The following is a 69,516-nucleotide window of genomic DNA, read 5'->3' as shown; positions in this document are numbered from 1 at the left end:
ACGAGTTGATTTCTTTTTTTTCGAACCATGCCTGAGAATTGCATGTATTATATTAAGAAGGGAGAAAAATGCCCAAAAAGGCAAAGAGTACGAAACAGAATATAGTCTTGTGAAACTCGACCTGACCAAAAAAGGAAAAGGGAAAACACACACAGCAGCCCTAGCGGCGTCACACCTACAGAATGAAACGACCTTTACTTGCTATCGACCACATCCTTGCTTCTAATTGTATCTGATCAATGAGTTGCGGAATTGGTTGTAAGCATTTTCTGTTCCTTTCCCTACATATCGACCAAGAGACAAGCATGATGATAGAATTCAGTTTCTTCTTGTCTGCATTCTGCATATTTTTCAACGCTTGTTTCCGCCAAGTTCTGAGGTTTTAACTTGATATTTGAACCATTTGATCAAAACCAGCCCATTTCAACAGAGTTCCAAATTATGTTTACTACTGCGTAGCCAATGAATAAATGTTGAGTATGTTCCTCCGTTAAATTGCAGAAAACACATTTTCATTATGGGGAAGTCCTCTTTTTGCTAGCCGGTTTGCCGTCCATACCCTTTCACGTATGATCAGCCAAACCGCGATTTTGCATCGCAAAGGCGACCATGACCTTCAGATTTCGTTTGCGATATCACACTGAGTTGCAGTCTTATAATGAGCCATGTATACTGATTTCGATGTGAATATTCCTTTGGCGTCCCAAGTCCATGTCCACAGATCCTCTGCATTTTGGCTTAAATGTATGCCATTGAGTTCTTCCCATATGGCAACGACCTGAAGAAAACCTTGAATGTTAATTTGTTTCTTGATATCATCTATCCAAGCTCCATTAACGACTGCTTCAGCCACAATTCTTCTTGCCTTCTTGCCTTCGTTAGAGGCTTAATTGCATGATATATGTCCGTGGTAATGTCTTCTATTGATCTCCCGTTTAACCATATATCGATCCAGATGTAGCACATTTGGCCGTTACCCACGACCACACTTGTCGCCGCATTGAAAATGTGCATGTCTTGTTCTTCTATGGGACTGGCTAGCGAGCACCATGACTTCTGGTCGCCAACTCTTAGATGCCATGCCCATCGAATGCGCATGGCCGTGTTCATGAACTCTAGGTTTAAGATCCCTAACCCGCCGTTAGGTTTGGGATGACAAATTGTTTTCCAATTGACCAGACAATGTTCACCATTAACAGTATCAGTTCCCTTCCAAAGGAACGCTCTGCGTACCTTATCAATTGTTTTCAGGACCCATGGAGGCGGATCAAGGGTCATCAAGTGGAAAATCTCCATAGCGCTTAGCACGGATTGCACTAAGATTAATCTTCCACTTTGAGTGAGCATGTGGGTTTTCCACATGGCTAGTCTATTTCTGTTCTTTTCTATTAAAACTTGGAAGTCTTCTTTTCGTGCTTTTCTGAAATGGAGAGGAAGTCCGAGATATGTTATGGGCATGTTGGCGAACTTGCAATTTAGCATCTCGCTGATTTCCTTGATCTCTTCCTCGTCACAGTATATCGGAGAGACAGAAGTTTTCTCTAGGTTGCACTTCAGACCTGACACATCGCCGAAGATGTTAAGGAGGGACTTTATTGCGACCACATCCTCAACTGATGCCCGAAGAAACAAGATTACATCATCAGCGTACACTGAAAGCCTTTGGGGAACCTCGCTGCCCCTTGGGAAGGGCTTGATCACTCTATTTTCCGCCTTTTTTAAACATGAGAGTGAGATCCTCTATTACGAGAATGAACAACATGGGGGATAAGGCGTCGCCCTGCCTTAAACCTCTTGCGTGCCATATCTTCAGACCTGGGATTCCATTAAGCAAGATGCTTGTGGATGTCGTAGATAGCAGCATGATGATCCAGGTTTGCCATCGACGACCAAATCCTTTTGGTTGCAGAACCTCTAGAAGAAACTGCCACGCGACCGTGTCGAAAGCCTTTGCTATATCAAGTTTTAGAAGTAGGCTGTCTTCTTTTTTCCTCCTTAAAAATTTGATTGATTCCTTAACTAACTTAAAGTTATCATGAATGGATCTTCCTTTCATGAAGGCTCCTTGGTTTTTTCCGACAATGTCGGGCAGAACCCTGCTCAAGCGGTTTGCTAGAACCTTGAAGAGAATTTTAGCAAGGCTATGAATAAGACATATCGGTCTGAAATCACCGGGCTCTTTGGCGCCTTGTTTTTTGGGGAGGAGGACTGTGTATGCGCCATTTATCTTATCCAAAGCTCGCAAATCTGCGGCATGGAAACAGTTGAACACCTCCAACAGATCCTTTTTGATGATGTTCCAACTCTTTTGGTAGAAGTCGACGATAAAACCATCGGGTCCTGGTGCCTTCTCCTTGGGCATTTCTTTTATGGCCTTGAGGATTTCTTCTTCTGTAAACTGTGTCTCTAATTCTTGCAAATCCATACTGTGCATGCCAAGAAAGTCCAGGTTGAGACTAGAGCTTCTAGTAACTGGCACCCCAAATCTATTCTTGTAATGTTCAAAGAGAATGTTCGCAATGTCCTTATCATTGGTAGCTACTTTCTGGTCGTATTGTAAACTTCCTATGAAATTTTTCCTTCGTCTATGGTTGGCTTGAATGTGGAAATAACTTGTGTTGGCGTCTCCTGAACTGAGCCAAGATATTCTTGACCTTTGCAGAGCCATGATTTTTTCGGTTGTATACAAACCAAGCAACCGTATTATCGGTGAACAAAAAATGATGCACATGTTATTGATTTGTGATAGCAAGTAGCGCACCGCCTCACCTTTATCGATCTACCCGGTCGTCCCGGCGCACGCTGCGTAGCATTTCATGTCGGCTCACCCCTTCCACACCTTCTCCATGCCACTGCCACCATGTCGCCCTGGTGCAAAAAACATGAGGGATGGCTTGGGTCATGGAAGAGGAGGCGGCTGCAACAACCTTACCCTCAAGTAGGAGCACGCTTGCCGACCTCGGGATCCTTGCACCGCCCTACTAGGGGTTGTCGAGCGGCTTGGTGCGGAGTCTACACGCACAAAATCACGTGGTGAGATGACATGTTTGTCAAGGAGCACGCCACCCCCCTGTAATGGATTCAGCTTGAGTGACTTTGCCAGCCCACAAAGTCACTGACTTTGAGTCACTTACAAGTAGGGCCAGGTGGGACCCACATAATGAAGGGTTCCACCTGACCCCACTTGTAAGTGACACAAAGTCAGTGACTTTGTGGGCTGGCAAAGTCACTGAAGCTCAATCCCCCTGTAACTGCTTCAGTGCCTAATGTTATGTCTACAATGTCACTAAACAATAACACTGGGTTTAGGAAATCTCTAATTGGTAACATAGAAGAAAGATGGCTCCACTTAAGTAGTTGATTGATGGATATACAGTTGTCCATGCAATTGGATGCTTTTGTTTGGAAGCTAACACCATCAGGTTCTTTCGTGGTTAAATAATACTATCTACATTGCACGAATGATTATACAAATTCTTTCGCAATGAAAATAAAAGTACCACTCAAGATAAGAATTTTTATGTGGTTCTTACATCGCAAGGTATTGCTCACAAAAAATAATTTAGCTAAAAGAAATTGGCAATGCAATATCAAATATTGTTTTTATGATCAAGATGAACAAATACAATATTTATTTATATCATGTCACTTAGCAAAAATAGTGTGACGCGTTGTTCATATGATATTTAATATTATCGCTCCCGTTGATATCACGAATTTGTTTGGAAACTAGTTACGGGGGCTGCGAAAAAAGATAAAATGGAAATTCAAGTTGGAGTGTGCCTTACTGTAAGGGTATATTGCCCCTACGTGTGGTTTTGGTAATCAATGACAACCCCTATGGACTAATGTTTTCATTGAGTTTATATGAAGGAATATTCCATAGGTACTACTTGCTCTCCATGTGTTGGATTCAAGTATGGATGCCATGAAGATAAAGATATACCTTGTGTATTGGCATCAAGATCATCGGTATGAAGATATATATGTGATATGATCAAGAAGAAGAAACGAAGATGGAGTTCTTATGTGGAACTCAATATTAGCCATGCTCTATCTTATGTGAGTATGAGAAGATACAAGGGTGAGTTTGGGCAAGTTCAAGATGAGCATCTTGAGTGGATCACATGCTTGAAGCTTTCCGTCCATTTGGTGATAGTGGACATGTGAAGATGTGCATCAATGAAGCTTTCCCATCATTGTGTATGGGGGAGCATTTGTGAGTATACACGAAGCGACAATGATCAAGTGATGGGATGCGCAAGGCAAAGGTATAACCTTGATAGGTTTTCCTTTTACCGGTCTCAAGGTGGATGTTGGGAGACCGGATTATAGGATAGATAGCCGCACTATCAAGAGGGGCTTTCGGTTGGGTAACTTGATCACATCGTCTTAGGGAGCTCAATCCATGCATGCGTTGCATATTCTTATTGCTTCTTGGTATTTCTCGGTGTGAGGTTCTTGAGCTTGTTGCTAGCTTTACAACAAGCCCAAGTTCATCGAAAACGGAGTTCACATGCATCTTCTATTGCGTTTTCGATGTTGGGTGATTTTACCGGTTATTCATGATATAAGGTTCTACCTTTTATATTCATGATAAAATCCCCTCCTATAGATTCTTGGGTTTTCACTTTCTATTAGATAGCATTTGTTGTTATCTTCCAAGCAAAATTGGTTTCATGCGATTCGGAGTTCGGGAGCAATTGTTATTAAGAAAAGGAAAAAGAAAAACATTAAATGAAAAAAAAAGGGAATGGACCGGCCGACCGACCGGCCTTCCGGCCGCGGTCCAGGGGGCTTTCGGCCCGTAACCGGCCTCGGGCCCGGTCCGTGACCGGGCCTGCCTGGCGCAGCCCCTGGTCCGGCCGGATCCCTTGCTGGGCCGCCTCCACCCCACTCGGCCCACACGGCCACCTCCGCCCCGCGCGGCCCAGACGGCCGGCGCAGCCCGCGCGCCCCCCCGCTATCTGCCGCCCTGCAGCTCGCCCCGCCTGGGCTGCTTTGCTCCGCGCGGCCCAGTTGTCCCGCCCGGCTGGCAGGCCGGCCTGGCCGGACAGCCAACCGGCCTCCTCAGCCTAGGATCCGGTCAGCCGGCTGGGCCGCCGGCCTGGGGTGTTTTTCAGCCTGATTTCCTTTGCTTTTTTCCTGTCTTTTTCCCCCAACGGTTTTATTTGCTCCCTAGCTATAAATACCCCTTCTTCCACCTTGAGCAAGTTAGTTCTTCTCTTTCTCTCACCTCCATTGTTGCATTTGAAGAAGTTGCTCTCTCCCTTGATTCCTCCAACCTTTCTTGCTCATATTTGAGGATTTGAGAGAGGAGATCTAGATCTACACTTCCACCAAACCGTTTCTTCTCTAAGTGAGGGAATCTCTTGGGATCTAGATCTTGGAGTCTTTGGTTGACTTTCCCCCTTGTTCTTCCTCTCCAATCTCATCCTAGCATTCGTTGCTTTGGTGGGATTTGAGTGTGAAGGACTTGAACACCTCCGGTGTTCTTGCTTTGCATCATTGCATAGTATTGAGCTCTCCACCACGATTTGTTCGAGTGAGAGACCGTGAGCTTGTTACTCTTGGAGGGTGACCTCCTAGTTGGCTTGGTGATTGGTGCTCCGGTGATCTCTTCAAGAAGATTGTGAAGAGGCCCGGGCTTCTCCTTCGTGGAGCTTGTGAAGTGGTTGTGGAGCTTGCCATCTCCGGAACGGAGGAAAAGCTAACCATAAGGAAAGGGCCATTATCCTTCGTGGGTGTGGTTCGAAGAATAGGGTGAGCCTTCGTGGCGCGGGGAATCCTTCGTGGGACCTCCACTCCTCCAAACGTGACGTACCTTGTTGCAAAGCAAGGGAACACGGGAATACATCCTCGTCTCCGCGTGCCTTGGTTATTTCTATACCCGAGCTCTCTTTCCTTGTGATAGCCATCGTGCTTGAAGTACATATATCTTGCTATCACTTGTGCTACATATATCTTGTGCCTATCTTGCTTAGCTCTAGTTGCTATTGTTACACTTAGTTGAGCTTAGCATATTTAGGGTTTGTGCTTGTAAACTAAACGATAGTTTAATTCCGCATTCATACAAGACAAATCCGCAAGAGTTTGTAATTGCCTATTCACCCCCCCCCCTCTAGGCGACATCTCGATCTTTCAATTGGTATCAGAGCAAGGTCTCTCCTTGTTTTAGGCTTCACCGCCTTGAGAGTAAAGATGTCGGCTAGTAATTTAGTGCAAAAATAAAAAAATATCTTTGTTTGCACAAATTATCATTTGTGGCGAAATTGCTTGCTTTGTAAACTTTGACCTTGTGTCCAAACATTGAGCAATTTCTAGATGTAGGTTTTTCTCCTCCGATGGATCCTCAAAATCTATCTTTAGAGGATGAGAAAAACTTACATCTTGAAGCTCAAGTATCTAATGAGCTTTTATTCTCCTTGAGACCCGATTTTCGTAGGTTCTTGATATATATAAAGCGAAAGTCGTCTCATGAGATGTGGATCAAGCTTAAGGAAATGTTTGGTGGATCCACTTCTCATTTGGTCGGTGGTGACTCCGAGGAGCTCTTTTCTTCTTCACATCATGAAGAGCTCCAAGTTGCTTCCACCTCCGGCCGTGATGAGTCATCATCTTCTTCCACTTCACCAATGTGTTGCAAGACACAAGGTAATGATATGGTGAGTGGTGAGGGAAATTGCAATGTTGATATTGTGCTCAATAGTGATGACTCTTCATCTCTATCTCATTGCAATGTTTCCTCTTTGGACTTAAACACATCTTGCATTGAAAATAATCTACATGCTTGTGTTGATAGTCCTTGCATATCATGTGTAAATTGCTTACATAGATCTCATGAGGATATGCTTGCCTTGTCTTGCTCCCATAATCAAAATGTTTCTATTTCCTCTAGTTGCTTGTTGACTAACATTGTAGAGGAAACCGAACACTCTATGGATCAAGACATGATTTCAAATGAGGATTCAAGAATATCTTCATCTTCATCCTCCGGTATGCACATGTGCCTTATGGCAAATGGACCAAAGGTATCTCCTACTTTGACTCCTAACACATCCTCTAATGATGAGAGTGATGATGATGATAATGATGAAGAACATAATATCTTGGTGCATGATATGGCAATGGTATATGCTTCTCTTCATGGTAATAAAGAAGCTCGTGCTTATCTCGAACACTCTATGGATACCTTGAATAAATATAGGGAAACCATAGTGGAGTTGGAGTCCCATGTTGAAAATGGGGAAATGAGATTCACTCTCCTCAAGCATGAGCTAAAAGATGAGAAGCATGCTAATTTCATGCTTACACAAAAAATTGAATCCTATATGCATGAAAATGAGAAAACTATTGTTGATGCTTGTGCTACTAACTCTAATTCTTGTGAAGCATCGACCTTAAAGGAGAATGTTGAGCTAAGGGCTCAACTTGAGTTGCTAACTAGCAATTATAGGGAATTGGAAGAAAGTCATAAAAAACTCTCAAGCTCTCATGATGATCTTCTGATTTCCTATGATGGGCTAAAGTTAGCTCATGAGGCAAGTATCACTAAGGTAACATCTTGTGAGCCTCATATGGATGTTAGCACAATCTCTACTACAAATGTTATATTGCCATGTGCTAGTCCTTGTAATCCATCTAGTCAAACTAGTGATACACCTTGTGTTGGATTACTCACTTTGCCTTATTGCTCTAACAATGAAGCTTCTACTTCCTCTAGTACTTGTATTTCTACTAACCCTGTAGAGGAAATAAAAGAGCTCGAGGCTCAAGTCCTTTCTTTGAAGAAAGACTTGGAAAAGCGTCATGAGGGGAAATCCGCACTTGACAAGATGCTAAGTGTGCAACAATCCCCCAATGACAAAAGTGGACTTGGATTCAACTCCAATAACAAGAACAAGTCCACGAGCAAGAGCAACAAGAAGAAGGGCCAAGACAAAGTCAAGGATCCGGCCAAGTTGGTTTGCTTCAAGTGCAAGGTTGAAGGGCATCATGTTAGATCATGCCCATTGAAGAAGAAGAAGCACTTGAGTGAGAAACAACAAGGGAAACGGCCACAAGGTCAAGGTCAAGCTCATGCTCGACCTCAAGTTGAAGATAGGGCACTTCCCAAGAAGAATCAAGATATTGTTCCCCAAGAGAAGAAATCAATAAAGAAGAGAAAGGGGAACACTTGCTACTTATGTCGTGAGAAGGGGCACTTTGCTTCTTCTTGCTTAGGTGGTACCTTATCTAACCCTATAATTGTTGATAATGATTATTCTCTAGGGAAGGATAAGGATGGCAATGTGTTTGCCAAGTTTGTTGGAACTCAAAGTGGTTTCAAGAAAAGAACCATTTGGGTTGCCAAGCCTATTGTGACTAATCTCTTAGGACCCAACTTGGTTGGGGACCAACAATCTTAAACTTGATCAATAGGTGCATTTGGAGGGCATTGGAGATTTGGCTACTTCATGAAGAATTAAGGGATCTTCATATATTGTATTTTTACCAAGCCAAGTCGTATGGATTATCATCTATATCTTATATCCAATGTTCCTCTTTGCGGTAACTTATACTTCAACTCTTCATGTTTATTGTAAGTTACTTGCCCCTTTGCATGTTTGGTTTTGTACCAAATATGTGTATGTATGTGTTGTGTCTTACTTGCTTATCTTGTGTATTCAAGTATGTTTGTTTGACTCATCATATACTTATGTATTGTTTTGAGCCTAATGCATCTTGATGATATCTTATTTGGCTCTCTTTAAGTGATTAATGGAGCATCCCATTTTGGGGGAGTGATATGCTTTGTGCATCTCTCTTTCTATAAAATGTGTGTATATGGGTAGCACCACTTAGTATTGATATTGCAAGATTATCTAGTCACTATGTGGTGTGTCATACTCATGAGAAATTCAAATTCTAAATGTCCATTAATCATCTCTAATCGATTTTTAGTTGCCTCGTGTTTAGAAGAAATGTTTTATCACATTATGGGGGAGTAATATGTTTTGTACATATCACAAGCCTAGAAAATGTGAACATATGAGGTTTTGCCACTTAGAGTTGATGCTCTTAATTATCTTGCTTCTAGGTGGCATGTTTGCTCAAACAAGCTCCAATTGTAGTAAAAAGCTTTTATTGCTCATCTTTTGGTTCTTGTTTGAGTAAGAGATTCTTGGTACGGTTTTCCTCAAATACATATCTCTATATCTTATTTGGGACACCATTTGCTTCAAGTTATTCTAATCATTGCCGTGCGTGATTGTTTGACTAATTGAAGCTATCAAGAATCTTCATCCATGCATAGTGCTTAATTCTATATACTTATCCTATGCCTTTTATTGTGAAGTTGATCCTTACTATCCTTGTTATATACCACCAGAAGTTAATTCCAATATTCTCATTGTCTTTGACAATTGATAATCTTGTATGTGGTTGAATTTATGGATCATCTTCATCTTGGATTGCTTCCTATTAACTTACTTTATTTCCAAGAAATTTTTGTTGCTCCCATGTGTCTTCCTTGTCCCTTTGAAAAACCTTTTGATAAATTCTCTTGATTCATATCAAGTGTTTGTTTTGGAAGACAAACCTTTTCCTTACGGTACATTGTGCCATTGTGAAAAGTGTAGAGGGTTTGGTTTATGTGTTTGAACCTTGCTCTTTTTGGGAGTTTGCTATCTCATTCCCTCTTACATATTTTATTTGCTTGAATGAGATAAATCTTTGAGCATGTTTGCTTTATTTCATCCTTTATGCTCGATGGTTTCTTCTTAGTTCATTTGTTGAACTTTGTTGAACAAATCTTTTGTGATTTGCGTCTTTGATATAATTTGGACAACAAATTTGTTTGGTGACACCTTGATGCCTTATCTAATTCTTTTGGTGTTTTGTCCAAAGTATATCTTTCTTGGATCTTTAAAGGTTTTGGTGCATGCTTATATGTAATTTGTTTATACTTGTAGCATGCTTGCTTTCTTTTGATCCATTATGTAGGATATACTCCATCAAATCCTAAATGGCTAAGATGTGCATGAAATTCAAACTTCATCTAAATATGCACATGTTTATATGGAGTGTGTCCTATATATTGTGGTTAGTCTAACCATGTTGGACCCAATAAGTTTGGGGACCAAGATGTACTTGAATAATGTTTTAGGTACATTGGAGATGCAATGGAGGCTTGTCTCATCTATAAGGAAGGTGTTGTCACCATATGAGAATTGGAGTCAAGCTAGGATGATCGATGAACTCTTATCTACTACATCAAGCCATTGCTATCTCGGTAATAAGTATCTTATTCATGCATTCTCATATAGCATCCAACCTCTTGTAGGTTGTATCTTGGCATGAAATTATTTATTTCAAAAATATTGCGGTTCTTGAAAACTCATTTTTAAAGTAAAACTTTTTATTGTACATTTGAGTAATTTGAGAAGATGCATATGTTGGGAATATATATACATCATGTTTATGATTCACCTACCCAAATATGCCCTCTAGCAATTTATTGCATACCAATTCCTCAAAGAGCTCTTATGTGCAATATTGATGAAATTGCGAAATAAATCCATATTTATGATACTTGTTGCCTTTCTCAAAATACTCCAACTAGCTCTATTTCCCTTATTGTTAGTTGTGATGTTTTTGAGGTTTAACTTGGTTGAAGTTCATTCATATACCATAAGTGAAAATTGGAGCCATAGGCTATATATGCTTCTTAAGCAAACATCCTTTGGTATATTTTATGACTTCATCTTGGATATCTTGTCTTATCTATTTTGTTAACCTCTTGTGTGTGCATGTTTCTTTATGGATCACTTTGTCCACTTTAGAAACTCATATACATAAGAGCGTTAATCCATCATCTTGATATCCTTGTTCTTTGCCGACCATCTTTTACCCCTTTTGTTTTTAGTGGGTTGGTAAAGAAAATTTATGAGTGCTTGGTTTATTTATTTTCTTCATGCACTCATATCTCGTAATTGTTGGACTAAAGTTGTTCTTGATAAGCATACTCTCTTTATCTTAGTTGTGTTCTAAATGATATATAGGGAGTGAGGATTCCATGTTTGTGCATATTGTATTCAAATGCAAACATTATAAATTGTGCACGAACCTTGGGGAGCTTTCTTATTTTTAGAAGCACTATATCTCTCTTATCATGATATCTTTGTTTGTCCAATTGGATCTTTGATTGCTTGCTTTATTTGTTGAAGCTCACTTCACCATGTTATCTTTATGCAATCTTTGATCCTCAATATAGTTTGACTTCCTCCAAGTATTCATCATTGGATATGTGCACTTGATTCCACTCAAATTATGAGAAGTGCACACTTTGGGGAGGAACTCACATTATATTGGCCTTCTAAATTTTTCACCCATTTTGACAATCGATGCCAATGGGGGAGAAGTTTAGAGGGTTTAAGGGAATGGTTTTATACTTAAGTTTGGTTTGTGCTTAAGTGTTTTGCCTCTCATGCATTCCATATCTATATGTCTTGCATGGTTGTATATATATAGTGGAAACTATCCCAAAGGTTAATCTTGACAATATATGCAATGAATTCATGATTCATCACACGTGCATACATTGTGGGGGAGTTTTCTCTATATATATTGGTTCTACTCACATCCATTGCATTTGTTGTAGTTGTGTGAGTAGAGCCGGTTTTGATATGGGCTAGTAGCTTTGTGTTACTTGACCATATCAAATACAACCTCTTGTATACAACTTATTCTCGGATAAATTGCGTACTTGTCACTAATATTCATTATATAAACCCTCTTATTGTGGTTGTCATCAATTACCAAAATGGAGGAGATTGTAAGGGTATATTGCCCCTAAGTGTGGTTTTGGTAATCAATGACAACCCCTATGGACTAATGTTTTCATTGAGTTTATATGAAGGAATATTCCATAGGTACTACTTGCTCTCCATGTGTTGGATTCAAGTATGGATGCCATGAAGATAAAGATATACCTTGTGTATTGGCATCAAGATCATCGGTATGAAGATATATATGTGATATGATCAAGAAGAAGAAACGAAGATGGAGTTCTTATGTGGAACTCAATATTAGCCATGCTCTATCTTATGTGAGTATGAGAAGATACAAGGGTGAGTTTGGGCAAGTTCAAGATGAGCATCTTGAGTGGATCACATGCTTGAAGCTTGCCGTCCATTTGGTGATAGTGGACATGTGAAGATGTGCATCAATGAAGCTTTCCCATCATTGTGTATGGGGGAGCATTTGTGAGTATACACGAAGCGACAATGATCAAGTGATGGGATGCGCAAGGCAAAGGTATAACCTTGATAGGTTTTCCTTTTACCGGTCTCAAGGTGGATGTTGGGAGACCGGATTATAGGATAGATAGCCGCACTATCAAGAGGGGCTTTCGGTTGGGTAACTTGATCACATCGTCTTAGGGAGCTCAATCCTTGCATGCGTTGCATATTCTTATTGCTTCTTGGTATTTCTCGGTGTGAGGTTCTTGAGCTTGTTGCTAGTTTTACAACAAGCCCAAGTTCATCGAAAACGGAGTTCACATGCATCTTCTATTGCGTTTTCGATGTTGGGTGATTTTACCGGTTATTCATGATATAAGGTTCTACCTTTTATATTCATGATAAAATCCCCTCCTACAGATTCTTGGGTTTTCACTTTCTATTAGATAGCATTTGTTGTTATCTTCCAAGCAAAATTGGTTTCATGCGATTCTGAGTTCGGGAGCAATTGTTATTAAGAAAAGGAAAAAGAAAAACATTAAATGAAAAAAAAAGGGGAATGGACCAGCCGACCGACCGGCCTGACCGGCCCGGCCGCCGGCCTGCCCGGTCCGCGCTGCAGGGCTGATGCCTTCCGGCCGCGGTCCAGGGGGCTTTCGGCCCGTGCAGACCGGCCTCGGGCCCGGTCCGTGACCGGCCTGCCTGGCGCAGCCCCGGTCCGGCCGGATCCCTTGGCTGGGCCGCCTCCGTCCCACTCGGCCCACACGGCCACCTCCGCCCGCGCGGCCTGCACGGCCGGCGCAGCCCGCGTGCCCCCGCTATCTGCCGCCCTGCAGCTCGCCCCGCCTGGGCTGCTTTGCTCCGCGCGGCCCAGTTGTCCCGCCCGGCTGGCAGGCCGGCCTGGCCAGACAGCCAACCGGCCTCCTCAGCCCAGGATCCGGTCAGCCGGCTGGGCCGCCGGCCTGGGGTGTTTTTCAGCCCGATTTCCTTTGCTTTTTTCCTATCTTTTTCCCCCAACGGTTTTATTTGCTCCCTAGCTATAAATACCCCTTCTTCCACCTTGAGCAAGTTAGTTCTTCTCTTTCTCTCACCTCCATTGTTGCATTTGAAGAAGTTGCTCTCTCCCTTGATTCCTCCAACCTTTCTTGCTCATATTTGAGGATTTGAGAGAGGAGATCTAGATCTACACTTCCACCAAACCGTTTCTTCTCTAAGTGAGGGAATCTCTTGGGATCTAGATCTTGGAGTCTTTGGTTGACTTTCCCCCTTGTTCTTCCTCTCCAATCTCATCCTAGCATTCGTTGCTTTGGTGGGATTTGAGTGTGAAGGACTTGAACACCTCCGGTGTTCTTGCTTTGCATCATTGCATAGTATTGAGCTCTCCACCACGATTTGTTCGAGTGAGAGACCGTGAGCTTGTTACTCTTGGAGGGTGACCTCCTAGTTGGCTTGGTGATTGGTGCTTCGGTGATCTCTTCAAGAAGATTGTGAAGAGGCCCGGGCTTCTCCTTCGTGGAGCTTGTGAAGTGGTTGTGGAGCTTGCCATCTCCGGAGCGGAGGAAAAGCTAACCATAAGGAAAGGGCCATTATCCTTCGTGGGTGTGGTTCGGAGAATAGGGTGAGCCTTCATGGCGCGGGGAATCCTTCGTGGGACCTCCACTCCTCCAAACGTGACGTACCTTGTTGCAAAGCAAGGGAACACGGGAATACATCCTCGTCTCCGCGTGCCTCGGTTATTTCTATACCCGAGCTCTCTTTCCTTGTGATAGCCATCGTGCTTGAAGTACATATATCTTGCGCCTATCTTGCTTAGCTCTAGTTGCTATTGTTATACTTAGTTGAGCTTAGCATATTTAGGGTTTGTGCTTGTAAACTAAACGATAGTTTAATTCCGCATTCATACAAGACAAATCCGCAAGAGTTTGTAATTGCCTATTCACCCCCCCCCCCCCCCCCCTCTAGGCGACATCTCGATCTTTCAGTTACTTTGGGTCATATGGAACATTGAGAATAATTATATGTAAAATCAACTTTTTGTGTAGGTAATTCCGTTGTCGTGAGGATTTAGCTAATAGCTTCAATTGGCGTTTTGATCATGGGTTAACATGTTATTAGTGTAGAGCCACTTCATGTTTTTTTATAGATGTCTGATTCTTGTATCAACCATATATGATCCATGATGTAATTTTTTGTAAGAATTAATTAATTTTTTAATAGAAGAACAAAAGGAGTCGCATGCATCCATCAGTGCAAATGTTGGGGCACTGCCTTCTTTTTTTAAAAAAAAAACTTCACTGTTTCAGGCCATGCGGCATCGTGAGCCTCTTCAACCTCTACAAACTGGTACGAGTGAGCCACTTCAAGCTCTACAGACTGGTACGAGTGAGCCTCTTCAAGCTCTACGGACTGGTACGAGTACGAGATGTCCTGAGATTTGCCAATGGACTCTGGATGCATGGTTACAGCGTTGTCTTATTCAAGGACCGTGGGATTTTAATGGCTTCTTCTAGCATGGTGGCTCAATGGCTATGACTCAGGGTTATCCCTATGTGTAGCCCGGAGCATTGCTTTTATGCGTCCGGCTGAGAGGAAAACATCACCGTTTAGCGAAATCGTACCATGGAACATTTACTCTATATGAACATCATAAGTAGACTTCACTACATGGATTGCGTCGGCCCTATTTCCAGTTCCAGATCCTACGATTACATTGATCAGATTCAGTTGGTGCATATGAGTGCCATTTCATCAAATCTTTTATCCCTCAATGATCAATAAGAGCACATTTCCAACATTTATTTCATTGATAAATTGGGACCCTAGTAGTCGAGCTATGCCTTTGTAAGAGGTGTCAGGCTGTGTATATATACGCGCTCACCCGATGCATCCAGTGCTTGCTTGGTGAGATGTAAATGAGCTATTAACAAGTAGAGTACCTTGGCTAGCACCATGAATCACTTGCAGCGGTCATTGACCAGGTAGACATGTATTGGGCATGGGTGGCATCAGGAACACAACTTTCTCAAGTCGCCGTACTGACGTCGCTGCCCCGACGCCGTTGAACACCGCGAGCATCAGCTCCCCCACTTTTCTACAACACATGCTGTTTAGAGATGTGGCAGGATTCAGACGCCAACCTCGAGCTTCGATGGCATCAAACTATTATTCGCGTTTGTCAAAGCAACCTTGTTACAAAGTTCAGACCTTCAGATATAGCGCCAGCATATTCAGTTAGGGAAGGTAGAAGCAAGCAGCAACACTGCAACAGCAGTCCTCAGTCCTCCTCTTTCATGCACAGTCCAGTTCATTCATTTTACAGGGGATCTGTCTACACGATGAGCTCGGTCCTGGAGACAAGGATCCCGTCGGCGTCGGCGTAGATCCACTCGCCGTCGCAGACCCTGGTCCCAGCTATGGCCACCGGCACGTGCTTCTCGCCCATCCCCTTCTTGTTGGACTTCATCGGGTGCGAGCCCAGAGCACGCACGCCGATGTCGCAGCCGTCGATCTCGTCCACGTCCCGGATGCACGCGTTCACCACGATGCCCGCCCACCCGTTGTTCTGCGCCAGCTGCGCGAGGTTCCCGCCCAGGATGGCGCAGCGCAGGCTGCCGCCGCCGTCCACCACCAGCACCCGGTCCTGCCCCTTCTCCTCCAGGAACTCGCGCACCAGCACGTTGTCCTCGAACACCTTGAGCGTCACGACGGGGCCTGCGAAGACCTTCCGCCGGCCGTACATCCGGAAGATGGGCTGCAGGCGCGGAGCTCCCCGCTGGTGATCAGGTGCGTGTTCGCGTCGCAGACCTCCGCCGTGGCAAGTGGCAAGCCCGCCATCTTCTTAGATTCCGGCCTGCATTATGCCATTAAAAGAAGGGGAAATCTGTAGTAGAGCAGGTGCGCTTTTGCGCACCTTTCCACTTTTTGATTTTCTCTTTTTTATATCTCGTGAATTATTAAATATTCTGATTTGATTTTTCTGCAAGTCACTCAAAAATAACTAATAGAATAGGGGGAAAATAGTTTGAATTTTTTTGCAATTGAAAATTTAAAATTATTTTAAAATTCAAAATAAATTCTTGAAATATATATATATGTAATGACATAAAAAATTCAAAATATTTTTCCCAAATTCTAGTTGTTATTTTTATGTGATCTGCAAAATTTTAAGTTCAAAGATTGTTTGGTGTGAGAGATACAAAAATAAGAAGTTGTTTAAGAGGGAGAAAATAAAAGGTAGCACGAATCTTGATGCAATATAGATGGTATGGATACGGGTGCGCGCTGAGCACCTGCTCCAAAAGTCCACTCTCAGAAAAGAAGATAAACCATTACTCGATCAAGAACTAGTCCTTTTTTTCTTCCTCCCGCGTTGCTCCCGTGGGCGACGGGGAGGAACCCTAGCTCCTTCGCCCCAGAGCCCCCTCCCACCCTCCCTCCCCTCCTCGCCGTCGTCAGACGGCGCGCCGGGCAAAGCCCGGGCGCTGGCGGCGGCGGGGCCCCCTTTCCCCCACGCGTGGAGGCGATGGCGCGGGCCGTGGCGGCCATGGTGGGCGGCGTGCTCGGCGAGGGGCGCGTCGGCGCGGTCTTCGGCGGTGTGGCGGCCTTGCACGGCAGTACCAGCGCGTCGGGATGGCGGTTGCGTCTGCCCTCGCGGCAGCGTGGCGACTTCCGGCGGCGCGGCGACCTCAGCCCTTGGTCCGTCGACGGCAGGACATGGCAGCGGCGATGGAGCTGGTAAGGGGCGGCGCGGGGCAGCAGGTGGCTGGCGACGGCAGCCATGGCGCTGCAGCGCGGCGGCGGGGCAACTCGGGCCTGATCTGGGCCTAGATCTGGGCTAGCTTGGGCCTGATCTGGGCCTGATCTGGGCATGACGAGCCCTGCCTGCTGCGTCCTGTCGGCGACCGCCTCGGCGGTGGAGGGCGGCTGATCCCCTCTGGTTGGCTGCTGTGCTGCCCAACTGCGACCTTGCAGTTCTTCCTCTTCCGATTCATCCATCTTGCAATGGACTATCGGTCGCGCCACGGGCTCGAGTTCGAGGATGCCGGAGCGGCGGCTCTGGATGGCGGGCTACACGATCTGGCTCTCCGGCGGGCAGCGTGGTAGCGGGTGTTGACCGCATACTTCGGCCATGTGGATGGCGAGGTGTGCGGTGGCAGTTGGTCCTGGCTTTGTCGCTGCTGGCGGTCAAGCCCTGATCTAGACCTGGAGTTCTCGGTCCGCTATGGTGGGTCCCCGTCGGGACGCTTGTGCCTTAGACGTGGTGGGTGGGGGAGGTCGAGCGAAAGCTCTGTGCCTTGGCACCGGCGGTGGTGTCACCTGTGGGTGTCACAATCCTCTTGGGGCGCCGCTTTGACCTTTCCCCTTCCTTCCGACACTCAAGGTGAAAACCTACGTCTGCCTCGGGTAGGCGCGGAGACGGCGGCGCTTGGCGTCGTGACCCTCTTGAGGGCGTTGCTGTTGAGTGAGGGTGTTTCCCTGGCACGCCGGTGTCTCCTGAGCTTCTTCTCGGCAATTCTGTGGAGGTTTTTAGCGAGTCTTGTCGTGTATCTTTGTATGTTCAGCATGTGAGGGCCTTCTCAACACCTTGTATCGTTCGGCCGTGTGGCTTTATTAATATAAAGCGGGGCAAAAGCCTATTTCGAGGAGTGCTGAGCGAGGAAAACCATTGTCAACAGGAGTAAGCAAGGCTGGTCAGTCAATCACCAATTCAGCATACCCATATAAGCGAACTATATGCACTTAAGTTCTTAGCACTGCCGTAAGGAAGACATCTTCAGTTATACAGCTTAACAGCTATACAGATCTCAAACAGGGATGGTGCTGAATTTCCATTTAACAAGCATCAGAAAATTCTTCCTTCTTTGGGACTGCATATTAAACAAAAAATGAAGCTGATGACATCACTCCTAACATCACTGGGGTTTGTTTCACAAAATATTCGTATTCCAGTTGTATTTCAGATTTGTTCCATAATTTTGTGTAAGGATTGGTGCGTGGCTAATGTCACTCCTCTAGGTGTAGTTGTCTTTAGAAAGAGTTTTTCGGGGAGAAACCATCCTTCAACGATAGGTCAATGGCTGGTATGTTTCCTCTAATGCCCATTATGACAACATATCATTGGTAGTTGCTCTGGGGAGTGCCCTGGGGGGAGGGGGATTGGTGACAGTGGTCCATTTCCGGCCTTCACGGGTCTAAAGCATAACAACAACTGGCAATTATAAATGTGTTTAAATAATTTTGTTCCTAAAACCAATGACATACTTATTTTGCAGGTCGTCACAGCTTGCTGGAATAACATTGGGGAGCTCCTAGTGTCATACGAGTTGATTTCTTTTTTTTCGAACCATGCATGAGAATTGCATGTATTATATTAAGAAGGGAGAAAAATGCCCAAAAAAGGCAAAGAGTACAAAACAGAATATAGTCTTGTGAAACTCGACCTGACCAAAAAAGGAAAAGGGAAAACACACACAGCAGCCCTAGCGGCGTGACACCTACAGAATGAAACGACCTTTACTTGCTATCGACCACATCCTTGCTTCTGATTGTATCTGATCAATGAGTTGCGGAATTGGTTTGTAAGCATTTTATGTTCCTTTGCCTCCATATCGACCAAGAGACAAGCATGTTGATATAATTCAGTTTCTTCTTGCCTGCGTTCTGCATATTTTTCAACGCTTGTTTCCACCAAGTTCTGAGGTTTTAGCTTGATATTTGAACCACTTGATCAAAACCAGCCCATTTCAACAGAGAGTTCCAAATTATGTTTACTAGTGCGCAACCAATGAATAAATGTTGAGTATCTTCCTCCGTTAAATTACAGAAAACACATTTTTCATTATGGGGAAGTCCTCTTTTGCTAGCCGGTTTTCCGTCCATACCCTTTCACGTATGATCAGCCAAACCACGATTTTGCATCGCAAAGGCGACCATGACCTCCAGATTTCGTTTGCGATATCACACTGAGTTGAGTTGCAGTCTTATAATGAGCCATGTATACTGATTTTGATGTAAATATTCCTTTGGCGTCCCAAGTCCATGTCCACACATCCTCTGCATTTTGGCTTAAATGTATGCCATTGAGTTCTTCCCATATGGCAACGACCTGAAGAAAACCTTGAATGTTAATTTGTTTCTTGATATCATCTCCAAGCTCCATTAACGATCCCGCAGTTCTTCTTGCCTTCTTGCCTTCGTTAGAGGATTAATAGCATGATATATGTCCGGGGCAATGTCTTCTATTGATCTCCCGTTGAACCATATATCGGTCCAGAAGTAGCACCTTTGGCCGTTACCCACGATCACACTTGTCGCCGCATTGAAAATGTGCCTGTCTTGTTCTTCTATGGGACTGGCTAGCGAGCACCATGACTTCTGGTCACCAACTCTTAGATGCCATGCCCATCGAACGCGCATGGCCGTGTTCATGAATTCTAGGTTTAAGATCCCTAACCCGCCGTTAGGTTTGGGATGATAAATTGTTTTCCAATTGACCAGACAATGTCCACCATTAACAGTATCAGTTCCCTTCCAAAGGAACACTCTGCGTATCTTATCAATTGTTTTCAGGACCCATGGAGGCGGATCAAGGAACATCAAGTGGAAAATCGCCATAGCGCTTAGCACGGATTGCACTAAGATTAATCTTCCACTTTGAGTGAGCATGTGGGTTTTCCACATGGCTAGTCTATTTCTGTTCTTTCCTATTAACACTTGGAAGTCTTCTTTTCGTGCTTTTCTGAAATGGAGAGGAAGTCCGAGATATGTTATGGGCATGTTGGCGAACTTGCAATTCAGCATCTCGCTGATTTCCTTGATCTCTTCCTCGTCACAGTATATCAGAGAGACAGAAGTTTTCTCTAGGTTGCACTTCAGACCTGACACATCGCCGAAGATGTCAAGGTGGGACTTTATTGCGACTGCATCCTCAACTGATGCCCGAAGAAATAAGATTACATCATCAGCGTACACTGAAAGCCTTTGGGGAACCTCGCTGCCCCTTCGGAAGGGCTTGATCATGTTGACGTGTACAAGTAGATGCCTAGCCCTTTCCATTAGTTCAGACTTTTGGTTCAAGTGGCTAGTGCATGAAGCTTAACATGGTATCAGAGCCCAGGTCTTGAGTTCAAATCCTGGCTTTCTCAATTTATTCTAAAAATTATCTCCCCCTTCTCGCAGTCTACTGCCGTGTGGTCCTGGCATTCCGCTGCCTCTTTGCCTCTCTAGACGGGGTGTTGACGTGTACAGGTAGATTGCCTAGCCCTTTCTATCAGTTCGGACTTTTGGTTCAGGTGGCTAGTGCATGAAGCTTAACAGATCACTCTATTTTCCTCTGCTTTTTTAAACATGAGAGTGAGAGCCTCCATTACGAGAATGAACAACATGGGGGATAAGGGGTCGCCCTGCCTTAAACCTCTTGCGTGCCATATCTTCAGACCTGGGATTCCATTAAGCAAGATGCTTGTGGATGCCGTAGATAGCAGCATGATGATCCAGGTTTGCCATCGACTACCAAATCCTTTTTGTTGCAGAACATCTAGAAGAAACTGCCACGCGACCGTGTCGAAAGCCTTTGCTATATCAAGTTTTAGAAGTAGGCTGTCTTCTTTTTTCCTCCTTAAATATTTGATTGATTCCTTAACTAACTTAAAGTTATCATGAATGGATCTTCCTTTCATGAAGGATCCTTGGTTTTTTTCGACAAGGTCGAGCAGAACCCTGCTCAAGCGGTTTGCTAGAACCTTGGAGAGAATTTTATCAAGGCTATGAATAAGACATATCGGTCTGAAATCACCGGGCTCTTTGGCGCCTTGTTTTTTGGGGAGGAGGACTGTGTATGCGCCATTTATCTTATCCAAAGCTCGCAAATCTGCGGCATGGAAACAGTTGAACACCTCCAACAGATCCTTTTTGATGATGTTCCAACTCTTTTGGTAGAAGTCGACGACAAAACCACCGGGTCCTGGTGCCTTCTCCTTGGGCATTTCTTTTATGGCCTTGAGGGTTTCTTCTTCTGTAAACAGTGTCTCTAATTCTTGCAAATCCATACTGTGCATGCCAAGAAAGTCCAGGTTGAGACTAGAGCTTCTAGTAACTGGCACCCCAAATCTATTCTTGTAATGTTCAAAGACAATGTTCGCAATGTCCTTATGATTGGTAGCTACTTTCTGATCGTATTGTAAACTTCCTATGAAATTTTTCCTTCATCTATGGTTGGCTTGATTGTGGAAATAACTTGTGTTGGCGTCTCCTGAACCGAGCCAAGATATTCTTGACCTTTGCCGAGCCATGATTTTTTCGGTTGTACACAAACCAAGCAACCATATTATCCGTGAACGAAAAATGACGCACATGTTACTGATTTGTGTTAGCAAGTAGCGCACCGCCTCACCTTTATCGATCTACCCGGTCGTCCTGACGCACGCTGCGTAGCACTTCATGTCGGCTCACCCCTTCCACACCTTCTCCATGCCACTGCCACCATGTCGCCCTGGAGCAAAAAACATGAGGATGGCTTGGGTCATGGAAGAGGAGGCGGCTGCAACAAACTTACCCTCAAGTAGGAGCGCGCTTGCCGACCTCGGGATCGTTGCACCGCCCTACTAGGGGTTGTCGAGCGGCTTGGTGTGGAGTCTCGGTACACGCACAAAATCCCGTGGTGAGATGACATGTTTGTCAAGGAGCATGCCACCCCCGCGTAACTGCTTCCGTGCCTAATGTTATGTCTCCAATGTCACTAAACAATAACACTGGGCTTAGGAAAGCTCTAATTGGTAACATAGAAAAAAGATGGCTCCACTTAAGTAGTTGATTGATGGATATACAGTTGTCCATGCAATTGGATGCTTTTGTTTGGAAGCTAACACCATCAGGTTCTTTCGCGGTTAAATAATACTATCTACGTTGCACGAATGATTATACAAATTCTTTCGCAAGGAAAATAAAAGTACCACTCAAGATAAGAATCTTTATGTGGTTCTTACATCGCACGGTATTGCTCACAAAAAATAATTTAGCTAAAAGAAATTGGCAATGCAGTATCAAATATTGTTTTTATGATCAAGATGAACAAATACAATATTTATTCACATCATGTCGCTTAGCAAAAATTGTGTGACGCGTTGTTCATATGATATTTAATATTATCGCTCCCATTGATATCACGAATTTGTTTGGAAACTAGTTACGGGGGTTGCGAAAAAAGATAAAATGGAAATTCAAGTTGGAGTGTGCCTTACTTTGGGTCATATGAAACATTCAGAATAATTATATGTAAAATCAACTTTTTGTGTAGGTAATTCCGTTGTCGTGAGGATTTAGCTACTAGCTTCAATTGGCGTTTTGATCATGGGTTAACATGTTATTAGTGTAGAGCCACTTCATGTTTTTTTTATAGATGTCTGATTCTTGTATCAACCATATATGATCCATGATGTAATTTTTTGTAAGAATTAATTGATTTTTTAATAGAAGAACAAAAAGAGTCGCATGCATCCATCAGTGCAAATGTTGGGGCACTGCCTTCTTAAAAAAAAACTTCATTGCTTCAAGCCATGCGGCATGTACGAGTGAGCCTTATTCAAGGACCGTGAGATTTCAATGGATTCTTCTAGCATGGTGGCTCAATGACTGTGACTCAGGGTTATCCCTATGTGTAGCCCGGAGCATTGCTTTTATGCGTCCGGCTGAGAGGAAAACATCACCGTTCAGCGAAATCGTACCATGGAACATTTACTCTATATGAACATCATAAGTAGACTTCACTACATGGATTGCGTCGGCCCTATTTCCAGTTCTAGATCCTACGATTACATTGATCAGATTCAGTTGGTGCATATGAGTGCCATTTCATCAAATCTTTTATCCCTCAATGATCAATAAGAGCACATTTCCAACATTTATATCATTGATAAATTGGGACCCTAGTAGTCGAGCTATGCCTTTGTAAGAGGTGTCAGGCTGTGTATATATACGCGCTCACCCGATGCATCCAGTGCTTGCTTGGTGAGATGTAAATGAGCTATTAACAAGTAGAGTACCTTGGCTAGCACCATGAATCACTTGCAGCGGTCATTGACCAGGTAGACATGTATTGGGCATGGGTGGCATCAGGAACACAACTTTCTCAAGTCGCCGTACTGACGTCGCTGCCCCGACGCCGTTGAACACCGCGAGCATCAGCTCCCCCACTTTTCTACAACACATGCTGTTTAGAGATGCGGCAGGATTCAGACGCCAACCTCGAGCTTCAATGGCATCAAACTATTATTCGCGTTTGTCAAAGCAACCTTGTTACAAAGTTCAGACCTTCAGATATAGCGCCAGCATATTCAGTTAGGGAAGGTAGAAGCAAGCAGCAACACTGCAACAGCAGTCCTCAGTCCTCCTCTTTCATGCACAGTCCAGTTCATTCATTTTACAGGGGATCTGTCTACACGATGAGCTCGGTCCTGGAGACAAGGATCCCGTCGGCGTCGGCGTAGATCCACTCGCCGTCGCAGACCCTGGTCCCAGCTATGGCCACCGGCACGTGCTTCTCGCCCATCCCCTTCTTGTTGGACTTCATCGGGTGCGAGCCCAGAGCGCGCACGCCGATGTCGCAGCCGTCGATCTCGTCCACGTCCCGGATGCACGCGTTCACCACGATGCCCGCCCACCCGTTGTTCTGCGCCAGCTGCGCGAGATTCCCGCCCAGGATGGCGCAGCGCAGGCTGCCGCCGCCGTCCACCACGAGCACCCGGCCCTGCCCCTTCTCCTCCAGGAACTCGCGCACCAGGACGTTGTCCTCGAACACCTTGAGCGTCACGACGGGGCCTGCGAAGACCTGCCGCCGGCCGTACATCCGGAAGATGGGCTGCAGGGCGCGGAGCTGCCCGCTGGTGATCAGGTGCGAGTTCGCGTCGCAGACCTCAGCCGTGGCCAGTGGCAACCCCGCCATCTTCTTAGGTTCAGGTGAATCAGGTCTGCACTATGCCATTAGAAGAAAAAAATCATTAGTACTGAGCAAAATAACCGTTGTTAACAGGAGGAGTAAGCAAGGTTGGTCAATCAATATCCAATTCTGCATAACAATATAAGCAAATTATGCAACTTTAGGTCATAAACACTGCCCCAAGGAAGATAGCTTCAGTTATACAGATCTCAAACAGGGATAATGTTGAAATTCCATTTACCAAGCATTAGGAAATGCTATCCAAAAGATTAAATGGTATTTTAAAATGGGGACTAGGCATCTCAAACAGGGAGTATTTCTGGTTGGACTGGTGGACGGGCGCGGCCACACTACGTGAGAGGTTCCCAAGACTTTTCAAATGCTGCGACACCCCCTTCATCATGGTTCACAGGGCACGGGTTGTTGGTGACACCCAAGGAGGCTGGCGCATTCGTTTTCGGAGACGGTTGAATGGGATAATCTTTGCTGGGAGATCCAAGCACTTCCCCTTGCTGAGGACGACGACAAGGTGTCATGGTCCTTAGAGAAATTTGGGGAGTTCTCCGCTAAATCGGTATACCTTAACCTAACTCGAGGTGCGGTGGTCACACACTTGAGGTGTGGCGCACTAGGGCACTACCCAAGATTAAGATCTTCCTTTGGCAACTCATTCGAGGGAAGCTGCCCTTGTGCGCCCAGATCGTGAAGCGTCGAGGGCCGTCCAATGGCCCATGTTGCCTTTGCAGGGAGATTGAGGGCCTCTTTGTTTGGGCTTTTAGATGCTTTCCACTGAAAAAAGCTAGACAAATGAAACAAACAGTCCGGCTGTGCGGTAGGCTTCGGCCGAAGCAGGTGCTGCTCCCGTATAGAGGAAAAAGCACCTCCGGAGGGTGCTTCCCGGGCTTTTGTTCCTTTGCACCGAATCGTTGTAAGGCATTGCCCCAGCTGTTTCACTTATTTACAAGAAATCTGCCACCGCAGCTCCAATCCAGCAGTTTGTACGTGACCAGTAGAGATTGGACCAGTCCGTTCGTACGTGATTGGACCCAGATTTCATTCTTTATCGTTTCTGCCTGAATGTACGTACTGTTTCAAATTAGCAAAAGAAGATTGCACATGCACCTTGTCTCGTCCAATAAACTTCTATTTGAGGCTGGTAAAAAGAGATGGCATATGCACCATTCATTCATTGTTAATTCACAACGATGATTGGCTTGGTTCGATATGTCTTGGGCATTAGTCACTGACTACATTATTTGTAGTTGTACCAAAAAATTCCGATTGTTATATTTTTTCGGTCCATATCTACTACGAGTCGATCTCAGCTTCATTGAGCCAAAAGCTCGCCCTGACGTCCAGTCTTAGGGCATCTCCAATGGGTCGACGCATTTCGGACATCCAAAATGTTCAATTGTGTCCGTTTGTGTCGGCCCACGGACGCTATGCGACCTAGGACGACCGTTTGCATCTGGTGTATCTCCAGCGGTGCGGACGTTTTTTTTAGCGAAGACAACGTCAAGGTCACTAATGGCGGTTAAAGTCCCGCCGTGGCTATATATTGTGGACACCGGCGGGGGTGACGGGCACACCTCAAGCTAAACCCTAGCGTCCATCCATGGCCCATCACAACCTTAGCTGGGATCAGGGCGTGAGCGCCTCGCCGCGGCCAGGACGGAAATCGCCGATGCTAGGGCCGAGCTCGCTGAGGCTAGGGCGACGCTCGTGGAGGCACGGGCGGCGATGGCGGCCCCACCTGCAGACGCCATCATCCACGACATCGCCGATGACGACGATGTCGTACCCACCCGCTTCGACTGCGGTGGCGACTAGATTGTTTATATGTTATTTATTCAACGTAATCGACAAACTAACTTTGAGGCTATTCTAGACAATTCACCAGTTCACAGCCAAACAGCCAGCCAAATAGCCAAAGAGTAAAACATAAAACAGTAGCTTTTCCTGCGCAGTAGCTTTCTCTGCGCAGCTGCACAGCCAGCCACAGCTAGCCACAGCCAGCCCAAACAAAGAGGCCCTGAGGATTGCAACCATAATTTCTCTGAGTGCATCATGACTAGATTTATGTGGACGGGAGTTACGAAACTCCTGTGTTGCGACTGGCGAGGGAAGCTGCCCTTGTGCGCCCAGATCGTGAAGCGTCGAGGGCCGTCCAATGGCCCATGTTGCCTTTGCAGGGAGATTGAGGATTGCAACCATAATTTCTCTGAGTGCATGCCCATGGTCTGTCAGGTCCTCGACTTTTGTGGTTCCATCAATGAAGATGGACCTGGGCAGAGCCCCTGTTGATCTAACATATGAAAAGGAGTACAGTACCTACTACCTAGTACTTTGGCTTTGATTACTCAAGCAGTCAAGCTTCATCTAAGAAGTAAAGTAGGAGGACTTTATAATCGAACCCTACAGGGATGAGTTGCAACGGATCAGGGGTGAAGAAAAAGATGTGCAATGGATGATGCCGCTTCTGACTGTCTTATCCATCCCCAAATCGTCTCTTACTTAACCAGCGGTTTTGCGCACGCGCGCCCCTTATCTGGCCGGCTGGCTTGGGCACAAACAGTACAATTCAATAGAGCAACAGCGATCACAATCATAATCCAAATTTCCGAATAGAAGAGCTTGCGCCAAATCACACAATTGTTTCAGTTGCTTGTGGCGACCCATGGAAGGTGTGGTCGACCAAGAACTGAACCCATGGGATTACCGCCACATATTATACTACCTCCCAATCCCAAACTAATAGAAATCCCCAAGCCTTAATGGATTTCAGTGTTAATAAGGGACACGGAGGGGGCGATTGGTTTACCTGGCCGCGCGCCGCCGGCGGGTCTCAACGTCTGTCCGTCCGTCGTCGGGAGTGAGAGGGCGACGGTGTGGTGGCGGGGAGGCCGCAGCCCTATGTGTTACAAACCCACTTCACCGTACCAGATTACAGGAATTTTCTGTATAGCTAATTTGAGGATCCAAGTAGCAGTATGGAGCTGGAATCAGAGAGAAAGAGCCAGAGGTAGAAGAAAAGAAGAACACAGGGGAGGGGACCAAGATGATGATGATGGGCCCCCCAAGATGATAGCCGCCGTCTCTGTTCGTCATCCTTTTCTTTGGATAGTCTCTCTCCGTTACCTCACGATGCCTATCTGGTAGGAGAGTTTCACGGGCAAAAGTAAATCGGAGAGTGATATACACCTTGGTACCACAATTGCACTGCACCACAACTTGCAAAATAACCATCGTAGGTATTAGAGCATGTCCAGAAGTGTCCCCCTCAAATCGTCCCCCAAACGGTGATCCACCTCAAATCGTCCCCCAAACGGCGCTGGATCGAGTGTTTGGCTGACGCGTTTTCTTCGTGCCGTGTTTGGAGACACCGCTTCCTAGCCGCGCCCCGAAACACGCCCCTAACTAATAAAAGTGCGTGAAACTAAAAATTTTCATTCAAATTTGATTATATTTTATAAGTTTGAATGAAAATGGCTAGATTATGGCCTACTGGCTACCCGGCGGTGCGTTCGATGGCCCCGCCTCGTCTTCGCATCCATCCGCCGCAGCTCCGGCCGCCTCTCCCTACGGAGCGTGACGAGAAGATGCCGGTGCTCGTTCAGCGCGTCGTCGCCTGCCCTCCCCTCCTGCCCCGCCTGGAGGGAGAGTTCGACGGCACGGCGAATCTGCTTCTCTTTGCGGGCACGGACGTCGTCCTGCAGCTTCTTCTGCGACTCGAACGACTCAACGAGCGCTAGTTGTTGCGCCGCCGCCTCCTCCGGTTCCGGCCCGTTATTGGATCAGTCGAAGTCGTCATTGTCCTCTTCCTCCTCCTCCGCCTCCGCCTCGTCCTCCTCCTCCATTTGCGTCGCCGCTGCTGCCACCAACGCATCCGCCTCCGCCGCTCAAGCCGCCGCCTCCTCCCGCAGCTGCTGCTCCAACGCCTCCTGCCGCATTACGGTGATGGAGCTCCCGCTCCATGCGCAGGCGCTCCCACTCTGCACACCACCGCTCGCCCATCCCCTCTGCCTGGCGGCGCCGGGCCTCTTCCGTTGTGGCAGCGTCGAACACCGCTATGATGTCCGCCAGCGCCATCTCCTCCTACGCTTCATTCTTCGTAGCTTCCGGGTCGACGTTGAACTCCTGCAGAGGCGGAGGAGGAAATTGGACATGTGGCGTTGTAATTTTTCAAAAAAAAAAAATCCTGCAATATTTTCCTTTAGGACATGTTATACTTGGCTGCTGCCTTATATGCGGATCCCACCTGTCAGTAGCTTAAAAAATAATTAAAGCTAAAAAATTATATGGCAGGATTCAAACTAACGATCAAGCTTACTTACCTATACTACTTGGTAGCCACTGCAGTCCAGGTTACTTTTTGATTTTATTTAAGACGCTACTCGAGCTGTAAGTAGCCACGCTGATCGTATGAGCCCATATTATGTGTTATACACACGACGTCCACTATGAGTTTTTTCAGGTTAAACGGCGTCCGCCAACCCCAAATCCTGTTATTTCTGTGTGTTGCAGTGAGGTAAAAAATCGTCTGAAGCGATCGATCTTTCCGTGTGTTGCATGCGCAAAGCTAGCAGCAGGGATCCATTCACCTGTGTGCTTGTTTGCACAGTAGCTTCTATACGTGTGTGTGTTTTGTTATAATCGAGATGCACAATAAACGAAGAACGAAAAGTAAAAACTATTGCAGGGGACACAGGATTTTAACGTGGAAAACCCTTGCAACACACAAGGGAAAAACCACAGGCGTCAGCCAACAAAACTTCACTATTTTGGTGGTGTTTACAAACGCCATGGGTGTACAATGATGCGACCAAACCCTAGCGGCGGCCCAAACCTACCGGCAACGGGCCTCGCTCCGCTCGTCAGGCCTCTTCTTGGAATTTGGATCACAATATAACATGTTTTGGGTTTCTTGGCTAGTGGCGTGTCTCACTCGAGTTGCATTACAGGAATGAATCAAGGTGTCGACGGCTAAATCCTAGCTCATACCCCAGTGGACGATTACGTCAAACTTGAAGCCGGAAAGGTCGATAGCGATAGGGTTGGGCGACGATGGTGGCGATGGTGACGTGGACGCTGGTGGCTGACTCTAGCCTCTCTCACTACTCCTACCTCGTCGGCCTCGGCCACACCCATGGCCACGGCTCGGAGGCCGTCCTAGGTGTCCTCCCCTCGAGTCCATGCCGCCAACCATTTCTGCGGAGATGGTTGTGGCAGTGGTGGTAGTGGGAAATGGAAGAAGTGAAGTTGTGGAAGAAAATGGCGTCACTGCTTAAAAATGGAGTATTGGATGCCGCCGCGTTGAACGAAACACCAGTATCGACCTAGCTAGAATAAAAACGCTAGTCAGATAGCCAGAAGAAGAAAGCTGTTGGATCGCTTCCATGCGGGCTATAGATCCACTTGGGCGGATACGGGAGGACACGCACCAACGCATTGATTTTCTAAATTTGATGCGATCGAGCGGACGTGTCGGTCTGTTTAGAGCAAGTACAATAAGTTCTAGTTCAGCTGGCTATAAGGATTAAAATAATATATTGTTGCTTAGTTGGAGGAGAGAGGAGAGGAGAGAGAAGAGGAGTGGGCTCTTATGCAAGAGCTACTTCAAAGACGCGCTTCCTGAGACTATGTGAGAGTGAATGGTGGGTCATACACTAATAAAGCAGTATAATTTTATAGCTCACTATTATACATGTTGGCTCTAAGATGACTATAGATGATATGACAATTGGCAACAATTGGTTTACTATTGAACTTGCTCTTATGTTGCTCCAGTGCGCGGCCGGTCCGTGGCGACGTGGAGCAGAGTTCAAGGCTTCAAGCGCGGCCGCGGCAGGCCGGCAGTGGCCAGTGGGAGTGTGGGAAGGTTAAAACCGCACCCCTCGAGCGTTCGCGCAGCAGGCAGCGAGCGCCATGCTGCCGCCGTCGGCGCCGGTCCGGCGCCTGTCCACCGCCGCGCCGCTGTCCGACCTCACGGACGCGCTCCTCGCAACCCGCCTCGCCAACCACCTGCTCACCACGCCGCACATCCCGCCCGCGCTCCTCCCCGCCGCGCCGCTGCCGCTCCCCGTCCGCCTCCACATCCTCCGCCACCCCTCCCTCCCGCCCACCTCCAAGCTCTCCTTCTTCCTCGCCGCCACGCCGCCAGCACCATCCCCGCTCCTCGCCGCCACCTTCCCCATCCTGCTCCGCGCGCTCGCCACGCACTCCCCGCCGCTCCTCGACGCGCTCCTCCCCTTCGCGCTCTCCTCCCCGTCCCCCTCCCTCCTCCCGGGCCTGCTCTCCGCGCTCCTCTCCGCCTCCCGCCTCGACGCCGCGCTCACACTCCTCCAAGACGCGCCTCCCGACCTCCTGCCCCGCCTCGCCGCCGCCGCCATCCCTTCCCTCATCGCGTCCCCCGACCCCATCTCCGCCGTCCCCGCCATCCGCAGGCTGCTCCCCATCGCCTCCCACCCGCCGCACGTCCGAGCCACCAACCGCCTCCTCCTCGCCCTGTCCAAGTCTCACCTCTACGACGACTTCAACCATGTGTTCGACGAAATGTCACGCAGGGGCCTCCCTTCCAACCTAAGGTTCTACAACATCTGCATCCACGCCTTCGGCAAGTGGAAGCGCCTGGACAAGTCGCTCAAGCTCTTCGCGGCGATGAAAGCCGCCTCTCCTCCTCTCGTCCCCGACATATGCACCTACAATTCCGTCATACGGGTCCTCGTGATTGGCGGGAGGGTGGCCGACGCTCTGGTGGTCTTCGACGAAATGAAGCTGGCCGGGATTCGCCCGGACGTGTTCACCTACCGCGCGATCGTCGATGGGTGCTGCAAGAGCTTCAGGATGGATGATGCGTTGCGTATGTTTCAGGAGATGCGGGGGAGCACCGGGGTGAAGGGGGATGTCGTGGTGTACAATTCGCTTCTGGATGGGCTCTTCAAGGCGAAGAAGCTTGACGAGGCATGCGGTTTTTTCGAGACGATGGTGGCGGATGGGATCCAGTGCTCCGCGAGCACACACAACACCGTCATCGATGGGCTGTTCAAGAACGGGAGGGCGGAAGCAGCATGCCGACTCTTCTATGAGCTAAGGAAGAAAGGTCAGCTGCTGGATGGGATTGCATACAGCATTATGGTAAGAGAGTTCTGCAAGGAGGGGACCGGGGACCAAGTTGCGGAGGCGGTCGGTTTGGTGAAGGAGATGGAGGAGCGGGGCTTTGCTATTGATTTGGTCACCATAACATCGTTACTTATAGGTTTCAACAAGAGTAGACGCTGGGATCTGGAAGAGCAGATAGTGAAGATGATTAGAGATAGCTCTGTGTTGCCAGATGCCATTCGATGGAAGTCCAACATGATGGATGCCTTGAGAGGACCACAGGATAGGGGGAAAGATGGAACATCAGTCTTTTCCTTTGATGGTAATATGAACGATGTGATGAGTTTGCTCAAACCTGCAGTATGCCCTGATACAAATGAAGAAACAGCACGTAATGAACCCAAGGATGATTGGTCTCTATCCCCACACTTGGATCATCTTGCTAAACATGCCGACAAAGTGAATAATTCTGCTATATTTACAACACACAGAGGACAGAGGGTGCAAGGTATGGGGGATAAAACTTTCGATGCTGACATGGTTAATACATATATGTCAATCTTCTTGGCCAAAGGAAAAATGAGTGTAGCTTGCAAGTTATTTGAGATCTTCACAAATCTAGGAAGGAGAGGGACAAGTTATACATACAATTCCTTGATGACCTCATTTGTCAAGAAGGGCTATTTGAAACAGGTGTGGTCAGTTCTGCATGAGAGGGGCGGACAACTCTGCCCAAATGATATAGCGACATACAACCTGATAATTCAAGGTCTTGGCCAGATGGGGAAAACGGAGGTTGCTAGCTCAATCATGGATCAATTGTCAAAGAAAGGTGTTTACATGGATATTGTCATGTATAACACTTTGATCAATCAGTTGGGAAAGGCTGGAAAGGTTGAAGAAGCAAACTGTTTGCTTGACCAAATTATCACCAGGGGAATGAAACCAGATATTATCACTTTTAATACATTGATTGATATTAATGCAAAAGCTGGTAGGTTGAAGGAAGCTGACAAGTATTTGAGAAGGATGATTGCAGATGGCATTGCTCCGAACCACGTGACGGAAACAATAATGATCTTCCTTGATAAGGAGATTGAAAAAAAAAGACAGCAAGCTAAATGAACTACCAGCCAATACAGTGAAGTTGTTTTCAAGGCACCATATTGGCCAAAGGAAACATTTTTTTGTGACAGACTGTACTGAGAGGGAGCTCCATTGTGATAAAATGCCATGAGGTAAATGCTGTATTTCATCGAAATTTCAGAATAGTTCACTGCCATATTTTTATTTACTACCTTTAGATAGCCTATCATGACAATATCAGATGAATAAAATGTAGTGATGCATAAGTCTAATTATAGTTACTTGATTTGATTGTGATTATCTATTTGTAAATTCATTGAAGAATGCCTTAGAGTGTTGAATGATGGGAGTATGTCCATCAGTTCAGACTTTTGGTTGTACTAGTAGGAGCCTGAAACTTAATATGGTATCAGAGAAGAGATCTTGGGTTCAAGTCTTGGCTTTCGCAACTAGTAGAGCCAAAAGTCCAAGCTGATGGACAGAAGGTGGTCAATTAACATATATTTCAACACCCCCTCTCACGTGTGACTCGATAAGCCTAAACATGATAGAAAGAGGGTAAGCAGTTTTTTTTCTAAGTAAATTGCTAAAGCCGAGACTTGAATCAAAGATCTCTTGTGCTGATACCATATTAATTTTCTAATGCACCAACCAGTAGAACCAAAAGTACGAACTACAAGTACAACTGCACACATGCATGCTAATTTGATTATAGAAGTGATATTCTAGGAAACATCTGAATACCGTTTGAATATTGCAGACATCAATTTGATTGCTTCATTATGTTAATATACGAAGATTCCTTCTAGATCATTGTTCTCGTTAATTGCTTGAACTGGTTTACTTCCATGTTACGACGCTTATGCTCATGGCTTATTTTATTGAATTCCAGCAAAAGAAGATTTTCGAGATTACAAGACACGAATGAAGCATGCATCTTCCAGACTTTTGAGCAACGGAAACTGAAAAGAAGATACTGTATCTTCTTATGCATGAGAGATGGAAAATGGGGGAAACTGTTGTCCGCATGGTTTATTAAAGAACAGAGATCACTTGATTGATTTACGTGGCCTTAGAATACTTGAGCAGCTTCTCCTTATGATGCAAAGAGGTGAATGGAAAATAACTTCAGCTAGTTTTGAATTCTCATTGTTAAATGTCAAACTTTTTCTTGAGTCGAAGAAACTGCATGTAATCTAAAGTCTAAGCACGTAGATTGCCGTACTTTTTCAGATTCCCTGTATACCAGTTTGCCATAAAGTTTCCAGTTGAAATAGCAGATATGTCCAGCTCTAGTGCATTTCTGATTACACCCCATAGGTGCCTCTTGTTTTTTTGAGAAAATGCAAAAAGCCTTTGGGCTTCGTTTCATTGAAAAGAGAGAGAGAGAGAGATTGGTGTTACACGCCCCTGAAGAGGTAAAAGAGAAAATAAAAAAATTACAGTTTAGTGAACATCCCAAGTCTTTGGCAGGATCAAGGGGAGGCCTGGCGCTCCGGTACGTACTGTGCAAACCTTGCAGTTTATGATTCCCGGCCTTTCTTTTTATAAAATTTCAGCGCAATGGGAAATGAGATTCTGGGTTTGATTACTGGTACAAACAAGTTCAAAGCTAGCGAGAGCATAAAGAACGGTAGATTCCATTCAACTGGTAGGTCAAGCCCTTACCCATAACACTTATTCCAAAAGGGCTATCCGAAAGAGGAGATTGAGGTAAAAGAATTCATCTAGGGAAGTATACAGACTATTTCGTGGTTACTTTTGCCTCCATTGGCATTTCATTCTCCTGTTGGTTGCCCCACTGAACTTAATGTAATTTCGATCTATACTTACTTAGTTACTACGGGATCCCACTGAACTTAACATCGGCCCTTTTCTACAGCTGGATTGCATTGATCATCTTTCTAGTGTATGTCACACCACCAATTCTTAATCTTTAAGGGTGGTTCGATATTCAGTATGGAGCTCGCGGTCCTACCAATATTTTCCTTCCCATAACATTAAGAATTCGTACATTTTTCTAAAGTACCTATCAATCCAAACAATAAGGTCCATACGTGAACTACTTAAACACTCTAATATTAGGTAGACCCCAGTCCTGCTAATGTCACTCCTGGAGTGTACTTGTGCATTCTCTGAAGTAGCGATCAATCCAAGCAATAAGGTCCATACTGAAACTAATTGTGGATTCTGTATCTAGTTTCAGTTCCCTGTAGTTTTATCAGTATTCTGGCTTGTATTCTTATTATTTTGCTGGTTTTTTAATATGCATTGATGCTCTTCAACAGGAATTTTTGCAGTCAGCTGGCGGAAGGATTACACTTGAAGTCATTAATGAATCCTGTTCTGCACTCAGAATTTTTTCTTTAGTGGTTCATCACCCAGTATATTCTCTGAACCCTGTAAGGCTATAATACCAAAAGAGTAATTTAGGACAGGGGTTCATGTCTCGATCCCTTCAGCAGTGGGTTGCACTAAGGTAGTAAGGTCTACTTGTTTTCAGCTCAGCTTGTTCATCTAGGTTAAATATCTTCCTCTTCTTTTTTGCTAACAAAACTGCTATTCAGTCCTCCAATTGTAACTAGGGGTTATGCTTTGTGAAAGGGTTCGAGAGTAACATGGTGTTACATATGCAATTAGTGTCATCCACTAACCAGACAATACAGAACTTGTGAAAAAAAGGTGCATCCTTCTAGACATTATTGTTCTAGTTAGTGGAAATATAAAAGGGCTACAATAACAACAGGAGTATTTATATTTTGCCTTGTCAGCATGAGTTAACTTATTACATGTTAGAGCTTTCATGCTTGATTGATAAATACAAGCACGACACTTTTGCATACTTTATGCATATGGCGATGACGCATTTGGAAGCTATTTGTAATCTGATACGTGAAATAGTAATTTGATTGGCGCATCTGGAAGAGTAAAGCTTGTCATCATCTGGTGTTCACTATTTGTTTTCCCGTTGGATATTTTCTTTGCCGGATGTTTTTCATCTCAATTGATGTTGCTGTCAGGCATAAAACCATGATAGTGAATTGCATCTCTGTTTCCTGTATGGAATAAATAGTACCCTAGTTTACCGTTTTCCTAGTCATTGCTAATGTGTAAAACATGCTACTGTGATATACTTGTACCTCCTTTCAGCATGAGCTTTCCTAACAGTTGGAAACTATCCTGTCACACTGAAAACACAGATCGCGCCATCATCAAAACCTTGAACAGCTTGGCTGCTGCTGTGCGGATCCAAGGTTGGTTGCAATGTACTAGCTAAGCACTTCTCTGGGAAGCCGAACTGAGTGACTGCTAGCATCATACATAGTACATGCTGAACACAATATGAATGGAACAAATATTTTGCTCGAAATCTGGGTCTATACAGTATACAAACCTGGCATGTGACTTTTAAATTAGGGAGTTGTTCTGTAGTGGCCATTGTATAATCCAAATCTAGTGGTGATGCCTGCCCGGTGTGCAGATTAATCCCCGTAACTTGAATGGATGTTTCGCAACTCAAATGGATCTCAGGACGTTGCGCAACCAAGCACGTATGACGACGCACTGCCCTGGAAATTTAACATCCTGGCATCGGAGGAGTCCTCCCTCGTTGCCCCGTATCCTGGGAGCTGTGGCGTGGGCGCGACAGACGGGTTTTCAACTTTTCATCGATGGAGCAGCGAGTTGGGTGCTTGCCGGTGAGCGGCACCTTGCTTTGCGAGGCTAGGCTTGGGTCCGGCGGCGATATGTGTCCCTCTGTTTCCTCTTTCTAGCCCCGGCTAGCTTTTGTAACTAAATACAGTACTTTAGTCCTATCAATGAACTATAAAAATATAAAAATATATACTTGTACCGATCCTTTCAGCATTCGGTTTTATTATATGGAGCGTGTGAGGTGTTCAGCTGTTACAAATAATGGTATTCCGGCTACATTAGCCGGAAGATACGGTGAACGGCGACTAGGAGTCTAGCCGGCATGTTGAGTTTGTTCTGGCTAGGATACAGCTTCCGGTGTAATAAATTTGGTGGGTATGCTCTAAGAGTATGAAGATGAACTATCAAATAAGAGCATCTTGCTCAGATACTGTTATATATATATATACCACTTGTCAGCCAAAGAAAACAACTAGATCAGATAGTTTAAGTGTCCTATAAGTGGTGCAAAAACCCAGCCAACCAAAGATTCCTCCAACCGGTTGAGAGCACTCTACAATACAGGCATATTGCACGTGTTGCTACATGTAAGGTTTGCCTTTACGAGGATATGATGTATGCATTACTCAAATGCAATCATGCTAAAAACTTCTGGAACGAGGCTAGAACCTGGCTTGATGTCAAATTACCGGAGCTTCACCCAAATACATGGTCTTGAGATATCCTGTGTGATCCCATGTTCTCTAACCCAGAGCGAGCTAAGATTATCACAGTGATGTGGGCGATTTGGACGTCTCGGAATAATGTGGTTCATGAGAAAAGAAATATGGATCCGATCCAATCTATGAAGATGATAAGGGATGCTTTAGCCCTCCTTGAAATTCTAGGACATCATGCTTCTATTCTACCTGGGCACGGCTGGTGGTTAAAATTAACACTGATGCATGCATCGCTATTGATGCGCTGATGGGAGGAGCGGGGGGAATTGCAAGAAATTCAGCCGGCTTCATCGGAGCATGGAGTAAACCATGCCCAGGTGCCACTGATCCTTTGATCGCAGAAGCTTTAGAGCTAAGGGATGGGGTCATTTTCGCTCAACTCCGAGGTTTTTCGCGAGTGGTTTTGGAAGTGGACTGTTTGGAGATTGTGAATCTTTGGGACTCGCGCGTTAGTTCTCGCTTAGTGTCTGTTTTATTAGAAGTCGAAAGGCTAGCTTCATCGTTTAGTAGTTTTATTATTCAGCATGTTAAAAGTGTTGACGTGTATAAAGTAGATTGTCTAGCCCTTTCCATCAGTTCAGACTTTTGGTTTAAGTGGTTAGTGCATGAAGCTTAACGTGTTATCAGAGCTCCAGGTCTTGAGTTCAAATCCTGGCTTTCACAATTTATTCTAAAAAGTTCGGACTTTTGGTTCAACTGCCAATGTGCCGGCTCACTTGTGTGCAAAGCTTGCTTGCACCCAGGAGGAGACCAGTTGTTGGATGAACATTGTACCCTCCTTCCTCGCTACTAGCTTCCAAGCTGATAGTGCAGGAGTCGTTGTTGAATAAAGCCCGAGAATTCCATGCAAAAAAAAAGATTCCTCCAACCGCCACTTTGTCTGGTAGCGCGCGGTTGTTTCCGCTGCTCTCCCGCTACACCAGCCCCGCCCGCACCCCCCGCCACCATTTTCACATGAAGAATTGGCTAATCCGTCGCCGAGATACTGTCGCCCCACGTTCGCCACCCGCGGCGCGCTCAACTTGCCGACCGTCGAGAGCCGCGCGGAGGCCGACTTCCTCACTCAGCCGTTCCAGGTTGTGCGGCGCGAGTACATGCGCCTCTAGATCCAGCAGGCGGACGAGGCGGACATGGCGGCGTTCTGCGCCGCTCACCTAGACCACCTGGCGGCGGAGCTCGAGTACTACACCCAGGTCGCCGCCTAGCACGCGGCCGCCGGTGGTGCCGCTTCCACCCGCACCGCCGCCTCCTCTCTTCGCTTGCTGGTGGTGCCTTCTCGCTCGCGCCGCTGCTTCCTCTTCGGCCGCCGGTGGTGCCGCCCGCGCCGTTGCTTCCTCTTCGACGTCGGTTGTGTCCTCTTCGGTTGCCTGTCCGTCCATCATCGTCAACGACTCGAGCATGAACATGGACTCTGATTGGTGGGACAACCCCGTCTATGAGTTCGACGCCCAGGACGCCGCCGAGGAGCAATCGGGCGATGATGGCTTCTGGGATTAGTGTTCCAACTATGGTCAGTGTTGAGTATCGATGATGTCGGAGTGTCAGTGTCGATGTCGAACTATCTAGCTATGGTTGTATGAAATATATATGTTGAATTATGTTTAAATTTTAGTTAAAATGTGCCAAAGTTTGAATTTTAGCATCTGGTGTTGTATAATATACACCATCTAATAGAGTAGTGGTGGTGTATTTTGCACCATCTGAGTTTTGAGGAAATTTTTTGGTGGTGTAAAAACGAAAAAAAGGTGCCAAAAGTGGTGGTGTAAAACACTTTAGATGGTGTATAATATACACCATTTGATCAAGATGATCTAATATATATACTACTCCGGTGTGAGGTTCTTGCTGGAGTCTTCTTGCTTCTATGGATGTGGATGGTTGAACTTCTCGTGTGTTCATGAGTTTTCCCACTCTCTTCTTTTTCATGGACTGTTTCTTTTTTATACCCTTGGCAATGGACATTGGGGCATGGTCGAGGTGTTACCGCCGTAATCAATGGGACATGGCGGTGCCAAGCTTATTAGCCGCTACTCTGAGCTCCTTGGATGCTACTCCGTCTTCTTATCGCCGAGCCATCGGGAGCCACTCTACCGTAGATGAGGTCATCGTGGGCTTCCGAGACCTCGGGGATGGTTCTCCCGGCCAGAGGGTTGGGGTGTGACCTAGCAAAGGGCCATGCCTCGCTCACTGACTAGGGGCGTACCCGGCGGTGGGCCGTCTGGTCGCATCAGGCGTGTGTGCGCTACTTCTACGGTGTGTACCTTTCGATCTGTTTGGCACATGTGTCGAACGTCGTTTGATGGGCGCGGCTAGGATGCTCATTCATCCCTCATATGAAAATTGTTTCCGGGTGAACCCTACACGTTGATCGGCATCCAAGTCCACCCCCATTGCGACGGCCTCTCTTGGGAGCGCCGGACATAGGTTTTCATTGGGCGTGACCTAGTCTTCTTGCGACCACACATGCATAGATTTTCTCTCTCTCCTAATCCCTCCGTCTATAAATAGACGTCTGAGATTTATCTAAATCTAGATGCATCTAGACACTAAATAGAGTCTAGATACGTTTAAATTTGGGTAAATCTTAAACATTTATTTATAGACAGAGGGAGTATTAAATACCATTAGCTGTCCCTACCTTTAACGCTAAATCTAGATACGGTACTATATCTTGACACTAAATAGATCTAGATACATTCAAATTTGGGCAAATCTTAGACATTTATTTATAGATAGAGGGAGTATTAAATACCATTAGCTGTCCCTACCTTCAATGCTAAAAAACATCTGTGTGGCATCATTCGGAGTCTACTGCTAGGGACAGGCTACTGTATTGCCCGGCGTTTTCCTACACTGCTGGACAGGTGGTCCTCAAGATTGTCTCTATACTAGTAATATACTGCTGGACAGCATTTAGAGTGTGCAGCTATTTGAAGCACCGGGGTAGAGCTCGTGTTAAACGGGCAGCATGATCAGGCGCAAGGCGCACACAAGGAGGTCAGAAGCGCCAATAAGAATGCTGTGACGCGTTCCTGCGAGACCCCCTTTGCACCCTCTCCACCCAGAAGAAACGATGGCGGCAGCCGCCACCGCCGCGCCGAAGCTCTCATGCACCGCCGCGTTCCGCAACCGACGAGACGGCGCGCACCGCGCTGGCTGCTGGCCGCGCTCCCGTGTGGCCGCGAACGCCGCGACGGTGGTGTCGTCCCCTGAGGCGGCGCCGTTCCGGAAGGCTGACCTGGCCCCTGCGGCGCCGGCGCCGGCGCCGTTCATGCGGGTGGTGGTGCCCGAGTCGCTGCAGCGGGCGAGCGGGTCCCTCGTGGGCGTGCGGCACCGGCAGGAGCAGGAGGAGGACACGGTTGACGGGCCCGGCGCGATGGAGTACCTCACGGCCGTTCTCACGTCCAAGGTGTACGACGTCGCCGACGAGACGGCGCTGGAGCTCGCCAAGAAGCTCTCCACACGACTCGGGGTCAACCTCTATTTCAAGCGCGAGGACAAGCAGCCGGTAATCATCAAACTCCTCTTATGCTTTTACATCCTCCAGGGTTTACGGTTTTGGTGGTTTAATATTTGAGAGCCGCTAGATCTCGGGTTGATAGAGAAATACTGTAGTTTAGATATCTGTCGACCGGCTCCATATGTTTTTCCTTGGATCGTGGTACCCACTTTGCCCCTTCCTTTATTCTTCGTGGGCCTTTTTAACCCGCCTTTTTTACAAAGGGGTGGTAAAAAATGGAATTGCACATAAAACAAAATTTGCACATAGATACAATTACACATCCATGTACAATTGTGTGTCTACAAGCAAAAATATGCATAGATATTTTCCCAGTGAACAAATGCAACTGAAAAAATCAATGACAATTTTTTATTTTTTTTGCACATATATGTAATTGTGGGTCTACGAGCAAAAGTATGCATTTATTTTTCTGGTCAACAAATGCAACTTATATATACATGTGAAGATAAATTTCATGTATAAAAAATGGCATGGGTTGTGCAGTTGCACTTCTATATGTAATTTAATAAAAAAAGTTGTCTGGGTTTTTAATCGAACAAATATGCAATTGCGCGACTATACATAATTGCACGAATAAAAAACATAAAAAATACGTACAAAAATAAAGGCCAACCATCAACAAAACTAAAATGATTTGCTAAAAAAAGCCTAACACGATCGAGAGACTAACGCGATACAACTCTTTGACAATAGAATGGAACGGCAAAAACACATCGATCGAATGCTAAGCTAGTCATCGGCTAACCGGGAACTAGCAAACGCGTTAATAATTCGCCTTCTTATATGTGGTTCAGGCTTTTATTTGATGCTTAGAGAGATCATGGAATTGATAGAATTTTCGATAATTAACTCTGGGTTGACCTAATGTTGCCCTTTTGGTTGTGTTGGTTGCTCTCCGTGTTGGGATGTAACCTTTTGACGGACCCATGAATGTTTTGGAGGATGGGTACACCCGAAATATTAAAAAAAATCACGCTAACCAATTATAATAACACTACAAATAGTTAACAAGATGTAAATAGGCCAAAAGAGTCTCACCAGCATTATAGTTCAACAAATATGTTTGAATTTGCAAAAGTACAATGTAAATAATTAAGAAGATGGATGTAGGGTTGAAAATGGTACGGATAGTTTCCGACCGACCGTTTAACCGTAGGCTCGCTGAAGGCAAATACATATTCGGTTGTTGTCTGATAATTCACGTACAGAAAATGAAGTCGTTTAACTAATATCCCTATGTATCAAAAGACAACTAACCCCTCAAACCAGCACTAACCTATAAATTATGGTCTGGCCAGAACTGGTGAATCCAATCGTGTCTCACATATGCGAACACTTCACCATGTTCTCGAGGACACAAAGAGAACAAAATGGTGAATATGTAACTGAGCGTCGGGAAAGATGCAACTTGTGGGCTTACATAGATGAAGCAGAACCTTGTAGAGGCATATCACAATATGAATGATTTTTTTTGCGGGTAATATGAATGATAGATAAGTTCTCTATCTTAGGATATCACAATATATACGGTCAATTTCAAGCATTCTCCCGTTGAGCATGTAATAATATTGCAATTATGTGACTTGCTCCCCACGGGCAAGTTGGTATGTAATATGTGCTATCCTATTTTTGAAGCAACATCCGGTAAAATGTCTATTGGCCACTGAACTATATTTTCACAATATTTGTTCGCATAATTAACAAGCTATGATTCCTTATTCTGTTTTCACCCCAACTTTCATGAATAAAAGGTATCATGATAACCTTAGTAGAAAATTAGAACTCTTAGTAACTATATGCTTTCACATTGCCATGAAAGATTTAACTATGTCTTCACCACTTACTTTTAATAAGAACACATATAGGTAAAAATATATGGGTTAGGAATGGTTCAAAAGATTATCATCCATACATTTCAGAACTTATATTTCACTAGAATCATTGCAATACTCCTTAAAGTTTGTCATTGCCACCAATAAGATCAATACCAAATTGAGAAGTAGTTAAACTAAATAATAAAGCACATTTATTTTGTTTTGATAATAAAAATAAAGAGCTTACCAAGATGATTTAAAAAAAATGTTTCAACCTGCATGATGGCATCTCCCACCGAGAGCCCCAGCCTGCAACCTGACAAGTTTGCCTCGCCGATGCGGACTTCATATCAGCCCAAAATTTTGGAGGACCCGTGGACAGGGCAAGGAGCCATCGTCAACCGCCAAAATTAGAGATTATGTTTTGCCTCACAGTTAGATGTTCTCTTGGATGTCTCTACACAAGTAGAAGGGGAGAAGAGACCATAGGATACACAACCAATACGGTTGTGCACTAACCTACTAGGCTCAGGATTAGGAAGGCCTATTTTTTCCAACAGTTCTAGATTGGCCAAGGCCCACCCTTTCTCATGCTTGTCATCCTGATGCCCTTCTACGGTGTATGTGACACTCCTAGACCGTCGAGAGTGGTCACTGGCACAACACTTCTTCTGACCTTATTGGCGGTATGTTGGGTTGTCTAGGCACATCTCCTTTTCTGATTTCTTTCTCCATTTCCCTTTGTTTTTTTATGTATAAGTATGCTTGTGTTATATTTTTGTGTCCCTTTGTGTTGTATCCAAATTCTTTTGCTATAATTGAAATGGTTCAGGTAATCAGGTTGGGTAATGCCCACGGAAGTCATATCATTGAATTTGTATCCGCATAAAGTTCTTGATGGTACAATTTTTAATAATAAATGACACAATATTATTGATCAAAGTTAAAACACGAAAAGCAAGGAATGCATTATTACAAAGGGGTAGATACGACTGAATGAAGTGAACATTTCGCTCGAAATACTGGCATGTACAGTACACAGATGTGGTCTGTATTTGTCTTAAGTTATGAAGGTGTTTAGCCTATAGCAGTGTTGCCGGGTTGCCGAAAAAATGGACAGTCATGCCGATGGTAAAAGATACATCAAAGAGGACACAGCTACTCACGCTACAATGGTTCTAGTTATTTTTCTAGCTAAACTAAACTAGCACGAGCAAACTGGCGATGATAGACAAAAATCACTGCAGGAAATACGCGGATTGGGGCAGGCATTTGCGTCAGATTTGGATTATAGAATGGCCACCACTAGCCACTTGGCTCGTTGTAGCTATACTTTTCTGTCTTCACTGCATTACAATTTTCTGTTGGTAAGGTAGGGACATCTAGCAATAATCCAAATTCTGGCATAAAAGACACCTTCACTTCACACTTCCTATATTAATAGCAGCGGGTGTCAATCGTCCAACGTGCGTAGTCACATGCACATGATTCGGCGTCAAAAACTGTTAGTAGTTGCCCCTGTCAAAATCAGAAATAAAAAAACCTGCAAGTAGTTGTCCGTTTAGGTCGCAGCTGAAGAATCTGTCGCCGGATCAAGGGAAGTATCAAAACGTGTGTTTGATTCCAAGTGTTCTTTTTAAAATGAAAATCAAGCAGCTTGGTGCTAGACGCAATAAAAAGGCTCTGCTTAATATGCAGATATTGAAATTTTGCCCAAACGAATCAGTATGCACAGGGCACGATAGCCCTCCTCAGTTGAGATTTCTGCGTAACTCCCCCGCCTTTTTCTTTTCTTTGAACAAGCGAAGGGTTTGGAAGTGCCCAGAAATTGCAATTAAACCCCAGTGTTGGGTTACAAACTACAAGGACCTTTGAAGAACAAGAAAAGTGCATCCAAGTCCTCATGTTTTAACTACAAAAAAAACCCAATTTGTAAATTTAGATCACAATGGGTTCTTCTCCGGCTATCTTCTGTTGCGTCTTCATACCATGGCCCCCATCGCCCGTGGACTTGGCCACTTTGGGAATTGAGATAGTATATATGGGTACGTCGTGTCGAAGAAGAAGAGCCTCCCCTTTGGCTAGTAGGCCATGAGGCTTGAGAGAGTCCCCATGGAACTCCCGATCCACACGAATCTAAATCGAATCACTCTTCATCGCCCGTCGCAAAGACAACAAGAAGGGGAACAAGAATCACCGGATAACCATGAATAGGTGATCCCCCGAGCTTACTAGGTAAGCCCACGCCTGATCCGCCCCCCTCTCGCAGCCTCCACCATGGAGGGTGGCCAAAGGTACTTGCTGGCGTCTTTGTAGCACTGCCCATGCGTGCCTCACAGAGACTTTGGGATAATGGCACAAGTCAAACGCCATTGAAGCAGGCATGAACCTAAACCTAGCCCTACTTGTATCATTTACGTTGGAGATCCATCATCTTCGCCCATCCTCATTCTGAGGGACAACCCACCAAAGAAGAAAGGGGTGGGCGACGGGTTGCACGAGGGAACCTCACAGGGAGGGAGGAGACGAGAGAGAGAAGTAAATGAGCGTATGTTTTCTTCTCGTGCCGTAGACGTGGAACTTTTCTATACCACGTAGAGTACCGCCTCCCTTCCAAACTGTTAGTTTCGGTCGAAGTTAAACTTTGTTGGCCAAAAGTCGAAAATATCAACATTCACAATACCAAATTCATATAATATTTAAAATATAATTTACGATGGTTCAAACAACGTTAATTTATACTGTTGATGTTGATGTTGATGGAGTAGAATAATATAAGTTTGAAGGACATTTGCTTGTGTTAAACATGGCCCAAGAGGCAGGAGAGCGACGACGGAAGCGCCAAGAAAGGTAGAAAGGGCGCGCGTCCGCCAAGAAAAAGCTGACGGCACGATCTCGCGGGTGGGCCCACCCACGCACGTCCGCCTGACCAGGCCACATCACCATATCCTGCCTGACGCGACCCCCGTGACTCGTTCCTCCCAGCAAAGAAACCACCTTTCCTTCCCCCCTCCAACGATGGCGGCCGCCGCCACCTCCGCGCCGCGGCTCGCCATCCGCTGGGACGGCGCGCACCGCGCCGGCCCTGGCTCCAGGCCGTCGCCCTCCAGGGTGGCCGCCACCACGGCCACGTCCCCGGAGGCGGCGGCGCCCCTCAAGGCCGACCTGGCGCCCGCCGCGCCGCTGCCGCTCATGCGGGTGCTGCCCGAGTCGCTGCAGGGCGCCACCGGGTCCCTCCTGGCCGCCGCGCGGGCCCGGCAAGGGGAGGAGGGCGGCGCGGCCGTCGGGCCCGGCGCCATGGAGTACCTCACGGCCGTCCTCACCTCCAGGGTCTACGACGTCGCCGACGAGACGCCGCTCGAGCTCGCCACCAAGCTCTCCGAGCGCCTCGGGATCGACCTCCGCATCAAGCGCGAGGACCTGCAGCCGGTAATCAACCGCCACCGCCCCTCTCCCTTATCAGTGTGCGGGTTCTGCGTTCGGGTCAGTTTGCTGGCGGCGGCTTAAGAGGTTTTCGGAAAATTTTCAGTCGCGGAGGTGGGTTTTTGCGCAGGTTTCGCCTTGGTTATACCATGTTTAGATTCCTCACGCACCTCCGACTTGACGCGTTCAATATGAGGGAGTAGTATATTTCCCTTTTTTTCGAATCTCAGGGAGTGAGGGATGTGATTATGTGAAACTCCACAGCTATGTTCCATATGGGAACATAAATCTTGCACGGGAGAGGCAGCGAGTACCCCCATCTTCAGTTCTCCAGCCATATCTTCAGGTCTATCAGGGCCCGACCACTAGTTCGAGACTGATGCCTCAGATTGTTTTGCATCAGAGGGGGAGGAAAAGAGATGGGGGTATCCTTGCTTGGTGCAAACTGACAAACTGTATCTCTCATACTGCCATACACATGTTTGATATATTGTGTAGTTATTAAATTGTACCCAACTGTCATCTTGCCCGTAACTTTATTGTTTGCCAATGCTTAGCTTTCGGATAAATAAACAGTTCAACTATCCACCACTTTTTTGCATTTCTTTAATGCATGTGTACTCTTACTGGCTGTGTCATTCGCTGTTTACATGCCTGGATAAATTTTGTTTGCTTCGTGCGTAGGTTTTCTCATTCAAGTTGAGAGGTGCATATAATATGATGGCAAAGCTCTCCCAACAGCAGTTGGACAACGGTGTCATCTGCTCTTCTGCCGGAAACCATGCTCAAGGAGTTGCTCTTTCTGCCCGGAAACTGGGCTGCGACGCTGTTATTGTCATGCCTGTGACAACACCAGAAATCAAGGTTATTGATCTTTCCATGCCATTGCATTAAATAGAATGTTTTAGATGATATGTTCACGTTATTACCACCAGCTAGTAACATATAGCTTATATCCAGTGGCGATCAGTGGAGAGATTGGGTGCGACAGTCGTTCTCAAGGGAGACTCATACGACGAAGCTCAGTCATATGCAAAACTACGATGTGAGCAGGAAGGCCGCACATTCATACCTCCGTTTGACCATCCAGACATCATTGCTGGACAAGGAACTGTTGGCATGGAAATTGTTCGCCAGTTGCAAGGCCCATTGCATGCAATATTTGTACCGGTGGGAGGTGGTGGATTAATTGCTGGAATTGCTGCCTATGTGAAACGGGTCCGCCCTGAGGTTAGCTTTCAAACTTCAGAGTATAGAAACCTCACAAGACACAAAAATTGTATGAAAGCAATCAAGTAAATATACTTGTTTGAGTGCATTATAGAAGTTCAATTGTTTCTCATCCGATGACCTAACTCTAATCCTTTTCATAGATTGAAAGCAATACATCATTTGGTTACATTGGAGTACAATATTAATATTCAGGGTGTCGTGTTTTGTATGCTTACAACAGTTTTGATACAGGTAAAGATAATTGGAGTGGAACCCTCAGATGCAAATGCCATGGCATTGTCCTTGTGGCATGATCAAAGGGTCATGTTAGAACATGTTGGAGGGTTTGCTGATGGTGTAGCTGTCAAAGTTGTAGGGGAGGAGACATTTCGCTTGTGTCGAGAACTTGTAGATGGCATTGTCCTGGTCAGCCGAGATGCTATTTGTGCTTCGATAAAGGTGAGTGTGATCAATTTATTATATGTCTGCTCTGCCTTAATATGTTAAATGGGTGTGTTACTGAAGAGTGGCCTGTTTTTGTCATCACAAGTACTCAAGTAACTTCAATTTAAACTCAGCATACAATGCACGAGAAAAAAAAAGCGTAAATGAATTCACATTTTCTTGCATTTATTACATGACCCAGTGCTCCCTTCATATGATCTACCAGCTTGAGAACTTTGGAAAGTTATGTAATCAACCAGCTGGAGAACTTTAGAAAGTTATGCGTTTAAATCCCTCTCTAATGGAGAAGTGTTATAATGATTTGGATTATGTAATGAAGTGGCCTAGTTTTCTAGCTCTCAACTCTTGTGTTGGATATTAGTGTTCAATGTAATTTTTTAATTTATTACGCATAGGTGTCCTGTTAACACTGCTCAAAAGTAGGATCCTTGAAATTCTCGCACAGCAGTTCGTTCTATTCGAATCTCTACTGTCAGTATGGACTGTTTATGGGTACTGAAAATGGATGTTCTGCACCAATAGTGTTACTCGTACTGAAAATGTTGTTCTTTTGTGGGTGCAGGATATGTTTGAGGAGAACAGGAATATCCTTGAACCAGCTGGGGCCCTTGCCTTGGCAGGGGCTGAAGCATACTGCAAATACTACGGTTTGAAAGGAGAAACTGTGGTTGCAATAAGTAGTGGGGCAAATATGAACTTTGATAGACTTAGATTAGTAACTGAGCTTGCTGATGTTGGTCGGAAAAGAGAAGCGGTGCTAGCTACATTTTTGCCAGAGGAGCAGGGAAGCTTCAAAAAGTTTGCAGAACTGGTATGCATCATGATTTTTCTGTCAACACATAAGTTTATATTCTATTCATTTTCTTATGACTTCTTGTTCTGCAGGTTGGTCGGATGAATATCACTGAATTCAAATACAGATATGACTCTAATGGAAAAGAAGCCCTTGTTCTTTACAGGTAAGCAAACCACAATTTCAATAATGTTCTTGTTTTTCTGCACTGGTATTTCTTTATTGATTGTTATAGAAATATGACTTTTTTGTTTTAACATTCCCATGGGTCCTGGCTAATCTATATATGAATCTTTTTGTCTTGCAGCGTTGGGATCTATACCGATCATGAGCTTACAGCAATGGTGGAACGAATGGAATCATCAGACCTTAAGACTGTAAACCTTACTAACAATGATCTCGCAAAAGATCACCTAAGATACTTCGTAAGTTTCATAGCCCATTAACACATTACTTTGGTAACTCAACCAGTAATTACTATTGGTATTAGTAAGGTAATGTCAAGGTTAATTTCATGAATAAACCATGTGCAGCATGCTAGAATGATTCACGGAATGTTATAAATCAAAATAATTTTTGAGTTAAAAATTGAGGTGATTGAACATAATCAATTCTATTGTTTCCGATCTAAGCATCATTGATCATAATGTTTGAAGCTTCATTAAGTTCATTTAATACTTGTGAAACATCTTCTCATTGTTGTGCTGGCCTCTTTGGCAATTCTGTAAAACCTGGTCCAGTGTGGACAAACTATGTTTTTCCAATTAATTTGTAGAGATAATGCAGGGGAGACTGTACTTCAATGTGTTACCAAGGGAAACAAACTGTACAGCACCCAGTACGGGGCATGACAAAACAAATAATGCAGAAGAGTAGGAAATTGTATAGTGAAAGGAAACCCTAGAATGGTGCCATGATGACTTGAACCATCTTCCATCGGTCAGCTCTAACCTACCTGATCTGCTAGGTCCTTTTTAGATCAAAAGGCCTCAGCCCCATTCCATTTTTGTTGAAAGCGAAATGATCATTCAGCATTTACAGCCCCCAAATTTTCAACTCAGTCTAAGCACCAGGCTAACTCCCAAACCTACTTAGCAGTAGCACCTGCAGTACTACTAGAACCTATAAGTCCTACTAGAAGGTGCTAAACTCCTAAGCAAGGATTACTCTCACATGAAGACCCTCAGACTCTAAAAGCCAATGAAAGCTGGAGCAAACCACCAGGTTTAAGCTGGAGCCGACCACCAGGTTAAGCTGGAGCAGAGCTTCAGGAGTACGGAGGCCAATCATCGACGCCATCCTCCATTTCTTCAGTTGCTTGTTAGCACCGGTGCTTCCACCATCTTCAGTTCCATCTGCTGGATGCAATGCCCCGGGAAGCTTGCATGTTTTGTAGGGCACAGGGGAAGCCGCCGTTTCTGCATATTTTCCCATTAAGATGGCAAGCAATCTTTGCATCAAAGTTGACTCATAATTGGTTGGTGAGGTTATACACCCACACTTCCCACCAGCTGAGCTAGGCTCAGTAGTCCGTGTATCACAAGTAATAGGAACAAGTATAGGAGGTCATGGTCCTAGGAATATGTATGTGTGATTCATACGTGTTTGTTGCGACAGTTCATTTGAAAATGTTTCTGTAGTTATATCAAAATATTTTGGTAAAGATAATAGCAGAACAGGCATTTGTTGCACCATTTGCATAGAATACTGTAGCTCTAGTGCACTCGTGCAGTACTTGAAGCATTCAACAGAACAGCCATCCAGATCCCTACTTTTTCCTGTTCTTCTAATCCCGCTGAGTTTTCAGAAAACAAAAAATTGCTGAGGATGGAGTTGCAGTTTTGATACTTGTGTGCAAATATAAATATTAGCGTGCAAAGATTTAGAGGGCACAGAAATGATCATGTTGATTGCGTACACCTGAAGAGTAGAATTAACCTTTTCTGTTAACTTTAATATCCTTTTGGTCAATTTGTATTTAGAATTTAAGATATGCCATTGTCTGATCATTCCATGAACATCAAATTTCAGATTGGAGGCAGGTCAGAAGTAAAAGACGAACTTGTCTACAGGTTCATTTTCCCAGAAAGGCCAGGTACTCTTATGCAATTTTTGGATGCGTTGAGCCCTCGTTGGAATATCAGCCTTTTCCATTACCGTGCACAGGTATGTTATTTGAGTTCTGTCAGTAGCCTTATGAAAATGTCTTTGTATGTAATCTCATACATCTGACAACATCATATTATTGCCGCCTACCTTGAAATGTGGAAATTAATGGAAATTTCCCACTGAAAATGAATATGCAAATCAGCAAATGTAAAGTAGGGTAGCCAAACAATTCAAAAATATATTTTTCAGACCATCGAGAAGAGCTGCAAATGTACACATTTATTGAGCTAATTCTCTTTGGCAGGGCGAAACCGGAGCAAACGTATTAGTTGGCATACAAGTGCCACCAGAGGACCTTGACGAATTCAGGAGTCGTGCTGACAATCTTGGGTATGAATACATGTCTGAGATGAACAATGAGATCTATCATCTCCTTTTGCGCAACCCCAAGGTCTGATGCGGCTGGCTCTCCTGTAAGCCAACACATGGTTGAGATTTCCCTAGCTTCCACTAGTTGGTTAGGCTTACCAAGGAAGACCTCCTCTAGGTAGGATTGTTAGCATGGCTTTGCTCTCTTGTGTTGGAATAAAACCGTTGTAATATCTATTTGTGTAGTTTTCATTTGTCGACATGTTTTCTGGTGTAGTAATGCGTGGTGTTTCTTCTCTGTGCTTCTGGGGCTAAATGTCTCGGATGTAAGCTTGTAAGGCACCAAGAATTCCTGAATAATAATAATAGTGATTGATGATGCAATCCAAGTATTACTGAGTTGCATCGCTCTTAATCATCGTTTGATGGCTTATTTTACATCTCTCTTACATTAGCAGAGCCCTCGAGAGTAAAGTAAACATTTGCATGGAATACTCACCAGGTGCCCGTCCTACATAGTGTTATTCTTCTCTTGAGATTTATGACTGACGAAAAATTCAAAATCGATTGTGGCAATTGATTCATATCATTGACACGCATCTTTTTCGTGTATAGCTTATTTTGATTCGGGGTATGTTCTTGTGATTTGAAGAGAGGGTGTGTGGAGTAGTGTAAGGGAGAGTGCGCGTAAGCAAGAGCACGTGCAGCGGTTGCATCGGTCGAGACAAGGAGTGGCGAGAACGGGACAGACCCGCTAGGAACTGCCGAATCGGACGTTCCTCAAGGGTATGTCCCAGGGATGCTCTAAAACCCGTGCTATGGGATGGAGGGAGTATGTGATATGATCAAGAAGAAGAAATAAAGATGGAGTTCCTATGTGGAACTCAATATTAGCCTTGCTCTAGCTTATGTGTTAAACAATGAATGATCAATATCTTGAATGCTTGAATCTAAGTGAAGAATTCAAGATATGGCTCTAAGTCGGTGTCATGATAATCTCATGAGTTGAGTTATGGTTGACAAAGATTTAGAGCATGCAAACAAATGAAGAGTTCCTTATACACCTCAAGATAGTATGATAGAGCATGAGAAGATACAAGGTTGACCAATATAAAGAGTGAAGAATAGATTCAAGTTTGGTCAACACATGAAGCATGAAGAATGTGCCACGTGAAGTCATGTGGTATGGTAAGACTTGTCAATTATGCTTTATGAACTAACCCATCATATATGTGCCCTTGTGTTGTCTATGTGGATTAGGTATCTTTACATGAGCATGCATCAAAAGTGAGATCTCGTATAGCCCATGAGAGGATGACATCAAGTGGTAGTCGTCATCAAGCTTGAGTTGGGCAAGTTCAAGTTGAGCATCTCAAGAGGATCACATGCTTGAAGCTTGCCATTCATTTGGTGATAATGGACATGTGAATATATGCTTAATGAAGCTATCCCATAGTGGTGTATGGGGGAGCAAATTTGAGTCTTCACGAAACATCAATGATCAAGTGATGCACTCCGGCTTGATGGAACTTGAAGCGTTGTCATCAGGATCAAGCGGGTTGCACGAGGCAAAGGTATAGCCTTGCTAGGTTTTCCTTTTGCCGGTCTCAAGGTGGTTGTTGGGAGACCGGATTATAGGATAGATAGCCGCACTATCAAGAGGGCTTTTCGGTTGGGTAACTTGATCACATCGTATTAGGGAGCTCAATCATTTGCATACTTTGCATATCCCTATTGCTTCTTTGTGTTTCTCTGTGTAAGGTTCTTGAGCTTGTTGTTAGCTTTACAACAAGTCCAAGTTCATCGAAAATGGAATCCGCATGCATCTTCTATTGCGTTTTCGAGTTTGGACGTTTTTACTGTTTCTTGACGTTGAGAGGTTCCCTCTCTAAAATCATCTAAACATATTCTGTGAGGAGTCTCAATATTTTTATACTCGAGTTTACTTTCCTTTGTGATAGCTATCGAGGTTGAAGTATTTATTATATCTTGTTATCACATTTTGTTGGGGTTCTATTTATCGTTATTTTTCCAATAAAATTGGTTTCATGACAATCAGAGTCCGTGAGCATTTTCTGTTTAAAAGAAAAAAGAAAAGGTTTTTGGGGGGTCCAGCAGTCCGGGCCCACCACCCGGCACCGCCGAGCCAGCCACCGGCCTGCCCGGTGGGAACAGGCTGCTGGGCTCGTGCACATCGGGCCCGCTCCAGAGGGTTCACGGCCCATGTCCGGCTTCCCGCCCAGTGGTTGCCGGACCGGCAGGCCCAGCACCCGGTCGACTGGCCTCCCGCCGGTTGGGCTTTTGGCTGCTGCGCAACCCAACCGCACCCTGTCCGGCCTATTAGCCGGCGCTGCCGGCCTGTCCGGCGCCCGGCCCGGTGGACCGGCTGGCTGGCTTGGCCGTTTTTCTACCCGTTTTCTCACTCAACGGTTCTATTTTTCTAGACTATAAATAGGTCTTCTTCCACCTTGGGCTGGGTAAGTCCTTCCACTCTCTCCTTTATTATTGCCTTTGAAGAACTTGCCCTATATCTTGATTTCCCCCATGATTCTTGCTCATTCTTGAGGGATCTAAGAGAGGAGATCTAGATCTACAATCCCCACCAATCCATTTTTCCTCTAAGTGGGGGAACCCTTTGGATCTAGATCTTGGAGTCATTTGTTGATTTCCTTCATTGTTCTTCCTCTCTAATCTCATCCTAGCATTTGTTGCTTTGGTGGGATCTGAGTGTGAAGGATTTGAACACGTTTGGTGTTCTTGCTTTTGCATCATTGCATAATGTTAAGCTCTCCACCACGATTAGTTCGAGTGATAGGCCTTGAGCTTGTTACTCTTGGAGGGTGACCTCCTAGTTGGTTTGGTTGGTGTCCCGGTGACCTCTTCGTGGAAGGTTGTGAAGGGGCCCGGGGCTTCTCTTTCGTGGAGCTTATGAAGTGGTTGTGGAGTTTGCCATCTCCGGAGTGGAGAAAAAACTATCCATAAGGAAAGAGCTATTCCTTCGTGGGTTATGCTCGGAGAAGAAGGTGAGCCTTCGTGACGTTGGGAAATCCTTCGTGGGATCCCCATATCTCCAAACGTGACGTACCTTCTTGCAAAGGAAGGGAACACAGAAATATATCTTCGTCTCTGCGTGTCTCAGTTATTTCTATACCCGAGTTTAGTTTCCTTTGTGATAGCCATCGAGCTTGAAGTATTTATATCTTGTTATCACTTGTTGTTCATATATATATATATATATAGGACATATTCATACTACACCCGGGTGTAGTTACTCCCACGTGTGTTTCACACAATCTAGATAGTATCTATCATACAAAAGAGTATATACATGTAGTATGAAGTATATAAGAATATTTTAGTAGTATACATACTACTTTGTACGTAGTATGTACATTTTTTTACGTACACTCTTTCTTTACGTATAAATATGCATGTATTTCAGATATATAGTGCAAACCATGGGCTCATTTAAATTTTTTTCACCAAACTTGGTTTGGAGTATCTTAGATACGATATACGAACATACTCAAACCGATAAAGTATGGAATATACTTCCATATGGTCGTATATGAGACATGGGTGTAGTTACACCCAGGAGTAGGAAGTATTTATCCTATATATATATATATATATATATATAGGACATATTCATGCTACACCCGGGTGTAGTTACTCCCACGTGTGTTTCACACAATCTAGGTAGTATCTATCGTACCGAAGAGTATATACTTGTAGTATGAAGTATATAAGAATATTTTGGTAGTATATATATACTACTTTGTAGGTAGTATGTATACTTTTTTACGTACACTATTTTTTACGTATAAATATGCATGTATTTTGTATATATAGTGCAAACTATGGGTATATTTTAAAAAAAATCACCAAAGTTGGTATGGAGTATCTTAGATATAGTGTACGGACATACTCAAAACAAGAAAGTATGTTATATACTTCCGTATGATAGTATATGAGACGTGGGTGTAGTTACACCCAGGAGTAGGAAGTATTTATCCTATATATATATATATATATATATATATATATATATATATATACTGTGCCTATCTTGCTTAGCTCTAGTTGTTGTTATTGCACTTAGTTGAGCCTAACATATTTAGGGTTTGTGTTTGTAAAATAAACGTTTGATTCCGTATTCTTACAAGCCAAATCCGTAACACTGTGTTTGGATTCATAGAAAGTTTGCATGGAATTGAATTGGATTAAAATTCCAAATTCAAGATGGAAATGAATTGGCTTCTAATTCAATTCTGCTGTTTGGTTGTGTTTGGAAATTTCAATTGAAATCAAGTAGTACAACCAATTTCAAATCCTGTTTGGATGAACAAACTATGGAATTTTCAGTTTCTGAATTTCCTCCGCAGCACCTGGCCGATGGGACGAAGCTGGTACGTAGGGGCGCCCACCATGCCTCGAGCCGACGGTGGCCAGAATCAGCAAAGACGGAGAGGGAATCGCCTGCGCCCCCGCGGCTGCGTGCAGCACCGCACCGCGCTCCAGATTCCACGCGCACGGCGGAGAGGGAATCGCCCGCGCCCCCGCAGCTTCGTGCAGCACAACGCCGCGCTCCAGATTCCACGTGCACGACGCGAATCGACGCTGCGCCGCCGATCTGATCCGGCTGAGGTGGTTGATCGGCGAGGGGAGGTGGGGAGAAGGGGCTGGCGGGGATGAGGGGAGGAGGTGGCGGTGGTGGGTGGGACGAGGCGGCGGCGTAGGGCACGTGCTGGCAGCCGCCGGTTGCTCACATCGGGAGGGACGATGGGGAAACGGCTCCACTCTGTTTCTCCCCAGCCCAGCGACGAACAGGTACGGGGGCGAAGCATTTCCACGCGATTCCGAGTGGGCGAGCTCGGAAAGTTTTGCGGGTTGTTTACACGGACGAAGCGGTACCTCGGAATTTAGTTCAGTTTCCAAGCTTTAATTCCAAGGCCAATCCAAACGGGGGAATTTAACCCCAATTCCAGATTCTATGATTCCATGCCCAATTCTATGCAACCAAACACAGTGTAAGAGTTTTTTATATCGTTTATTCATCCCCTCTAGGCGGCATCTCGTCCTTTCAATGAACATTTTCTTTTGAGATAAACTAATTTCAGTTCCTACAATATGTAAGAAAAATCAACCAAATATAACAATATCGGAATGGATCTTGAGAGTAACTAAGTACTTTACCACATCAATTATTTTGAAACAAAGGGTTAGTTTACTCATGTCTAGCTTCAAAATTTGAAAGCACTGCTGGCTTTGGCTTCGTCTGTGTCTCTCCATCCCCACCGTCCATTTCAAACGCGAGGTGCGGCAAATGGAGGCTCGGAGGTAAGTGCTGCTCACGCGTCGCGCACCAGAAATGGTCCCACTCCCAGCCATGTCGCACAGAGCTGGAACCTGGTAGCGATACAAAGCTGATGGGATCCAACGGCTCCGGCTCCATGGTCCCGGTCCACGCAAATCCGTGGACACGCATCCCATGCCACGTACTCTCTGGCCCCACTCGCAGCCACCCAGCTCGCCTTCCCGGGCCCCACGCCGGCGCTGCAAGCCTGCAACGCCCGGTCCACCCAGCTCGTGCTCCCGACCAAAGCTACATCTACATACACCTTCGCTTTTAAAATCCTTAAGCTGCCATTTTCTCCGATTTCTCATCGTTTCTCACTCCGGCAGATCCCAACCTCCACCGCCACCGCCACCGCGCGCGTCCTCCCACTCCCGCCCGCCGCCGGCGACGACCGCGCTAACCCCACACGCCGCCGCGGGCGCACGGGCGGGCTCGCCCGAGATGGCGACGATGGGGAGCCTGATCGGGCTGGTGAACCGGATCCAGCAGGCCTGCACCGTGCTCGGCGACTACGGGGGCGGCGGCGGCGGCGGGGGCTCCCTCTGGGACTCGCTCCCCTCCGTCGCCGTCGTCGGAGGCCAGGTACGCGCCGCCACTTGCCTCCCAGATCCGCGCCCAGATCTGGCCGCCCAACCGCTCGCCCGCTGACCGCGTTTTCTGATGCCTCCAGAGTTCCGGGAAGTCGTCGGTGCTCGAGAGCATTGTCGGGAGGGACTTCCTGCCTCGTGGATCTGGTAATCCCCTCCATAGATCGCCGCCTTTTTTAAATACTTGGCAACCACTCGAGGTCGTGAGGCACTGATTCGCGTCAGTCATCGTTGGTCTGATCAGGGATTGTGACGAGGATGCCGTTGGTGCTGCAGCTCCACAAGACGGAGGGCGGGACGGAGTACGCCGAGTTCCTCCACCTCCCGCGGAAGCGGTTCACTGACTTTGGTAACTCCTTTTGCGCTTTTGCAGCCCCAGCAGCTTGCTTTGGTTTCTTCAGTCCCAATTATTAGAGTTAGTGTTGTGGAAAGATGTTTTCTATCGCAGCCAAAACTGACCCAAGAGTGATACAAATTACTGTAGAAAACGTCTTGCATCCCCTAATTATATTCAGTGCACCGAATTACTTCCACTACGTGATCTATCAATCTGTAGAGAAGTATATACAATTAGCATAAACACTGCCCTAATATCAAATATATGTACTAGAGTATTCAGCAACCAAAGTAGAGTCTATAGTACTATACAACACCAGAACACGTGTAAGAATTATACGCAAATTATAAATACTTTGAAGGTCCATGCAATATGGCAATAGGTACCCCCCAATAGTAGCATCTCGTAATTTTAGTTCTCCTCGTGCAGCAAACTTAGTTTTTTGTGGCACACAACTGAGTTCAGCTCTTCTTTTAGAACCATGAACTTCTGGGCTGTTCACTATTAATTAGCATGATAATTTTGATGCTTTCTATTTATTATCTATTGTTGACGAGAGTAAGACATCAAAGGAGTTATGATTACTGATCTGCTCTTTTGTTCGTTTGTATTATGGTGATGTTAAGTTAAACTTCTGTTTAACCTTTAATGCAGCTGCTGTTAGGCAAGAGATTTCTGATCACACTGATCGCATTACTGGAAAATCAAAAGCAATATCAAATAAGCCTATCCAGTTGAGTATATATTCTCCACATGGTAAGTCCTGGTATTTGTTTAGATTTTCTGAGGTGTATCTCAGTGTTTACTTTTCAATTTATAACTGAAGCATTTTTTTGGCAAAATGTGTTGATGCTGCACTATGTTGCCCATATTCCTAAAGATTTCTAAATGCTGACTAGATATATGCTCCTTATTATATTTTACCTTTTGAGCTAGTTTAATTTGGCAAACTTATATGTGCAGTTGTTAACTTGACACTTATTGATCTTCCTGGACTTACAAAGGTTGCAGTAGGTAATGTCTCTATCGACCTAGCATTTCTTCTTTGGTTAGCATACTCTTCTTTATTGTATTATTACCTAACTATCGTAACTGCAACTACAGAGGGGCAGCCAGAGTCTATTGTCCAAGATATTGAAAACATGGTCCGGTCTTATGTTGACAAGGTAAAAGAATCATCGCTGTGGTTTGATATTACTGATCATAATGCCATGTTTATTTAAGCTACATTTTCATGAATATTCCCTGTCATACTATGCCAGCTCTTACTCCATTTTAGCCTAATGGTATTGTTTAGGCGTTTTCCTCCCTCCAGGAGTTGGTATAATAAATTTAGAATTAGTCTTAATTTTGCTCATCATTCTTGTTTTCTTGCTACATACTCCCTCTGTCCCGGTTTACAGGGCCTACGCGTATCCCAATATCGTAAATTTGACCAATATGATATAAGTTTTACAATATAAAAATTATACTGTACTTTCTAATGATATATATTTTTTAGTATATATATTATGTCATGTTGGTTAAATTAATGATCTAGAGATACACGCAACACCTATAAACCGGGACGGAGGTAGTACTATTTATATTGCGAGTCCTATTTTATTTATATGGGCCAAGATGATTTACTTTTCGTTGTTTGGAAACTTCAGCCAAACTCTATCATATTGGCCATCTCTCCAGCAAACCAAGATATAGCAACATCAGATGCCATCAAGCTTGCTAAGGAAGTTGATCCTTCAGGTGCAGTTCGATATTTGTTCACTGCAATATTTCAATCCCTTGTGTAAAACATGAATTATAAATGTACCATTTTTGTTATCATGTCACATTAGTCTCGCAAGTTTCTTTTCTTTCTTTTGACATTCTTTTTCATTTGTAAGGTGACAGGACCTTTGGAGTCGTGACCAAACTTGATTTGATGGACAAGGGCACCAACGCTGTTGATGTACGTGATTTTGCAATTGTGATGGACTTACCCTCTGTGGGCATTGCACTTAAAACTTCTTATCTTCATGCATCCTAGGTACTTGAAGGGAGGTCGTACCGCCTGCAGCACCCCTGGGTGGGCGTTGTCAACCGTTCACAGGCTGATATCAACAAAAGTGTTGACATGCTTGCAGCACGTCGCAAAGAACAAGAGTACTTTCAAAGTAGTCCTGATTATGGTCACTTGGCACATAAAATGGGTGCCGAGTATCTTGCTAAGCTTCTGTCAGAGGTTAGGGCATTCTGCTCTGGTAGTATTTTCATAAACTGAATGGTCACTTGACTGTACTTTGCCTAAAATTTTCATAAACTGAATGCCAATGTGCTTCCATTTATTTATCCAGCATTTAGAGGCCGTAATCAAAGCAAAAATTCCAAGTATTATATCAATGATTAACAAGACAGTCGATGAAATTGAAGCTGAATTGGATCGACTTGGTAGGCCAATTGGAGGTGATGCTGGGGTAAGTAATACTTACTCCCATAACAAACTAAACTGTATATTTTATACCATAGTTTAGAATCATTTGCAGTACATTTAACAAACATGTGTATAACATTTTCTCGTACATTTCATAATCGACAGGCGCAACTGTATACGATATTGGACATGTGTCGTGCATTTGACCGTGTTTTCAAAGAGCACTTAGATGGCGGGTAAGATGTTTAACTGTCCCTTTAGTTGATGTGTTTTTCCCTTCCATAATTATGCGATATATGCTGACAAAGGGGCATTCCTACATAGGTGGTGTAGATAATGCAAGCATGCTTTTCATTTCATTTGGTATAACACTTTTGATAATTTACCCTTCATTATTCACTGTTACCAGACGACCAGGTGGAGATCGCATTTATGGTGTCTTTGACCATCAATTGCCTGCAGCACTGAAAAAGCTTCCATTCGATAAACATCTTTCATTGCAAAATGTTCGAAAAGTCATTTCTGAAGCTGATGGTTACCAGCCCCATTTGATTGCCCCTGAGCAAGGTTACAGAAGACTTATCGATAGTTCACTCAGCTACTTTAGGGGTCCAGCTGAAGCTTCAGTTGATGCGGTATAACTATTCATTCATTGCCCCTATTAAGGCTCTTTTACCTTAATGTTGAAGAAATTGTCTCATGTTTCAGTAACTGACATATAAAAATATGAAATTAACTACCATCCATCCAATCAAGATTTTAGCTTATGCCATTTATTCTCATAAAATTAACTAGGGATATTTCTAGACTACAAGAAACTTCTAGCGTAGTAGGGACATCTGAACTACACATGAGTCACGCATGATGTCATTCCATGTGGTTATGTTGGTTAAATTTAAAAATGTCATGTACAATGTCATATGTGAAGATACATAGCAGGAGACCGTTATCTTCTGAACATAGGATGCTCTAGTAAGTGAATGGAGCTCATTCTTCACAAAGATCTGATAGCAAAGCTTGTCTGGGAGCATTTTTCATACCATACAGATATGATTTTCTTCGGTACCTGCAATCTCTCATGGTCTCATAATTTTACAGGTCCATTTGGTATTGAAGGAGCTTGTCCGGAGATCGATTGCAGCAACAGAGGTGAGTGCTACTTTTCAATTTTGGTCAAGGTTACGGATTACTGATCACCAGACATAACTCCTGTTTCACTGTTTCTCGTTTCTTATATATCATGGCTACCTTTGATTTGTGCCAGGAATTGAAACGTTTCCCAACGCTTCAATCAGATATAGCTGCTGCAGCCAATGAAAGCCTGGAAAGATTCCGTGAGGATGGCAGAAAGACTGTTATTCGTCTGGTTGACATGGAAGCCAGTTACCTAACAGTCGAATTCTTCCGGAAACTTCCCACTGAACCAGATAAAGGGGCTAACAATAACACTCCAGCCAACGACAGATATCAGGACAACCATCTCAGAAGAATTGGTAAGTTAAGCATTTGTTCCATTTAACGGACTATTGATTAGGGCAACTAGTTTAGGACCTACTGACAGGGTAATAAAGTCCTCGAATAACAGACCAAACAAGTTTGTGTTAACCAATTTGTCACCATTACCTGGACAACCAGTTACTATAGCTGGTGGTACATCCTCCTTTATGCCCTGTTTGCGTTGTTTTAATTTTTCCTGTTTCATGTGAATTTCTGCCTTGCAAACGGTGCTTTATACCAACATTTTGTATTTGCAACTCTAAAAGTTACTGAAATTATTGCCTGTAGTTGCCAACGAATTTTGTAAGCTCCAGCTAATCTATACTCCTGAAGGTCATGCTGCATCCACATACACTTCTCTTGGTTCCAAAACATTGTAGGAGTTGAGTATAAAGAATATTACATTATTTACTCTTGGTTCTCTCGATAGACAATTGTTTTGAAATGTAATAGCGAAACAGGCAAACTACTGATCAACCTTTTTGTTTTGTATGATCATTCGTGCTCTAGAACCTTAGGGCTAGGGTATCTCTTGTGCAGTGTAGGTATCATTATCAATAAGTTTTTGCTGACACTATTGGTAGCTAGTTACATGCTAGGATATTGACAACCTGTGAATGTTTGATTAAGAACCACCCATGTTAATATAGTTGATAACAATTTACAATATCAATACTAATGATGCCATCACTCTTTTTTTCCAGGGTCAAATGTATCATCTTACATTGGCATGGTTTGCGATACATTGAGAAACACGATTCCAAAAGCCGTTGTACATTGTCAAGTGAAGGAGGCAAAAAGAAACTTGTTGAACCGTTTCTATGCTCATGTGGGAAGCAAAGAGGTATGTTTGCATATGACTTGCCGAATTTACTATTTAGCACATACCTACCAAAAAGGTTTGATCAATAGCCGAACCACGTGCCTTTACTGTACATGACATCATTCTTTATTTGTACTTGACCTTCCACTTTAATTTACCTGCCCACTAGATCAGTGACTAAATGAAAATTTCCATCCAACTTACTTTTTGTTGATCTGGTTTACACAAGTACATCAACATGGGGAGCATACTGAAGCATCTCTCTCTTTTTCTTCTTTGCTTCCGTAACGCAGAAGAAACAGCTGAGCGCGATGTTGGACGAGGATCCTGGTTTGATGGAGAAGAGGGATTCTCTTGTCAAGAAGCTTGAGCTGTACAAATCTGCGAGGAACGAGATCGACTCGGTTGCGTGGAAATGATCTGTTGGGAAGTCGTGGCGGGAACAGATTGATCTGTTTGTAGTAGAAATGCTTCATTCGTCATGCATATGCGCCTACATTGGATGCTTTTGTACACGGGCTTTCTTGCAGAGTGTTTTGTTGCTGGAGACATGGACACCGTTACTTACTCCTTTGGCCATCCTTTGGCCTCATGTATGATTCATATCTATATTAATATTAATACAGATGTATTCTTTGTTCACTCGATCCTTTTGCACGATCCAGTGTTAATCATTTCCAGAGTTCATACGGACCTTTCTCAGTTTGATACCCAAACGAACATTTACCTATTTTGGTATTCTAACGACAATTCTGTGTCATTTGAGAGTACATTGGTCGTTTCATTCCTTGATCCCAAAAGTGAACTGAACTTATTTTTGCTATTCTAACAACAAAAAGATACTCAGATGTTTTCTTTTGCTATTGAAGGCGGCTCTTGAACTCTTCCCAAGGCACATCCTTCTCGATATACTCGATGTTGCTGGGGTCAAATGGCCCCTCCACCACATCCACCGTCTGTATTACCGCCCGCTCCGGGAGCACGCTCATGGCCGGGTCCGGCGCCGTCCTCCCGCTCAAGCTCGACGAGAAGCCCTGCGACATAGTAACACGGCGTCGTCCGTAAGGAAAGGACTCCGGGGAGAAGCACGTCGGAGGTCGCATGAACCTCAGGCGGCCACGGAAGTTATAGTACGGAGTATGTCATTTCGTGCGTGTGCTGGGGGATGATACCTTGAAGACGAGCACGACCTCCAGCTCGCCGTCGACGGCGGCATTCACCAGGAGGGCCTGGCCGCGGACTCCCTCGCTGTACGCCTCCAGCCGCACCATCTCCTCGTTGTGCCCGTACTCCTCCTCGTCGTCTTCGTCCTCTTCCTCGTACCGCACCCGCCTCCTGGCGCCGCACGTCCACCGGTCGCCGGCGGTCAGGACGCACGGCCGCTGCCGGAGAGGGAAGCGCGGGAGCGCGCGGTTGAGGTGGTGCTGGCGCTGCGGGAGGCACCGGCGGAGGGACGGCGACGGGGAGACGGCCGTGGCGGTGGCAGTGGCCATGCTCGCCCTACCGTGTGATGAGTGTCCGTTGCAGGATAAGGCGCGGTGCGAGCGTTTGGTGCTATTCGTACGCGCTGCTACTATGATACTCTGTGTGGACTCTCGATTCTCAAGGTTGGAAGTACGGGAAGGTCTGTCTGCACACTGTAATGAGAGTCAGTGGCTAAGTTTCACACAGACTTCTGCTAATATGGAGGAGAGCGCCAGATGTGCCATCTCTAGGTGACATAGAGCTAAGAATTAGCTAACGACATTACTGTCACTGACATGAGCTAACACGGTGTTTATCAGCCACATCAAATTACAAAAACCAATCAACATAACATACTACAACATGAAGACCAAAAAAAAAAAAAACTTGAGAGGTTCAGAACTATGTTCCATTCAAGTATTCAACACACAAGTGAATGATGAAACCGAGTATACCTTAATTTGCACATACAGCTACATTTGCCTGCTTTCCAGGAACCGGAGAACGAGCAGTACAAACCCAAGAAATACAACAAAATTATTGCTTGTGGCTAATTCAAGAGGACAACAAGCTTATTAAGTATGCTCTGCTTCTCACGCGTTACAGAAATGCACTGCTTTTAAGTTCTGCTGCTCTTCAGATCCAGAGGCAGTCCAAATTACACTCCAACCTCCGAACCAGGCCAAACCAACAACCAGGTGAAGTTCGGAGCAAAAACAGAAAAGCAACTAAAATCTCGCCTGCCAATGTTTAGACGTAGAGTACATCTCACTTCTTCAACAAGGCTGCGCTGCACTGACCCATGATCTTTGAGGCTCGTGTAATCGCATCGGTCATATAGAAGTTCTCCACCACGGTTTTAAATGGAGTCGAGCTCACTTGCTGCTTTACCGGAGGCTTCACCTCGGCAGAGATGGTGGATGGCTCCCTCTCATCCACATGTACAAGGTTAGGTGCCACCATACTGATGCGGTTCCTCACGCCTGCGACGCTGTCGTAAGGCAGCGGAGCCCCGGCAACCTCGGACAGAGCACGGATGATCTTCCAGTCATCCCTAGCATCGCCAACTGTAGGAACAGCCGGGATGGTCCACTGTGTGCATCCCTCGGTGTTCTCGTAGGTTCCTTCTTTCTCGCTGAATGCTGAAGATGGCAGGATAACATTGGCCCTGTAGACAGCCTTGTCACCATGGTGTCCCTGGTAGACGACAAAGGCATCCTCTGGAAGGTTGTCCAAGTTCACATCATCAGCTCCCATCAGGTAAAGAAACTTTGCAGACTTGACGCTCTCGGTAGGATTAGCAACAAGGCCCAGATCAAGAGCTGCTGCCTGTGCAGCGTGGAGCAATAGAACATTAATGCCGTTCCAGTCTGGTCTCGTCACATTGAATTTCTTCGCCACAGTTTCAATTGTTGAGAACACAGCACCATGGTCTTCCCGTTCAAATAATCCAGCTCCAGCGATGATGACAGGATTCTTTGCAGACTTCAGTACTGAACAGAAAGGATGCCGGCCCTCAGCGATCTCAACAAGGGTCTCAGGCCCAGTGCCAAGATGTTTATGGTCATAGTTGAAGTCTGCTGGAGCACCAATGTAGCCCACCTTTGCTTGTGTTGCTCTGACAGTCTTCTGAATCCTTGCATTGACTATAGCAGCTTCAACTCTAGGCTGTTTTATGGCACACAAAAAGGGCATTACTGTTATCCACAATGAAATAAATTATCTGCAGAATGTGAATGAAAAGAAAGGGTAGCCAGAAATAGCACATTTTAATTCCTTTGGTCTAACAAGATAGATATGTCCCAGCAAAAAAAAAACAAGATAGATATGGGGCCTGCTGGCAAATATATTACTCCCTCCGTCTAAAATAGGTGTCTCAGCTTTTTCTAGATGCGAATGTATCTATAACTAAAGTGTGTCTAGATACATATGTATCTAGACAAAACTAAGACGCCTATTTTTGGACAGAGGTGGTAGTATATTTAGTGGCAATTCACTGTCTCAATACGCTTGAAGTCAAAGGAAGTAACTGGGTTTCTTTAGAAACATCAGCTGATTAAAATTGATACTGTATCATATATAGTCCTTCCATTTCAAAATATATAAAGCATGATTTGTTTCATTAGGACAACGGTTTTGGCCAAGAATTGCTTAGTTAATATGTGGTCTATGTGATACAAAATCACACTGATAAGTACTTCTAAAAATTAATTTAGTGACCACCAATTTCATGGCACATAAACCAAATATTAACAAGGCAACTCTTGGTCGAAAAACCAAATCTGAACTGGGGTGTAGATGCTCCTGATTTAATAAAAAAATCAAAACAAATAGTAAAATAATTTTAAAAAATCTAATATTTTCTGACAATGAACATGAACAACTGTTCTACCTGCACACGAAACATTTCCGAGAAAAGACATCTATAGTGGTTTGTGCAAAAAAGCTAAAATACGGTGCTGTTTAGAACGTCTAGATTTGTTTCGTACATCACTTCAATTTGTCTTTTTTGCACAGATCACTACGTAAGTCTTTTTCGGGAGATTTTTGGTGTACAGTTAGAACAAGTGTTCATGTTCATTTTCCAAAAATTTCAGATTTTTTTTAAAATTTTTGCTATTTTTTCGATTTTTTATTAAATCAAGAGCATCTACACCTGGGTTCAGAAATGCCTTGTCCACTCTTGGTCAAATACTTACCTGAATGAAAGAAACTGCGCCTTATATTTTCAAATGGGTAGGTGTAATGCATAGCAACTGCAAAAGAAAAAAAAAAGCCAACGGGCAAGAACATATAATTAAAGACTACTTCCCTCTGATCCTAAAAACAGGGCGCATATGTCCCAGCGCGTCGACCAAGGTGAGCTGACACCAGATACTATTTTCCCATACTACCCCTATCAGAACATCCAAAGTACCTTGTTTCTCAGGATAAAGAAGATGGACTGGGTCGCAGGGCGACTACTGTACATGCAAATGAGGGTAGTTTCGGAAAAATCAGAGCCAAACAAGATATGGGCCTTCCTTTGAGGAAAAATTCTAGGAAATTTATGCGCCTTCTTTTTAGGATCGGAGGGAGTACTTTGCACTTCATGTATTCTATCATTCTGTGGTGTAAGATGTTTCAGCTACAGGGTCTTCTACAAATTCTAGCAAGAGTTTTATGCTATGGCTCTAGAAAAGATGCTTTCAACCAGTTAGCATATTTAGGAGAAACAAAATAAAACTGCAGTTATACACCACGAGAATGTCAAACTAAGGCCAAGTGATTCCAAAGCAGAGCATACTGTTAGATAAGAAAAACAATCAAGAAAATGAACAGTACATAATAGTTACGAGCAAGAAAAAAATCCTACCTGTGTACCAACCAAAAGGAAGACATCAGCTTTCTCAAGCCCAGCAATGCTAGTATTCATTAGGTAGTTTGATCGAAGATCTGCTGGTGGGTTCGGACCATTTCCCTCACAGAGCACCTTATCTGAACCCATTTTGTTGACAAAATCTTTCAATGCCATCATGGATTCTGCATCAGAAAGTTTGCCAGCGACTCCAGTAATTTCTCCTGGTTTAACTTGGTTCAAAACCTCAGCAACAACCGCCATAGCATCACGCCATGTCACTGCCTTAAACCTGCCATCAGAACCACGGATCATAGGATCATTTAGTCTTTGCCTCTTCAGACCATCATAACAAAACCGAGTTTTGTCAGATATCCACTCCTCGTTGATATCCTGCAAGTAATAAAAAAAAGGAGGAAGCTAAATCAAGTATTCATTTTCATGGCTCATTAAAAAGCAGGTTATGTAGTGAAGGTTCACCCAACAAGCTGCTCGAGATAATTCATGTTATGTACCAAAGGTTCATGCGGCCACCATGACGCTCAAAAGACCAGACACTAGAAGAGCGGTACAATAGCGCATAGCACCTAGTTTTCGACTAATAAGGCTAGCCAATAGCAGGGAAGGTAGCAGGGTGGTCCTCAGTGCCTACATGCAGTCTACACGTGCTAGGCGACCTTTTACAACAGGCTTGACAGATATTGTGGGGGGGGGGGGGGGGGGGGGTCATAACACTGTTAAGGCATGCTGAAGTATCAGACAGCATGACCATGTCACCCAAAATAATCACAGAAAACAAAGTAAAAAAAATTGCAACAGGATCAGGCAAGCGAACCTCATTGATGCGTGGAACAATGCGCATAACTTCAGGACCTCTGCTATCAACTCTTATGTTTGAACCTACTGCATCGGTGACATCAATAGTCTCAGTGCCCTTGAGCTCCCAGTTCCTAGCTTTAAATGCAAATGGCTTGGATGTAAGAGCTCCAACGGGGCAGATATCAATAACATTTCCAGATAGTTCGCTTGTCATGAGCTTCTCCACATATGTTCCAATTTCTTCGCCACTGCCACGGCCTAACATACCCAGGTCTTGAACACCAGCAACCTCGGATGCAAACCTGACACACCTGTAAGATACGCCAGTTCCGAAAATTAATACCAAGCAAAGGGTAGCTAAAGCCATTTTCAACAAAGGATGATGTGTTACTGTAACAAGAAAAGATAGAGAGAAGAAACAACTGACTGCACAACAACATCACAAACTAAGAACCAGCAACATGCCTAGTTTGATGCACATGAATAAATTAGAAGGAATGTTCGGTTGTAACAGTTATAACTTAAGTAAGTTTGAACAATAAGCTCTTAATAATCTTATAATGCTAAAAAAATGAAGCATATGCAGTGCTGAAACATTGACATAGAAGATAGCCATGAACTTATTTGAGGTGGATAGTCATAGAAATTTACAAAGATGCATAAAAAAAGCATCACCTTGTACACTGGATGCAACGGGTCATCACGGTCTTGACCAAGGGGCCCAGATTCTTATCGACGACCGACCGCTTCATATCGGTGAAACGACCGCGGTCAGACCCAAAGGCCATAGACTGATCCTGGAGGTCGCACTCCCCGCCCTGATCGCAGATAGGGCAATCCAGCGGATGGTTCATCAACAGGAACTCCATGACGCCCTCCCTTGCCTTCTTTGCGATTGGCGTGTTCGTCTTGATCTTCATCCCTAATCCAACAAGACGCTGCAAGGTTAGGAACTCCCGCATATTTCTTAGTGGAAATTACACACACACTGGACTGGATTGGTCATTCAGTACCTCAACAGTCACTGGCTAAGGCTGATGTTTCTAGTTTGTACAAGCAGTAATGATTAGACGAAAATCTACGCAAGAATGGTAATATGCTGATTGGTGAGAGACGTCTAGGAGCTGAATGGATCTGAGAGACTGATGCACACAGGACAAGCAGAACAAACCACAACATGGCCTGACAGGTAATGAAATGGGCAGGAACAAAAAAAAGAAAGTCTGACCTGGTAGCGCAGGCATGGCGCACGAGGCGACGGGCTTGGGCGACTTCTCGACCTCTACAAGGCACATGCGGCAGTTCCCGGCGATGGAGAGCCTGCTGTGGTAGCAGAACCTTGGGATGTCGACGCCGGCGACCTCGCATGCCTGGAGCACGGAGAAGCCCTTGGGGATCTTGACGGCGTGGCCGTCGACGAAGACCTCGAGCACGTCCTCCGGGTTGGCGGGCAGCTCGACGCGCGCGCCGCCCACGGGCTCCCGCGGCGGCGGCAGCTCCGGGTCGGCGGGCGCCACGGCCGCGCCGGCCTCCGGCGACCCCGCGGACGCGGTCGGGGAGATCCAGCGGCGGGAGGCGGCGACCGACGGGTTGCGGGGCGAGAGGTAGGGCTTGGAGTGGCGCAGCGCCCGCGCGAGGAAGGCCATGGCGGCGGCGGCGGCGGCGGCGGTGGCGAGGCGATTTGGATCGCGCGGAGGTGGGAGACCTCGTGCCCTTGGCTGGTGTGGGTGGAGATGGGGGTGTCTCTCGGGAGTGGAGGCCGCTGCGGTGACAGGTGGGGTCGGAAGAGCAGCGGGACCTGAGTACAGTGCGGTGTGGAGATGCCTGGATGGACGTGGTGCATACACGAGCATAAAACCACATTTATGCAAAATATTTAGAAAACTACCGTTTCACGATTTTTCCCAAAAATCTTCACTCTGCTCTAGATTTTTTTGGGATATGCACTAATCTCAAATTAAACACGGATTGACAACATTTCTGCCTAGTGGGATCCACCTGCCTGGGCTAGTTTTGGTGAGGTGGACAAAACCCCGTTTGAAAGACAAAATATTCTAAAAGAATAAATAAAACATGTATTACAGGATTCGTCTCCTTCCTCAACTCTGGTAAGGGGCGGTGCGGGTGACCTCCCCCAGGCCCGGGTGAGAGAGCTCCGGTAGGGCGGCACGGCCGGTCCCGGAGGAGTGACGGAGGAGGGCTAGTCGGTGCGACACATGTGGTCAACCTCCGGCAAGGACGAGCTCAGATAGGGGGGACCTCCTTCACATGAACGGGTTGGGCTGAGTTATAGACTTTTTTTCCTTTCTTTTAGAAACATTTGTATTTCTTTTAGATATTTTCCATCTCACGAAATTACTTAGATTTTGCCACGTCATCCTTTTAGGTGGGTCACACTCATCAATTCATGTTCAATTCAAGATTATTGCACATTGAAAAATACTTGCAGTAAAGTGGCATATGTT

The 69,516-nt window shown here is 45.0% G+C and overlaps 6 protein-coding genes and 1 pseudogene across 8 annotated transcripts; 3 read left to right on the top strand and 4 right to left on the bottom strand.

Annotated features, from left to right (window-relative positions):
• Positions 1–15,365: 15,365 nt before the first annotated feature.
• Positions 15,366–16,060, bottom strand: LOC127293170 (putative 4-hydroxy-4-methyl-2-oxoglutarate aldolase 2; annotated as a pseudogene).
• Positions 16,061–23,449: 7,389 nt separating this feature from the next.
• On the bottom strand, positions 23,450–27,250 carry LOC127293169 (putative 4-hydroxy-4-methyl-2-oxoglutarate aldolase 2). Of its 2 annotated transcripts, none has more exons than XM_051322742.2 (2): positions 26,975–27,250; positions 23,450–24,189 (listed from the first exon to the last, which is right to left on the bottom strand). In XM_051322742.2, the coding sequence occupies exon 2, from the start codon at positions 24,157–24,159 to the stop codon at positions 23,653–23,655; it is 507 nt and encodes a 168-aa protein (XP_051178702.1). In that variant the 5' UTR covers positions 24,160–24,189; positions 26,975–27,250; the 3' UTR covers positions 23,450–23,652. The 2 variants fall into 2 exon arrangements, with proteins under 2 accessions (XP_051178702.1, XP_051178701.1); XM_051322741.2 differs by having other exon boundaries at positions 23,450–24,184; positions 26,975–27,249.
• Positions 27,251–30,004: 2,754 nt separating this feature from the next.
• On the top strand, positions 30,005–35,262 carry LOC127293168 (pentatricopeptide repeat-containing protein At4g01570). Its single transcript, XM_051322738.2, has 3 exons — positions 30,005–32,489; positions 33,230–33,448; positions 34,626–35,262. Exon 1 carries the CDS (start codon positions 30,079–30,081, stop codon positions 32,374–32,376), a length of 2,298 nt encoding a protein of 765 aa, XP_051178698.1. The 5' UTR covers positions 30,005–30,078; the 3' UTR covers positions 32,377–32,489; positions 33,230–33,448; positions 34,626–35,262.
• Positions 35,263–39,768: 4,506 nt separating this feature from the next.
• Positions 39,769–50,802, top strand: LOC127293167 (threonine dehydratase 1 biosynthetic, chloroplastic). 2 transcript variants are annotated; one of them, XM_051322736.1, is made up of 9 exons: positions 39,769–40,218; positions 46,155–46,334; positions 46,431–46,700; positions 46,935–47,141; positions 47,710–47,958; positions 48,033–48,106; positions 48,248–48,365; positions 49,972–50,106; positions 50,354–50,802. In XM_051322736.1, exons 1-9 carry the CDS (start codon positions 39,784–39,786, stop codon positions 50,504–50,506), a joined length of 1,821 nt encoding a protein of 606 aa, XP_051178696.1. In that variant the 5' UTR covers positions 39,769–39,783; the 3' UTR covers positions 50,507–50,802. The 2 variants fall into 2 exon arrangements, with proteins under 2 accessions (XP_051178696.1, XP_051178697.1); XM_051322737.2 differs by lacking the exon at positions 39,769–40,218 and adding an exon at positions 45,032–45,476.
• A 5,256-nt stretch (positions 50,803–56,058) lies between these two features.
• Positions 56,059–62,073, top strand: LOC127293165 (phragmoplastin DRP1C). Its single transcript, XM_051322734.2, has 16 exons — positions 56,059–56,359; positions 56,448–56,511; positions 56,609–56,713; positions 57,356–57,457; positions 57,665–57,715; positions 57,806–57,867; positions 58,354–58,444; positions 58,585–58,649; positions 58,728–58,922; positions 59,035–59,154; positions 59,277–59,347; positions 59,521–59,746; positions 60,210–60,260; positions 60,376–60,604; positions 61,313–61,452; positions 61,725–62,073. The coding sequence occupies exons 1-16, from the start codon at positions 56,219–56,221 to the stop codon at positions 61,848–61,850; spliced, it is 1,839 nt and encodes a 612-aa protein (XP_051178694.1). The 5' UTR covers positions 56,059–56,218; the 3' UTR covers positions 61,851–62,073.
• Positions 62,074–62,191: 118 nt separating this feature from the next.
• LOC127293166 (uncharacterized) lies at positions 62,192–63,014 on the bottom strand. Its single transcript, XM_051322735.2, has 2 exons — positions 62,604–63,014; positions 62,192–62,465 (listed from the first exon to the last, which is right to left on the bottom strand). The coding sequence occupies exons 1-2, from the start codon at positions 62,922–62,924 to the stop codon at positions 62,292–62,294; spliced, it is 495 nt and encodes a 164-aa protein (XP_051178695.1). The 5' UTR covers positions 62,925–63,014; the 3' UTR covers positions 62,192–62,291.
• Positions 63,015–63,288: 274 nt separating this feature from the next.
• LOC127293164 (NADH dehydrogenase [ubiquinone] iron-sulfur protein 1, mitochondrial) lies at positions 63,289–68,796 on the bottom strand. Its single transcript, XM_051322733.2, has 5 exons — positions 68,280–68,796; positions 67,727–67,973; positions 67,068–67,362; positions 66,251–66,625; positions 63,289–64,563 (listed from the first exon to the last, which is right to left on the bottom strand). Exons 1-5 carry the CDS (start codon positions 68,695–68,697, stop codon positions 63,664–63,666), a joined length of 2,235 nt encoding a protein of 744 aa, XP_051178693.1. The 5' UTR covers positions 68,698–68,796; the 3' UTR covers positions 63,289–63,663.
• Positions 68,797–69,516: the final 720 nt, after the last annotated feature.

The sequence above is a fragment of the Lolium perenne genome, chromosome 4 (assembly GCF_019359855.2).
Source record: "Lolium perenne isolate Kyuss_39 chromosome 4, Kyuss_2.0, whole genome shotgun sequence".
Classification (NCBI taxonomy): domain Eukaryota; kingdom Viridiplantae; phylum Streptophyta; class Magnoliopsida; order Poales; family Poaceae; genus Lolium; species Lolium perenne.
Note: the sequence above shows the minus strand (reverse complement) of the source record. Positions and strands in the feature narration are given on the sequence as shown.

Excerpts from the sequence above, each read along its gene's own strand:
- LOC127293167 (XM_051322736.1), top strand. The coding sequence starts at position 39,784 with ATGGCGGCAGCCGCCACCGCCGCGCCGAAGCTCTCATGCACCGCCGCG. Across the intron at positions 46,335-46,430 it reads TGACAACACCAGAAATCAAG|TGGCGATCAGTGGAGAGATT; the intron begins GTTATTGATCTT and ends GCTTATATCCAG. Across the intron at positions 46,701-46,934 it reads TGAAACGGGTCCGCCCTGAG|GTAAAGATAATTGGAGTGGA; the intron begins GTTAGCTTTCAA and ends GTTTTGATACAG.
- LOC127293169 (XM_051322742.2), bottom strand. The coding sequence starts at position 24,159 with ATGGCGGGGTTGCCACTGGCCACGGCTGAGGTCTGCGACGCGAACTCG.
- LOC127293168 (XM_051322738.2), top strand. The coding sequence starts at position 30,079 with ATGCTGCCGCCGTCGGCGCCGGTCCGGCGCCTGTCCACCGCCGCGCCG.
- LOC127293164 (XM_051322733.2), bottom strand. The coding sequence starts at position 68,697 with ATGGCCTTCCTCGCGCGGGCGCTGCGCCACTCCAAGCCCTACCTCTCG. Across the intron at positions 66,626-67,067 it reads TTGTTCCACGCATCAATGAG|GATATCAACGAGGAGTGGAT; the intron begins GTTCGCTTGCCT and ends TATTACTTGCAG. Across the intron at positions 64,564-66,250 it reads TCCTTTTGGTTGGTACACAG|CCTAGAGTTGAAGCTGCTAT; the intron begins GTAGGATTTTTT and ends GCCATAAAACAG.
- LOC127293165 (XM_051322734.2), top strand. The coding sequence starts at position 56,219 with ATGGCGACGATGGGGAGCCTGATCGGGCTGGTGAACCGGATCCAGCAG. Across the intron at positions 56,714-57,355 it reads GAAGCGGTTCACTGACTTTG|CTGCTGTTAGGCAAGAGATT; the intron begins GTAACTCCTTTT and ends CCTTTAATGCAG. Across the intron at positions 58,445-58,584 it reads TAAGGAAGTTGATCCTTCAG|GTGACAGGACCTTTGGAGTC; the intron begins GTGCAGTTCGAT and ends TTCATTTGTAAG.
- LOC127293166 (XM_051322735.2), bottom strand. The coding sequence starts at position 62,924 with ATGGCCACTGCCACCGCCACGGCCGTCTCCCCGTCGCCGTCCCTCCGC. Across the intron at positions 62,466-62,603 it reads AGGTCGTGCTCGTCTTCAAG|GGCTTCTCGTCGAGCTTGAG; the intron begins GTATCATCCCCC and ends ACTATGTCGCAG.